Consider the following 72089-nt stretch of genomic DNA (forward strand, 5'->3'; position numbering starts at 1 on the left):
GAAGTAACTCATCACCAGTGCCAAGGAAGTGGTTTAAAGTGTAATTGATATATAGTTTGGAAAAGAAGCATGAAAGAAATAGAGCTGCTTTATACTATTATTTTGGCAATTTTCTGGGCTTGCAGGGATGCACCATGGGCCCACGGTGCGTCCCTGCAAGGCACGCTCACTCCACACAGCCCACTGCACCTACCCTCCCATCTCAATGCCAGCACAAAACCATTTAGTGACTAATGGGCCACCATTAGCAGTTTCCTGCCGGCATTGTGAAGGAAGGGGCTGGTCTTAGCTGCAGGGGGACCTAAAGTGTTTTTATTGGTGTGCTTATGCCCACCACCCCAAGTGGCGCTAAAGTGGTCAGAGGGAGCCTCTGACTTCTGTAATGTCACGTAGTACTTTTGTACTATGTGACATTACAGTCAGAAGGGGCAGCACCAGCACCTGACCTGCGGAACTTTCCCCATGTCAATGTGCCGCCTCACAAACTGGGGAATTCCATCCCCTCCAGAGGCTCCAAGGACCGGGGCAATTGCACCCCCCGGGGCTATTGCGCCCCGGGCAGTGCCCACCTCGTCGGGCCAAGAAACGGGCCTGGCCTGGCCTCGGACCTCAGGCAGGGCAGGGCAATTGGCAAATAAATTAGCAACATTTGTTGCTTTATTACCTTCCCCCCGCCTCGGGTGGTGCCGGCGCTGCTGGCGCCAACCAGGCCCATGGGCACACATGCGGTTTGCCCTCCTCCAAGCTATGGGCGCGCACTGACACTGAAGTGTGGTTTGATTGAGGCTGGCTGGTGTTCACGGCCCCGGCCATTACAGAAAAGAGGAGCGAGTGGGTCACTAAATCCTGAAGTTGCTCCCATCACAAGCACACACTGCCAAGCAGCAGCAGAATCAGCAAATACAAACAGTTGCTGCATCCTGCCATCACTGATTGGCCTTTTTTCAGGAAACCCAGCAGTAACTACAGCCTGTCGAGGCAAGCACACTTCTTTCCTCCTGCTCCCGTCCTCGCAGGTGTATTGCTGCATAGGCGTTTTATTTATTTTAAAATGGTATTGCGGAGATGACTGGGCCATCCAAGAACAGCCCCTGGAGGCCACAAAGCTAGACACCTTTGTCAAGGCTCAAGTAGTCATGAAAAAGGAAGCGAGCACTGGTGGTGGACTCTCCTCAGGAGATCAAAAGGCCGGTTCTCGGAAGACCTGGGCAGCGTGTCACCATCAGCAGATCTTAGACAGTTGCACATTCCTGCGGGGTTGGATTGGTCGGTCCGTTGGGTGGGCCCAAATCACTTTGAGGGCGAAGCCGTGGGGGCGGTACCACTCTTGGTCCGGTTTGGGGGTTACTACGCCCCCCTAGTTCCTGCTCCCGAGCATATTGCTTGTTGTTCCCTCTTTCCTGGGCATGCACTGCTGTCTTTATTTTAGTGCAAGAGTTTCATACATGTCACTGTTCGTTCAGACTTTTCTTATACCCTTCTTTGTCATTGTGCTTCTTTTGTTTGGAATAGCAATCAGGCTAGTCTAAGGAGATAAAAAAAACACCTACACAAACGCGCCTTGTGAATGATGGTGTGAAGGATGGATGCAGGCGCTGAACCAAAAGCTGAGCGAAGTCCGCACAGCAGCCGGCTTGGGAAAGCGACTCAGCAACTACAGTAGAAACCGTCTCCGTGGACGGTTGGCCCGTCATCCCTATAATGCAAATACCCACACTTGCAGGATGCATGCTTCACTTTCTTTGTTCCATTGGGGGCGACATGCTGTAGCATCAATTCATTGCCTTTAAAATACCCTGCATGGTGCAGCTTCCGATCTACTTTAACACAAATGCTGGGAAATGGCCTTGACTAGCTAACGAAACATTAATCAAAGCCAGGTCTCTAAAGAATGGTTCAAGTGTTGGGGAATCACCTGTTCACCCTTTCTCTCATGTGACCAACCAGTGCGTAAAAGATGTTTCAGAGCATTGGGCTCTTGACGCCACCCATTTCTGCATTTGATACACCAGCAGCTAAACACACCCTTGGGAGGCAGCTCCTTCTGCATAGTCCATTTCTCTCCCAAGCTTGGGACAATGTTCTTTACCATAATCGAGAATGTGAAAAATCGCAGGGCTGCAAGGCTGGTGGGTGAGGGTGGAGGGCAAAGCGCACTATGCTTGGGGTACACTGGAGATGCTTACCCTGTTACCCGCAGTACTCCATGTCCCTTGAAATGAAATTCATCTATGTACTGCACAATGTGCAAGGGCCGCTGTTATTCAAGCAGCACGTGACTAGTAATTTGCAAAAAGTAAACTTAGGGAGTCCCAAGAAAAGGTCATCTTCCACCCTTTAAGAATTTGATTGTTTTTATTTTTATGTTGGGATGGTAGACATCGTTTTTCTTTGCGATCTTACAGTTTCACGGTGCTGTCGGGAGCTAAAATGAGTGATCACGAAGGAAACATTTAAGAATTTTGAGAGTTCACAAACATGAGCGAAACAAACCCCAATACTCGAACTGACATTTTTCTGCCGCGGTAATGCACTGCAGTGTGTTTCAATGTAAAGTCCACATTGTAATGTCATAATTCTAGAACGCCACCTCTCCAACATTAACATTGGGAGCTATGTTGAATTGTACATGCATGTTAACTCTCTGCATATGTTAAAAGTAGACTTTACCACTCACATGCAGTAGTGATATTGTTTAAGTGTGACCCTCCTAAATATATTTAACTTCCTGTGAAATATTTGATGCAATACATATTGCATAAATGCATGTATTTTAATGCTGAGATAGACGGGCTTGTACAGCTATTGGTGGGTATGTTGCTGGTGCTTGGTCTTGTAGTTTTGAGTAACACTGTTCAAGACCAGTTCATCACCTTTTAAGAATGGCTAAATGTTTGAGGTCATACCGATGACATTAGTGCAGATCTGAAATTGTCGATTCTCTGACCTGAGTCACAGCAGCAAACTGGTCATTGGTACTAAAAATGAAGAGCAAAAGCAGACTAACATAACCAGGCCTGTTCGGGTTTGACCCTCTTATTGCTGTTTTCTGAGGTTCATGAAATTCAGCGATGCCAGCATTGACAATTTTGTTAGCTCATAGTCCCCACCCCCGCTGCTCAGCCCACGACACATGCATGAGATCACAGGTCGGGGGGGTGGGCGCCAACGATGCTTCCCGCCTGGGGTACATACAATCTGTTGTAAAACCAGCCCTGACTCGACGCCCTTGCTGGGCCAGAGTTCTCTCTGCCCATTTCTACTGGCCACGGATGGGAGTAGAAGTGGAATTCCACTGCAGGACCTGCCCAGCTGTCTATCAAGACTGGAGGCAGAGTCATTGCCCCACTGCAACCGTTGCCAGTGGTGGGCACACTGTTTGAGAGGGTTGCCATCGACATTGTTGGTCCCCTTGACCCTCCCACGTCGGGTGGACATCGGTTCATCCTAGTTTTGGTAGATCATGCCACCAGGTCCCCTGAGGCTATACCCCTTTGGGCCGTTACGGCCAAGGTGGTTGCCAGGGCTCTCCTGGGCATTTTCACCTGTGTTGGATTCCCTAAGGAGGTTGTCTCTGATAGAGGATCCAACTTCATGTCGAGTTACATGAAAACCATGTGGAAAGAATGCTGAGTAACTTACATGTTCTCCACCTCTTACCACTCCAGACCAACGGTTTGGGTGAGAGATTTAACAAAACTCTCAAGGGCATGTTAGGCACTTTGGAAGAGCCCTTCCGGAAGAAGTGGAATCTTCTCCTGCCATGCCTGCTGTTTGCTTACAGAGAGGTACCTCAAGAGGGTGTTGGTTTCAGCCCCTTTGAGTTACTCTTTGGACATCCCGTGAGGGGACCCCTCGCCTTGATCTGAGAAGGTTGGGAGGCCACCCCTCCAGGTCCCGCCAAGCAAGTAGGGGACTATGTGTTAGGCCTCTGACGGAGGATCACACAGATGATGGGGCAGGCAACAGCGGATCTTAAGGCCAGCCAGGAATTGAATAAGTACTGGCATGACCTTAAAGCATCGCAAGTGGATTGGACTCCGGGACAGGAGGTCCTTGCGATGGAGCCTACCAAGCCTTGGGCTTTGGCGGATAAATGGACTGGACTCTTCAGGATAATCTCCAAGATGGGCGAGGTCAATTATCTGGTTGACATGGGAGCCTCTGGGGTAGCCCCTCAGATTTTCCATGCCAACAAGCTCAAGCCTTTCCACAGGTGAGCCGAAGTCTCATGTCTCTTGCTAGCTTCAGGGCAAGAAGAGGATGAGAGTGAGCCCCTTCCTGATTTGCTGCATAGCAACCCTCAGGATGGCTCCGTGGAGGGAGTGTATCTCCCGATCTGACGACAGAGCAGCAGAAGGCCTGCCGGGCTTTGCTCCGATAGTACGCCTCTCTGTTTTTACTGACACCAGGCCTTACACCGTGGTGTAGGCACGAGATTGACACTGGTGACAGTGTGCCTGTCAAAAGCAGGTGCTACCGTATGTCAGATACCGCCAAGAACCACCTCCAGGCTGAGGACGCCAAGATGTTGGATCTGGGTATTATTGAACCCTCAACCAGTCCCTGGTCCAGTCCTATGGTCCTTGTCCCCAAGACAAGTTCCCAGGCAGGCACCAAGGAATGGAGGTTCTGTGTGGACTACAGAGGAGTCAATGCCGTCACCAAAACTGACACGCACCCTTTGCCCCGGGCTGAAGAGCTTGTGGACACCATAGGTGCTGCCAAATTTGTGAGCACCTTCGACCTTACCTCAGGCTGTTGGCAAATAGCTCTGACGGACCATGCCAAGGAAAAGACGGCGTTCTCAACACCAGAGGGACTCTACCAGTTTAGGGTCATGACTTTCGGGCTGAAGAACGCCCCTGCCACTTTCCAGAGATTAGTCAACCATGCGCTCAGTGGGCTGGAAGCCTTTTGTGTGGCTCACTTAGACGACATTGCCGTCTACAGTTCCACCTGGGAAGAGCATTTGACTCATCTGGATAAAGTGTTGCAGGTGTTCAAAAGGGCTAACCTCACTATCAAGGCCACCAAGTGCCAGATAGCTCAGGAGAAAGTCACCTATCTTGGTCATGTGGTAGGAGGGGGTCAAATCCAACCTCTCCCCAGTAAAGTACAGGATGTACAGGACTGGGAGACTCCCACTACTCAAACCTCACTATTGCACAATTGTACAAATGTTCCTCTCCTTTGCCTCTAACTTGATGTTTAAGCGCCCATATACCCCTGGGTCAGGAGCGCTATACAAATAAATAAACTAAACTAAACTAAACTACACCTATGTGAGGGCCTTTCTGGGCCTCACTGGGTATTATCACAATTTCATGGCGACTATGGAACCATAGCTGCACCTCTGACATCGTTGACTTCGCCCAGCAACCTAGGAAGGTTAATTGGACTGAAGACTGTCAGAGGGCCTTTGATGGCTTGAAAGGAAGTCTGTGTCGGGCCCCCATGCTGTGTGCGCCGGATTACAGCAAGTCCTTTATCGTTCAAACTGACACCTGTGACACCGGAATTGGAGCTGTCTTGTCCCAGTTAGATGACAAAGGAAGAGAACATCCAATCATATTCATCAGTAGACAACTTAAGAGTAGGGAACTTAGGTGGGCTACTGTTGAAAAGGAATGTTTTAGTATTGTTTGGAGCCTTAGGCGTTTTAGACCCTACCTTACCGGGTCTACCTTCAAGGTCCAAACTGATCATAAGCCCCTGAAGTGGCTTATGCAGATGAAGGGTGAAAACCCGAAACTGCTCAGGTGGTCCATTAGTCTGCAAGGACTCGAATTTACCATTGAGCACAGACAAGGGAAGAGTCACGATAATGCAGATGGCCTTTCCAGAAGGTATGTTGACCGTCTGGATGAGGGTACCTATCCCGTGGGAGATTAGACACCCTCCACCTCAGTCTGGGGGGGGGCGACTGTGATGCTGGAAATGCATCGGAGGGACAGGGCCTCCGTATCCTTGTCCTTTACTGCCTTTTTATCGTGTGTTCTGTCGTGTTTTCCGTGCAGGAGTTCATGTGGGACTCCTGGCGGTGCAGCTCTCTCTCTTTTGGTTTGGTGAACAAACCCCTGGGATACCCTTATGGCACCTATGGGTAGGGGTACAACCCTGTGCCCCTAGGGTATGTTTTTGGGCACCTGTGTGTGACCCACAGAGCAGAGTATGGGCTAGTGACAGCTCTGTGCTGAAATGACTGGTGCCCTGAGCGTCCTCCATTTTGTGATGCCCCGGCCCTGTCATTGGAATCGGTAGATTCCTAATGGAGACAAAATGGCCCCTGTGGCCTCTTGCCTTCCATCACCTGTTACCCTGATCTTCCCGAAGTCCCGGGAAGCCCTGCCTCTGTCCCTTCCCCCTGACTGGCTGTTGGGTGGAAGTTACGTATATGGTAGTGTGGGGAAGTGCTGACCAGACTGGCTGGAGCCTTCTCAACGACCGTATGTTGTGGGTACGCCTGTGGGTGGGACCTGGGTGAATGGAGCGTGTGACGAATATACATTCTATGTTGTGACTGTCTAGTATCTGGTGTTTGACACAATGGTTGAGACAGCCCTGCCCGAAACCGTTATGAATGCAGCTTGGAGTGTTGAATGGATCGGTACTTGTCCCAATACACATAACTTGTTGTGAGTGTCTGAAGAGAAGTGAATGGCCTGAATACCTCATGTACCTGATTGGTTGACTGCCTACATGAATGCCTGTAGTCGTGATTGGATGCTTGAGTGCAACCCCGCAGAATGAATGGGAGATCAACAGTATATCTGGGGACCTCTCACTGCTAGGAATCGTGTTCAGAAGCTGAAGTCCACTACGACGAGTAACTGGAGTGAAGCTTAACCTTGAGGCCTGCTGGACGAGAAGAATTGCTGTTGCTCTCCTTCGTAATCTGAAAGCTGCTGTGCTTCAAGAACTGACCCAGAGAGGACCTGGTAAGGCACCCTCTTCCTGAGCTTCGAGGGACCATCGTGCACAGCTGATCTTTGCCTAAGCTCCCTGGTAGACAGACCTTCGACAGGCTGCCAACCCGATACGGGGACTGCTGCAGAACTCCAAGGAGAAGCGCCCGGACTGTTGTCCGTCACTGTCGTCGACTGCCGTCGCCGGCTGGAGCCGCCGTGCTCCCGTTGCCTAAGAACCTTAATTGATCCAAGGATGCTCTCGTCCGCGTCGTCGCTGCTGTCTCCTGCTGGAGAAGCCCTGACCGTCGACGCACCGGTGAGCATCCACCGGTGGGTTTCCCGCCACCCAAAGACCATGGAGACGTCAACCACTCGATGTCCTTGCTGGGCCACAGTTCTTCAACTCTTTGTGGTCCTGAACTATCGACACTGAGGTGGCACGCACGCCTCTTCCTTGCAAGACGTTTATGCTTTTCCGTCAACGAACACCGCTAGGAATGACGCGGCCACCCTAACGTCGTAGCTCGTCCTGTTCTCCATCGGACATTCGACGACCCGTGACTACTGCCTGAAAGGGAGGACACTCAAGAAGGGTTGTCGATTTCCCCGATGCGGAACGCTACAACACCAAGGTACTTTGGGGTTGCAGAACTATTGGGAAGTCTAAGGGTGAACAATATATGACTGGGCTTGTATCTTTCTTCTACAGGTTGGCCAGGTGGGGGGATCTGCACACAGAGCTGTGTTTAATGGTAGTTACCAGTATTCTGCCTATTGCTCAACCATCCTGCTTTCCTGCCTCTCTCTACTGCTGGTTTCCTCTTTATTTTGATCTGTGTGTCATTCTGACCATATGCACTTTAATAAGATCGAGTAACGTTAGTGGTATCACTTTAGAACTGTACATGTTTACCATTGTAGATTTTAGGAGTACAAAGTTAGTTATTGTGATCGTGTATATGACTTTGAATATTAATTATATACAGACTGTGTTTTAACCGATACAGTGTGTGGACATTCCTTCGTGGGGGCTTGGGGACTACACTGTACTTAAGAACCAGCTCGCATCACCTCGCGAGAAGCTAGGCCTTGATTGCTCGTCCATTGCTACCGTAATAGAGACTCTTGGCAGGGGTCCCTGTGCCTCCCCTCTACCATATAGAGAGCGGAAGTGCAGACCCCCCCTCCGGCCTTTACAAACGCAGCACTGTATTTATAATTAATTAAAATTATTACACCGATAAGCTTACCCTTTTGATACTTTCACTCAGTTATGGTCAGGCCTCACGAGAAAATGCCCAGACAGACTCAGAATAGTTTTTGATTTTATGGGATTTTAACATCTGTCTACTGACAAACAGGCAAAGAAATTCAGATTGTTCTTGACCTCATTATGTCAATCAATATACTTCTAGGCGTTGTGTCCCACATTAAGGTCCTATGATTTGACCACAAACTGATCCTGAGCAGCTGGCACAAGTAGCTAAACCCAAAACTCCTATCCCCACTGAGGTGACAGGTACGTTAGGAACCACAATGGGTATAATTTTCAACAAACCATTAATCAATCTGCCATCACAATTAATAGGTATGACATAATTGTGCTGCTAGAATCTCTGAACAAACAGCAAACTACATCACAAGAGTAAGGAAGGGATGGCATCAACAGTAATGATATGATATGATGTGATATGATATGATGCGATATGATAGTTTATTTATATAGCGCCTATGCACAATGGACCTCACCGAGGTTGGAGGTAAGTTACTGTCCTAACCGCCATGGAGCAATTACTGAGCTTTGCGCCATGCCGGTAAGGACTTTACCGCCATGCCGCTAAAGTCCCAAATAAATGGCCCTTAGCAGCATCAAGGAAAGCGCTGATAGCACTGCCACCATTGATGAAGCCGGCATTAACGGTGACCGCTAATAGTGGTGACCGTAAATAAGTGGAACCTTAAGTAGCGTCATCGCACAGGAACGGGAAAGAGCACGGCAGCCTTTTTCTTCCTGCACTTAGCAGACCTACCCTGTCTGCTGCCTTAAACCTAGCACTTGCAAATTGCTGACTAGATTACCACCGTTTGTTGCCTTTATTATTTATTTGTTATTGATCTGTTTCTCCTCTGCTTCGCACTTTCCACTTCTCCCCCCTTCCATGCACTTTTCCCCTCCCCCCTCTCCCATGCCCTTGCACGTTCTCAATGTCACTGGGCCTAGTAAGATCGCTGTTTGTTCTCCCATGTACCCCTCCCTTGCCTTGTCGCGCTCTGAAACACTTGTGTACGAGCGCGATAGAAATAAAATATCAATCAATCAACCTTTAAAAACACAATCCATTGCCAACCTCAGCACCCAGGACTTGCATCAGCACAACAGCAGCCCCAACTTCACCTAATACCACATCAGAATGCACAGGGCCCTGAAGAAAGGTGCTGCGCGCCAGCATAAGTTCCGTTTCTCAGTGGAGGAGCTAAATATGCTCGCCAACACACTTGCTACAAATGCAGAGGTCGTGTTTGTGCAAGTCATGCAGCGTGCCACCCAGATAAGAAAGAAGGAGATCTGGGAGGAGGTGGCACACAAAGTCAGTGTAGTGGTTACCACCCCCTGCACTGTAAAGACATGCACAAGTGCTGGGATGAACTGCACCTCCGTGTCCGGAGCATACTTGCAGCCAATCAGAGCCAGGGCATCCCGAATCAAGATGACACACTGAGAGGAGACATTTGCCAGCACAATTGGCATAGAGACAATTGAGGGAGTGGGGGAAATCGAGCGTGGTGTGCCATCATCGGCTGATGGAAACCACTGTAATGCAAAGCATGACGATGCCCCCCATATGTGACACTGAAATGGGCCAATGCATGGGGCATCACACACACATGTACACAACCCTGCCCATAGGCTGTCCACAGCACCATCACATCCCCATGCATGCAGCACCTCATACATGTGTCACCCAGGCGTATGCCTGCATGTCCCACCTATATGGCAAGCAACCTGTATGTCACAACTCAAAGACCAAATGTATAGAACTGCAACAATACCAACATATGCATGATGCACGTAGAACCATCACCGATGCTGTGCCTCTCTTGGTCCTCCACAGGCTCACAATCTGACAGTGAGGACCAGGACTCCGCGCCGCAGGCCACAACACCAATGAAGAAGGCCAGGGGCATGGAAGGAGGCAACAGGCCTAGCACATCAAGGGGCACTGGCAAACCAGGACTGCCGCAGAAGCCCAAAGCCACTCAGGATGATACATCACCAAGGGGTACTGACAATGCGATAGCACCCACACCAGCCACTCCCACCACACAGGAGCCAGTGGCAGAAGGCTCACTGTCTGCTGCCAACAGTTCTGTTGGAGAAGCAGCTGCCACGGCACCCGTCGGATGAAGAGGGAGAATGCCAAACACCCGTAGGACAGGGCACACCCAACCCGCAGCTGTCACCCCACCTCACTCCATGCCCCACAACCAATGCCAGCAGCCATGAGCTGTCTGATGGTGAGTCATTGCCAGGGAGATGGAGCCCCAGGGGGAGCTCACCTGATGGTGGACCCATGCCGCAAGCTGCTTCAACATCAACCGGAGTCAGTGACAGAGACCAGGGAATCAGCCTCATCCAACAGCGCCAGGAGGAGCTCACTGTGCTGGTTGGCCAGCACATGAGTGAGGGTGCCCTGGCAAGGGAGCAGTGCAGTGAATACGCGATGGGCATAAAACTTGCAATAGAAGCCAGTACAACACGCATTTGTGATGAGTTGGCAGCTGTGAGGCAGGTCCTCAGCTGCATCGCGGATGCCATAGAGAGCCAGCGTCCCGCACAGGGACTTGAGCAACCAGGCACCTACTCCTCTGCTAGCTCCAGGCAGACCAGGCCCCTGCGCAGGTCCGCGCGGACCTTGTGCCGGCCAGACATGCAACCACCCAATGCTGGTAGAGGACATAGGAAGTAGGGGCAGCCTGTTATTGGTGACTCGTGCAGACTAATGCTGCACTGAAGTGCACACCATATATGGGGGAGTTGTGGGGGGAGGGGGAAGGGGGAGAGGGAATAGCGTGTTTGGGGGAGTTGTGGGGGGAGGGGGAGGGTAGAGAGGGTGTTTGGGGGAGTTGTGGGGGGAGGGGCGGGAGAGGGTGTTTGGGGTGGAGGGTTTATGCACTTTCTATTCACAATATGGCTAATACACCCGTTGTGTCAAGAACAATCACATGACTGGACATTGGTTATTGTGTATGTGTGCTTTATTGGTGAACAGTGCACAGTGTCCATGTCCCCCAATACCTAGTGCCCAGAGTCCCACATCCATTTCACCCTCCGCATCCATGTGCATTAGAAATACTGTTCTATCAAATTCTGGCGCACAGCACGTCCCTCCTGTGTATCGCCACCTGCCTGACCTGCAACCCCATCTTCTTCCTCGTCCTCAGCCTCACCAGGCGGTTGCAGTTCAATGTCAGGGGGCAGAGGCACGTTCCGTCTGATGCACATGTTGTGCAGCATGACACATGCCATGATGATCTTGGCCACCTTCTCATGCCCGTACCGGCGTGCCCCACCTAACCTGCTGAGGCAGCAAAACTGTGCCTTCAAAAGGCCAAAGATCTGCTCGATAACCACACGGGTACGGGTATGTGCACGATTGTAGTCCTCTTCGGGCCTGTTCTGCAGGTTCCGGACAGGGTTAAGGAGCCACCACGTCAAGGGATAGCCAGCATCACCTGCATGGGTGCAACAATGGTTATGTGTAAGTGATGTCGTCAAATGGAACCTGTACCTATCACACACAAGCCTGCATTGATTTGTTGCTCACATCCACATATCCCTGCATGCATGGAGTTATTCAAAGTAACTGCAATGTGTGATGCCACATGATCCACAGGTGTGCGTAGCATCGTCTAGTTGATGCAGGGGTGTCCGATTCCTTGTTAGTGTTCATGCACTGTGGTTGCCTACGGCAGTTATTGCCATGATCTAGGTGATGTGTAGTTAATCGTATGCTTTGATCCTGTCATAGGTGGAACCAGACTGTTAATGATCTGCCATTGCACGCTTGATGTCCTCATGCTGGCATGCTGCACTTCTGTGGTGGTGTGCCAGTGACATTCTGTATATTGGCTTCATGTGATTTCTTTGTACGCACTCATGGATGCATGTCCGGTGTGATGCTGTTCAGCGGTCATTTGCATTGGGCATACTGACAGCTTGTTGCTGCATTGTGTTGCAGAGGGTATGGTCTGATGATGTGCAGTGTACATGTGGATGGATTTGGTATGGTTGAAATACTGGCTTGTTGTCATTGTTGTGCAGCTTACGTCTTGCATATTGGTTTCAGGTGTCAGGTTCAGTCTGGGCTGCTTTGGGGCACAGTGTATTCCAGTATGGGCATTGTTCAGTCTCTCAACCAATACCACCCAGGTGAAGTATGCATCCCACCCCAATCTCACCCAGGTGCAGTATGCATCTCCCCCCCAATCTCACCCAAGTGAAGTATGCATCTGTCCCCCCCAATCTAACGCAGGTGAAGTATGCATCTCTCCCCCCCAATCTCACCCAGGTGAAGTATGCATCTCTCCCCCACCCAATCTCACCCAGGTGAACTATGCATCTCTCCCCCCCAATCTCACCCAGGTGAAGTATGCATCTCCCCATCACACTGCCATGTGCTTGCCATGCAACTCACCAAGTAGCCAGGAACGTTGTCTGGCATGTCGCTTCATGTAGCGTGGTATTGTGGAGTTCCGCAGGACCATTGAATCATGGGTTGATCCGGGAAATCGGGCACAACAATGTGTGATGATCTTGTTTGAGTCACATACCATTTGCACGTTGATGGAGTGGTATAGCTTATGGTTGCGGTACACTACCTCCATGGCATGTGGGAAAACCAATCCAACATGGGTGCAGTTGAGGGCACCGATGCAATTTGGGATGCCTGCCAGTGCATGGAAGCCAGTTTTGGTGTTGGAGATTTCCTGGGCAGTCCGTGGTATGGATATGTGGTCGCTTGTGTGCTTCAGGAGGGCATCGAGCACTTGGTTCAGCATGCGTGAGAATAATGGTTGTGATATGCCATGCATCTGCCCTACCGTGTCCTGGTAGGTGCCTGTGGCCAGGAAGTGGAGCACAGACAATACAAAAACCAAACGGAGACGTGGAGCTATTTAATGACTTTTTGACCAAACTCCTTAGAACAAATTATGTACAACCCTTAAACAAAAGATCAAAAACGTCCACTTGTTACCCCCTTCTGTAGTCCCCCAGGCCTTAACAACTTAGTACATTGAACACATACGTACTAAGTCAAACCACATTACCCATAACACAAATATATATTCACAATTTTATTTCATATTAATCACAATTACTCATCCCCAATTTCATACATTTGAATAAAAAATATGTAAAATTTCAAATATTTCTAAAACCTTTTACAAAATGTTCCTAAAATGTAAATACTTCACCAATCGTAGAAAAAATAGAAAATTGTTATAGTTTTATTAAAAAAAAAACTGATGTGCTAAACCCTATAGCACCCTGCCTATACAAACCTAAATGATGTACAGCACCTTTATGGACACCACACTAGTTGTACATAAAGAAACACTATGGTCAGTAGTTCATGGGTTCATTTATATTTAGGATAACTCATATGAATCATACCATGATCAGAGTAAACTTCATCCCCATTTCTTGCTACTCTGGGTTTTATTACAACTCAATGGGCCTCATTACGACACAGGCGCTAATGGGTTAACGGCACCATAAATGGCTGCGGCGCCGTTAACCCATTAGCGCCTAATTACGAGGTCCCTTTGCGGGACCTGACCTTAACGGCTGGTGTAGGCCAGCCGTTAAAGTAGGGACCCGCAAAGGGACCTTGGTGCTAATTACGGTGCCGCAATTTGCGGCACCATACTTAGCGCCTTCCCCATTCTCATTGAGCTCTATGGGGCAAAAATGGGAATGGGGAAGGGCCATGGAGGAAGGGGGAATTACCGCCCCGCCAACCTTCTAATGGGGTGGTAATTCCCCCTTTCTCCATGGCGGAGTCGGTAACTTACCGGCATGGACCATGGTGCTAATAGCACCATGGTCTTCCGCCAGGGTCGTAATGAGGCCCAATATGTTAATTTACCGTATTGTTAATAACTCACAATACTCTATCTTAATAACCCAACATGTTTCGTTCAACACAATATTGTTATACACAATTCTTCTGAACTTCATCAGGGGGACCATATGTATCCTTCATCCATCACTTTTATTGCAAGGGCGATTGGACACTATTCATAACACAACTCAATATGCTGTTATTTCAGTAAAATCTGAATTTACTACGCACAACTCTCGACCTGGGGAGACAAACAACAAGGGAAGAAAACAAGAAACAACAGTCAGTGATATATATCCTACTGTTGTTCTACTGTTGTTCTACTTAACCAGCACCTATATTTGCCAAGCTAAGGCTTACTGTATATCAATTCTATACAGTCTCTTGACAACGGTTCAAGGGGAGAGTGACAACACCTATGTCCGCCAACTCAATTTCTGAAAAACACAAAAGGAAAAGGCAACTGAGATGGTATCTAATCGGAAATGGAAGTAGTCAACATCCCATATTGGAACCAGTCTGTTTGTCACCTTTTCTGTATCAAGGTAGTTCACATTTTTTTAAAAAGAAAACAAAAACATTGTTATGTCTCTATGTCTCTATGTCATCTCTGCGCTATATGCCTGGCTACAACACTAATCACACACCAACATCTCTCTATGTATATGTTAATTAAAACCATAATACACACTCTATACTGTGCTGTATTCCATAGTCTACAACATATTGTTTAGACCAAATTTTACCTCCGCTTTTTAGGCTCACTCATATGTAACAAAAGGTATCTGTACTGCCGCCATTCAAGTGACAGAATTAATTCCTACAGTCAAAAGAACTCGGGAACCACAATCAGTTCACGTGTAAGTCGCGGCTTTCAATCATAATGTGCTGCAATCTTTGTTCAATGACAAACAAACTTAACGACTTTGTGATTTTTGTCCTCCGCTTCTCTCCACTGTTCGCCGTAGTAGTCCCAGCTTATTTCGGTCTGGTGTGTATTCCGCCCGTGTGTTATATCGCATGAGCACTTCTGTGTTCGTCACGTGTTGCAAATCACGTTTTGTTTGCGTCTCCAAATTTTTAACTCCACACTGCCCGGGGCTTGAGTCACTACCTCCTGTAATAGGATCCAAGTGTTAGTCTCACTCGCCACCATCTGTCCATGCTGCCAACTCCAGTCCATGGCCACAACAATTACTACCGGTCGCACATGCTGCCAATTGAGCCCTTGATCTCTCAGGGTATCCTCTCTGGCCAGGCCAGCGGCCGCCAATCTGTCTTTACTAGACTTCAGACCGGACACCCTGCTGTCCCTTGGACCTTGTCACCAACACCAATGGGAGAGCTCAGAAAGGTAAAAACCTTCCATGTTTTGCATCCCCAGCACAGCACAGACACCACCTTCAGTAGAGGGTGATGCCAGTACGGATGTCTATGAGGCTGTCGATGTCGTTGTGTATCATGTCCACAATGGTGGTGATGGTGTCCCGGTCCAGACGGTACAGGGTTTGGATCTGCTCAGGTGTTAGGTTGAATGGACTGGCTCTGATGTGAGGGATTGGGGGCTGCCTGCGTGTTAAAACTGCCTGCACTGGTGGGGACTGCTGTGGCTGTCTCACCCTCCTTCTCCTCCTGCGTCTCCTCTGTGCTGCTTGTTGTTGTTGTTGTAGCAATGCAAGCATGTCTTCCAGCCTCAGTATTGCTACTAGTATTGGAATCATTTTGGTGTGGGAAGGGGTGTGAGAAGGGGTGTGGTGTGCTCCTTTTTTGCTGGCCCAGTCTACATTGCCTCCACCTGTGCTGATTGTGTGCACCTGTGGCAGTTGAAAACACTGCACATGGCAGTTTACGGGTGGTTCGCGATGCCGGTATTGCCGCCATGCCTGTATCCACTTTTAGCGCCTTCTTGATGCCGTTATTTGCATGTCCGCCTGACTTGTGATGTCCTCCTGTTTACGCCATGCCGGTATTGCCCGCATGAAGGGTCGCGTGCCCGCGCCCATGCCGCTATTAGAGGCACCGTTATTTACGGTGCCTCTAATAGCGGGTTGGCGGGTCGGAATAGCCCGGAGCGGTAAGCGATGCCGGTAATCCTTTACTGGCATCGTTTATCCCTTACCTCCAACCTCGTAATGAGGCCCAATGTGTTTCAAAGCACTTCAATGCAAGGGAGGGAACAAGGGAAAATACAATGACATTCTTACAGGCCATGAACAGTAAGGATGGGGAAATTAACTATCGTACTCGGCCTGACGACATTTCAGATAGTGCAAGAGCAAGGACATAGATAAGGAAGGGAGGGGGAGAGTGGGAAGGAAATGGAAACAGACAGGTGATTACCATATTAGGCCTGACGACATTTCTGGTAGAGCCGTAGAAAAACAAAAGGTGAGGGAGAGGGGTGCAGAAAGGGAGGGGAGGAACAAAACAAGCGACTATCGTAATAGGCTTGACGATATCACAGATAGTGCCGGAGGGGGGGGCAGTAAGGGGAGGGGAGTGGAGACAGACAAGGTTGCTATCATACTAGGTCCGGGGACAATTCTGATAGAGTAAGTGCATAGAAGAAAGTAAGAGGAGGAGGGGAGAAGATAGGAAAAGGGAGAAAGGGAGAGGAGGAGAGAACAGAGCGTAAGCAATCAAAAAGAGTGGAGAAGCAAGAGGGGAGAGCGAATACAATTCAGTAGTAACACATAATGTAGCGAGCCAGGATACAAGATAAAGATGGGAACAGCATGAATCAGGGCCAGCATGAGGACAAGATGCAAAGGAAGTCCAGCATGAGAGTTGAGAAAGGGTGACACACTGTGAATCAATGAAGTCCATAAAAGTCAAATCCAGCATTGGCCACAAGATGGTGAAACCAGAATTTATCAGGACATACTCCTGCAGAAGTAGGCTGGAGGGAGGCGGGGGGGAGCAAGGTAGAAGAATCAAGCAAAACAGGCAACACCTGTGTGCGAGAAGGGGGGGCACAAGGGAACATCACGGGGGGACCAAAAGGGGTGGGGATGGTCTGTGGGGACAGAGGGAGTAAACACATGTTGGTGCATGCTTACCTGCTGTCTGAGCAGGGGGTCAGGCCCTGGGTCCTCCTGGTACAAACAGGTCCAAACAGGAATTGCCCTTTTCTTCATCTGCCCTTCGCTTCAGACACCCTTGATCTAAGTGTTAAGAGCAGGAAGGATGAGGCTGGGCTAAGAAAGTGGGTGGTGTTTAGGTCAGGTGACCTAGACCCATTTGCACATGCTACCCATCTGCAAATAAAAGAGGTTGGAGGGCTCTTTAAGTAGGGAAAAGAGTGGCAGGCAGGAAGGCACCAGGTGGGCGGTGCTTGCTAAGTGGTGAAAAAGAGCGGCAACCAGGAACTCACCAGCTGGGCGGGACTTAGGCCAGGTGACCTAGACCCATTTGCACATGCTAAAATCTGCAAAGGAAAAGAGGCTGCATGGCTCCTTAAGTAGGGAAAAGAGCAGCAAGCTGGAAGGCACCAAGTGGGCGGGGCTTGCTAAGTGGTGAAAAAGATCGGCAACCAGGAAGGCACCAGGTGGGCGGGGCTTAGACCCAGTGACATAGACCCATTTGCACATGCTACCCATCTGCAAAGTAAAAGAGGCTGGAGGGCTCCTTAAGTAGAGAAAAGAGCGGCAAGCAGGAAGGCACCAGGTGGGCATGGCTTGCTAAGTGGTGAAAAAGAGCGGCAAGCAGGAAGGCACCAGGTGGACATGGCTTGCTAAGTGGTGAAAAAGAGCGGCAACCAGGAAGGCACCAGGTGGGCGGGGCTTAGGCCAGATGACCGAGACCCACTTGCACATGCTACCCATCTGCAAAGGAAAAGAGACGGAAAGACAGACACAAGTGAACACAGTACAAGGATGTTTATTGAACTTGCACATGGGTGTGATAAACACCTATCTAAACCTAAATCTACAGATTGCCAAACCTTGCCACTAATTTACAAATAATGTGGGGTAATGTTCATGAAAAAGAAAGAAGTGTTCACAAAATGACCTCCCTTCCCCACATTTTCAGCATTGGGCAAGGTGGGTCACTCGAGTAAAGCACACTCTCTGGCTTCTGTGGCACGAGGACACAGTTCCATTTTCCCAGTTCAAGACCTTCTGTGTCCAAGGGGGTCATTACGAGGTAGTTGGTAAGGGGTTAATGGCGCCGGTAAAGGTGCCAGAGCCGTCAACCCCTTACCGCCTCAATACGAGATCTGCTCGCGGGACCCGCTAAGGACGCCTGGTTACACCAGGCGTCCTTAGCGGGTCCCGCGAGCAGACCAGGGTGCTAAAAACAGGCCCGTTATTAACGGGCCTGTTGTTAGCACCCTGCCCATTCCCATTGAGCCCTATGGGGGCTCAAATGGGAATGCGGATGGGTTCCTTGAATGAGGAATTACTGGGCCCTCCAAGGTCGGAATGGCCCAGTAATTCCTCATTTAAGGAACCCGGACCTGGTACCCGGTAAGGGGGTAGCCATGCCGCTAATATCGGCATGGTTACCTCCTACCTCGTAATGAACCCCTTAGTCTTGTTACTTCTTGCAAGTGTCTTGGCGCACTGAGCCTGCTGTACCAAAAACAACACACAAACATTCTTTTCTAATATTCAATTTCGGGGTTAACCCTGGATCAGCGTCAGTCGGGTTCAGATCATTTTCCAAAACAAAAGTTCAACAATGGACCCCCCTCTGCCGGGCTCATATCCCTTTCTTTTGTTCAATTACTCTCCCTCAGCCGGGCTCGGAGCAATTGTGATGTACATTAAACTATCGAAGTCTTTCGAATGTGCACAGGGTTAATCTTGACCCGTTGCCTGACCACTTTGATCTCAATATTTCTTTCTCTCACACTCGGCATCAGTTGGATACCTAACAGAGACTTTTCAATGAGCACCCACATGGCACCGGAACGCTCTGTGTATGGTACCTTTTCTTGGACTACCAAAGTTCAATTATAAAGTTAAACTATTTCCTTTGGCTTCCAATTGTATTTACGTTGCTCATCCCAAATGCTTCACACATTGTTCTATTATACAATGTTGCTGCTTGCAAATTTCTTTCAATTGCTCCTCCCCACCTTAGTTATCGACACAGGAGAGCCTCAGGTACCTCCGAAACACTGTGCAGGTTTGATCAGCCTTGGTTCCTGGTCTTCAGTTTCTTACTTTCCAAGGCTCATGAAAGTATCGATCTTTACAGGTCAAAGGTACTTCCCTCCTTGCAACCCTCTCTGGTCTCGCCATCTTTCTCCTTGTATTAAACTGCCATCTTAGAACTGCTGTTTCCTTGTGTGTTTTACTTTCTCAGAGTGTGCTTCCGTACTCCACCTTTTATTCATGTGGGGAAGTGTGATGGAAGTCAGGTGTGTGTAATGATTGCCTGACCATAGTGTTGGGACATGTCAGCTATACGGGTCTGGCGTTAGTCCATTGTCGCTCATGGTGAACTGTCCGTGAGAAAGTGTTTGTGTCAGGAAAGGGGTGGGGGGTGGAGTCCTAGGTATCCTAACTGGTAGGATGGGGGAAAGAGTGTTACAAAGAAGGGGATACCGCATTTCGCTCTCCGGTGTCCCACTTGCACTCCCGAAGTCCCCTCATGCAGGTGATGATCCTGCACTGGTGCATCCCCAAGAACTGGATCCGAAAGTAAAGCCGTGTCCTGCCCACCTGGATGACAGATATCCGGGGACTAGTGGGTGAGACGCCTTCAGGTTTCTCACACAAGACATTCCAGCACCAGTCATCCCTGAAAACAATCCCAAATCCCTCAAAAAAACAGCAAACAAATGGTGTGATAATGAGCACAGCAGAAAGAGAAGAACCTCTGGAAAACTAGAATACAAATTGAGGCATGCCCAATAATCTCTCCTGGAAATTCCATGACAGAAGCTGTCATACTATGATCAACATATTTCAAAAGAAAACATACTTACAGAACAGACTCAACTCTTCAATTAATAGTTCTATGACAAAATGACTTTTGATGTGCACAAGTACAAGGCTGAGTAGTGGCACTTACTCAGCAGACACTCTTCTATAAAACAACAGTGATCCCAATTGTAAAGGTGAAACAGGAACATGTAAGAGATACCTCCTTCACATTTTGTGATAATGTGGTTCGAGTGCACGCCATACTCTTAAGAGAGGTGTGGAAATTACACAGTAGTAACTCAAACAGCAATGGTAAACATTCCAACATTAAGCAATTTCCAATCAAGGTTCTATACAAATATATATATGTATATATTATAGGGTGGCGATAGCCACCAGTTAAGGTGAGTCGGACTCCCATAGGAACCTGTTAAAATTCAATTTTTTATACATTTTGAGATTTGGCTAACAGATTTGACCAAAATCTCTAAAGTGATTAGGAACTTGCGCCCAAAGACCAGAATGCAAAGTTTTGTAAACATGTTAAAAAATATGAAAGTTATTAACAAGACAAAGAAAACATAGGTGATGTCAACTTTGATGTCCTGGGTGTTAATCTTAGCAGTGCATGGTGGTGACACGAGTTATGGTTGCTTAGCTTACCATAACTTGCGAATGTATGGGGTTTTTCGATTTTACTTGTAAACATAACGTCCTGTTAACAAAGAATTTCAGGGAATTTCCTATGTCTTTATTACTGCAACTTAACTAAAAATACCCTTCAAAAATGTTTTTTCACTGAATTTCATAGGTTTTTACCAGACCACCCTAATTAGCTACAAGTTCCTTATGTCACACTCACTCCCAATGTAGCAGTTGTATATTCCGTAGAGTACAAAAGTCCATGGACAACAGATAACATCAACCAAACCCAGAAACACACAGAACAACAGAACATTTCGTACCCTTCAATCAACAAAACAACATTATTTATATTTACAATACCCAAATATATCTTTGTGTACAATTCAACATTTCAAAATGTAAAAACATTTTTTTCATTTAACACACAATATTACGGAATGTACCAAGCACAAACCATAACTGTATATCTCATATAATCAGTTCAGTACAACTCTTCACACAGACTGAGATACACCAGAAGGCCATTGCAAAACAACCTCTTATCAAATAGTAAGTACACTGTATTTATTTCTCTATTATTATCATTCATTATATAAACATTTCTCATAAGGAAATATCGCCATTTGTTTTTATTTTGACCGAAATGGCAAACCTAATTGAGTGGCTAAAAGAAAACCTTCCCAAAGAAGAAATGAGTGATTATGACATCTCTAATGGTAAACAATAGATCTTTCAATATAAACAAATAATGCAATTTACACAGAGCTCATTGAACTATTCATTTCTTCTTTTCTTATGGTGCATAGCTTACAAGAAGAAACTACAACACAGATTAATTATGGAGAATCCCAACAATAAGAAAGACAATCCGAATCCCCAACTGTACAGAATGAAATCATGACCTTGTCTTCAAAATTGGAGAAACTTAGCAATGACTTTAAATAACTTATAAATCATGTTAAAAATTATGTTATTAGAAATGTTGATTATAACTGGTCTACTTGTACCTGTCCCTTTACCCCCAGCAATCACACAAATCAAATTCACAAAACATAAATCAAATTGGTTTGATGAAATATATCTGCCTCTTTCCCCTGATGATGACAGAATTTCCAAGTCCTCCCATTTATATTTCCCATTCCAGTACCCAATCCCTTTCATAAATATATGTATTTCATATACTATAAATATTTTGTATATCATTTTGTGATAAATTCCTTAAAAAAATAAAATAACAATTAACAGTCCATGGACAATATGACTGTTTTGGGGTCCGTTTACGAATTTGGGCACCTGCAGAAGTCGCGCTGTGTCCGGGCATGTCTGGACACGCATGACACACTTTTAATTGGCCTGCGGACAATACACCCGTCAGCGGAATTCCCTGTGCACACATCAGCTTTGTGGACGTCCCCGGATTTGTCACCATATGACTGTGTCTGTGTCGCGTAATGATGTGTTTGTGGACAGTTTCCACGCTCTGTTGACCGTTTGGAACTGCATATCCGGCTTCCTAAACCCATTCTTAGTTGACCTGTCAACTTCTTACAATTTTCCAAGGCCTATTTTTGACTCGATAGTCCATGGACAGTCAAGCGGTCCACAGACGGTTCTTCTCAACGGACCCACCCATTACTTTCAGTCATTATCAATCTGTCTATCCAGAAGAGCGCACCAGGAGAGACATCTGCTTTGGAGATCACTTTGACAAATCTTCAATCCTGCATCAATGACATCACTTATGGTCATCCCTCCTCCCACAGCACCCAGAGAGGGTAATGGGTATGATGTTTTTTTAACACCATTGGGGACCAAAGGCTTGGCTGCAGAGGTTAAATGCACTCAGTGTTGAGTTATACTCAGTCGCAGACAACCTGGGCAGCACTCTTTTGGTACCACCTTGAAGCACTGCCAACCACCTGGTTCCTCTGAGAAAGGCTTTTCCTTACGCAGGGAGGAGTAGGCTATCTTCCTCTACCCGGTCTTCCTCAACTGCTCCTGCCATCACAGAGGCTACTCCTGTGAGTCAGAATATCCACCAGCTGCCTTGCAGGCAATACAGGAGGCTGTTGATCTTTACATTTTGAGCATAACAGTCGTCTGTATGTACTGTGACACAACACTGTGCAGCGGGGAGCAGTTTCAGCTAATCAACCATAACTCGCACCACCACCGTGCACTGCTAAGACTAACAACCAGGACATCAAAGATGCCATCACAAATGTCATTGATGACATCACTGATGACATCACATATCTGGGCCACTTGTTTTTGTTTACTGACATATATAGGCCTGGTGGTTTTGTTCACTGACAGTCAGAATATTAAAATTGAAAAGGTGCTATATATCTATCTAGATGTTAACCGTATCATATGTTTTTAAAGTACGTTCCTTAGGGTTTATTCTCAGATAATGGTGCACATACATGGGGAAATTAGCAGGCCTCAAACGCACAATTAATGAGTATACATGAAGATAAACTTTAATGTTATTAACATTTCATGATGATGCTGTTTCTTTCTTCCTTACTTTAGTGTTCCTTTATGTGCCTCTGATTTGTATGCATTGTGGTTCTTCATATGTACTAGCACAAGTGTAGTAAGTCTTGAATTGTTAGCTAGTTATTACATGTTTAACATTACTCAAAACATACATAAGGTAGCATTCATTATTGTACTTTCCAAACTTGCAAGATTATAAATATTGTACTTCTATGGTGCATGCTGCAGACATTGCCTATGTATATATATGATTAGGTTCCTGTATTAACAACAACACTCTTATACAATGTTGTTTAGATGAGTACATTATTTAATACATTAAGTAGTTCATGATAGGTCTCCCGATCACCCGTAACATCTTGTTACCATCATTATAAACACAACCACTTGTAGGTTTTTTTCATCAAAATTAATTCCACATGTGATGTCATCAGTGATGTCATCAATGACATTTGTGATGTCATCTTTGATGTCCTGGGTGTTAGTCTTAACAGTGCACTGTGGTGGGGCGAGTTATTGTTGCTTAGGGAAGAAGTGGTGTGCAAGTGGTGTTGTCAGTGTCGGTACTGGAACCCCTTGCTGCTGCCTTTCCATTTCATTTGCTGCAAAAAGAAAGAAATTGGCTTTCTGCACAGACATTTTTTTCTCAAGGACCTGTGTGGTGAGGAGTCTCCTTTAAGGGAAAGGAGGAGGAGCCTGTGGTGACCTGACCAAACACTCAAAAGTGCCCACTACCACGTCAGTGGAGCAGAAGTGGTGCGCAAGTGGTGTTGTCGGTGTTCCGGGGGGCGCTGGCGCTGGTGACTGACGGCGATACTCCACACCCGGCTTATCTTTCCATTAAGAGGAGCTGCACTCCCGGAACAACTCTGCGCGGGATGAGCAACTTGACGGCCATTGAAACTGATGCCAGGATCAAGACCAGGCAACAGGTAAAGCAGCGCCTTGACTCTTGTCCCGCCCCGTTGACTATGAAGTTGCCTGTTTCCAGACCAAGTCTTAAAGCTCCTTCATCACTGAAACAATGCCGCCTGCCATTTTCCAACAAATCACAAGAAAAAATAGGGATGGCTGGACCCCTGATTCTACTAGGAGATCTGGTTGAACCAATCTGGGTGGACACCCCTAAGGCTACGGAAGAAGTCCGGCCAAGGGGGGTACTGCCAGTACGGTCTCCTGGATTGTCCCCAAACTTAGAGGAGGGGTCGAAGCATACCATCTGGAAACTGACTCTGCCCTTGCCATATTAGTCATTTCTGGCGAGGCGAATCAGTCTCCTCTCCCTGACACTATAACGGATGCAAAGGTGAACTCTTTCAACAATGTCATTGGCTCCCCCCGAAGGTTGGGGGAACAGCAAAATAACAACCAGGAAGAATCCAGAGTGTCGAGATCGCTCTTGGAAAAATCTAGACCTAACGAGGTATCGGATCCAACTGTCATCATTGACCTAGATCCTCACAAATTGTCACTTTCTAAAATCCAAATCGAAATTATCCAGGACCCAAAACCTCCAGAAGAACCGGAAGGCCACTCTAAACAAGCATGATCGGTGCATATGCCAATCCCGAAACTCCCAATTTTGGGGGGAGAACTCTTAGGCCCTGGTCAGTTAATTCTGAATGGTCGATTGGATCAAGGTGCCTCCGATACGGCAAGTATCTGCGAGGAACATTGTAAGGAGGACCCGGGAAATAACAAGGCTCCTAAAGGCGAGGATGATGTTTGGGAAAACTCGCTGGATCAACCAATGATACATCATGACTTTTCTGAGGCACTCTGCCAAAATGAATCTGATTTTCCACCTGTTGTCAGGACTCCAACATCGCCATTGAAGCTGCTCATGCCTCCTGTTTCGCCGAAGGGACACCCGGGTCTAGGAACACCTCTCCCATCTAATGCCTGTCTGGCCAACAAACTGATTCATGATATCTCAAATCTCACGGGGAGAATTATGTCAGAAAAAAGGAGAAGTCTATCGTTCATTATGGACAGAAATGCGGCCCTGGACAAGGGTTTACCCGTGAGCCTCTACCCCTCGACTTTAGATGCCCAAGAGGCACTACAACCAGCCGCTGTAGCAAAAAAATCAGAAGAACTATTGAGCAAATCATTGCCGAATTGGGTTAAAGATATACCCCCTCTGGTGATTGACAAATCCTCCTTGACAAAAATCTGCGAAATCTGTACTAAAGAAAGGATGGATGACTTTATCCACATCCAAAACGTAGTGATGGCAGCACTCAACATCGCTATTGCCCCATTCCTGAAATTATACGAGAATATCAATGATTCACTGAATTCAGTCCATGCATCCAACCTCTACATTAAGAACCAGGTCCGTGAATTGACGAGCTTCGTGAACAAACTGGATGCTCGTACCGAAAAGGAATCAGATAACTATTGTAACTGTCAAAATTGACTGAACGATAAACAACTACTCATGGAGGCTATTCTGGAAAACCATAAGTGGATCAGGAAATCTACAGAGGCTAAGACCTCCTTAGGTATCAATCCTGCAAAAAACCAACAAGGGAAACCCCTACCCAAATCTCCAACAATGAAGATGCCCCCTAAACTTAGCGGAGGACCAATGATACTGGGTAAAGGCCTGGCTGGTTTGAGGAAAGGAAAGCAAGCATCTACTGCGAAACTGGACGCAAAGGGGTCTAAACCAAGTTATGCACTGTTACAAGACCCAAACCAATTGATACATCCCGCAAAAGGGCTGACCAAATCTATCTCATCGCCAGCTCACTTGACTCCTTCTCAAAAGAAAACAAAAAAACAACCTACCAAATGTAAAGCAAATGGTTCTCTGGCTTTTTTAAAGAAATATCCACATTCCATCTCAGGATGAAAGGCAACCACCAGCAAAAAAGCCAAGACGAGAAATAAAATTCTATCAAAAATCACATGGCACTCCTAAAGAACGGATCTGTAACCATAAGGACAAAGGTTCAGTAGTGGTCCTGGACTCATCGGGGTCTCTAAGTGACCTGATTGAAATAATCAAAACCAATTGGGACAAGGAATCTTGGGCGAATATCAGTTTGACGGACTGGCAAGTAATCGACAGATACTCAAATCAGGAGGACCCCAAGGAGACAACGACCAAGGCAAAACAAATATCAGAAAAGGAAGAGACAAAAAGGCCTATCCACAAGACAATAGGCAGCGACAAAAGGCCATCATCTAAGGTGGGAAAATCTAACAATCTCCTCCAGCAACTTGAGGATAAAAGATCATTGCGAACTAAACACCAATCTCATCCAGAAAGAAGATCAAACCAGTTGAAAGACGATAATTCCTCATCTACTAAAGCCCAAGAGGACTCATACACAAAATCCCAGGATCTCCTGAGATGTCTGGAGCTTCATAGACAACAAAGACTTCATGAAGGGAAGTATGATACTAGGCCAACCATCAACAAAGAGAGGCTGAAAGAGAAGGAGCACGCGAGAACTCGAACAGTGACCGAAGATTGATCAACCTGGTCCGACCACAGGAGGGAAAATATCGTAAAAACCTTTCAGATGAAACTGGAAAGAGCTACAAAAGATCAGAAAACAATCCTCCTAAATAGGAAAAACACATTAACTCTGCTTAACCAGGTGATTGCCTCCGGGACCCTAGAACCTGATGATATAGTGATCATTGAATTTTCAGAAGAGGTGAGATTAGACCTTATCACCATCCATTTTAGATCACAGAAAATAATGGATATGGTGATGAAAACAAAGGACAAGTTGTGGGATCTGGGCTTTAGGCTTACCAAATTGGAGGCATATGAGGGAAAAGGCCTGGACAAGGATCATTCTCGTTCCCTCCCCATCCGGTCCACCGATGAATTCCAATTAAGGAGGGCAAATGTATCAAACTCAAGGACAAGGCTTCCACCTAACTCGCACTCTAACAGGCCCCCACGCACGGAACAATCCAGCAATTCCAGATCTGGTAAACGTCCTCCAAGAGATGACTGCCAGAAAACAGTCAACAACCCCATGACTAAGCTTAGGTTCACAGTTGATAACTCGAGCTCCAAGGGGAACTATCCAAGAGCTAATCCCTATAAAGAGGCCCGTGAAGAAAAGACCTCAGTAAAGACTGACACCCAGTGGGAAAAAAGAAGCAATAGAGCCCGAGGGAAGGCACTGAAGTACAATCTCTTCTGGCCCCTTGGAACACCAGGGATTTTAGTCATCTCTACTCCGGGGAATGTAACTTCCTAAGCGATTTTGAAATTATTTGCCGGTAGGAATCATGGGTGATAACAAGTCCGGTATGCCAGGGATACCAAATTTACATCAACCCCACAGTGAAAAGACCACTGGGACGTCCCCGTGCTGGGCTTTTGACTTTAGTTAAAGAAGACAGCAAACTACAAGTATTAGCACATCAGACACCCAATCCATACACTCAGATGTTCAAATTGGTTAAAAATAGAGGGAGCAATGAGATCAGACTTCTCCTTATTAACACCTACCGGAGTAGCCAAGATTGTGAAACCGAAAAACTTGAAGCTCCACAATAAAAGGGGGTGCCTGAAGCAAAGAACACTTTAGGTTCCATGGGAAAGCAGATGGGCAATGGAAATGTCTATTAGAGACATGGAAATGCTAAACGGACAGACAGAGGGTGATATTGAAGGTGCAGATACCTGGTTCGGTAACCAAGGTAGCGCCGGTCTGGACTATTGCTTTGTAGGAAGAAACACACTTATGTGGGTTGAGCAATTCACTGTAAAAAAACAGCTCACCAGCGACCATGCGTTATTGGAAGTAGAATTCTGCTGGAAATCCAAGGCCTCAAAGCAACAATTTGTGCACCCAATTGAATTATCGTGGAGCACCAACAAACACAGAATTAAAGCATCAGTGATCCCAAAACTCAGGCATCATCTAGAGGACAATAAAAAAAATTGCGGGAACTCAGTGGAATACAGATGGTTGCTGAAGGACTATGAAATTAAGAGAGTCTCGAATAACTCTGTCGCAGTGGAGAGAAAACATGCCTATAATAAAGAATTTGTCATAAGAAGATGGGAATTGCATGCTGATCTAAGAAGCCTATCTCAAAGAAATTTGTCCAACAGTGAGTTAACCAAGAAAAAGTTTAAACAATAATACAAACATTGGCTAAAATCCTCAAAGACCTGGAGAGCCCAGGCAGATGCAGAACATATGCTAGCCGCAATAAGTACCGCTAATACAAGATCCCAGCGGGAAATTATAAATTAGCGCAAAGACTTTCAGATGACCTTAACTACCAACCAAGTCTCAAAAGAAAATTGGGTGAAGCATTTTATGGCTCTATTTGGAGGGGGCGAAACTACCAACTCAAATTAAAATGACAACAGAATTTCCATGGCCGATTGAGATAGTCAGAGATGACATACCATATCTAATTAAACATCTGAGCTCCTCAAGAGCGCCAGGCCCAGACAGCATCTCGAATGACATTCTGAAAGAAAATGGGGAGGTATGGGCGGACTTCATCTTGCCCTTGTTCCAGCAGATCTTGAAATCCAGAACAATCCCGCAATCCTGGAAAGAAGCCCTGATAGTCCCAATTTCTAAGAAAGGCGACCGGACCAATCCGAGGAACTACAGGACTATTTCTCTTTTAGATTCAATTGGTAAGATATTCACCTCAATCCTACTGAGAGACTTGAAAAACTGGGCTATCAGGGCTTAAATCTTGGATAAGCACCAGACAGCTTTCCTGAGTGAAATGGGAACCTCGTTGAATCTTTTCCTACTAAATCTTCTAAAACTGAGAGCCCTTGAAGCAAAAGGAAAGATCTACCTGGGATTCATGGACCTCGAGCAGGCCTTTGACGCAGTTAGCAGAGAACTCTTATGGGCTAAACTTGAAAACTGGCATTGCCCTGGGGACCTCTTGGAAGCTATAAAAGCTCTGTATTCGGACACATCAGTTCGAATAATTGTATCGAAGGGTGGAGACACAACTGAGAAAATCCTGACATCAAAAGGCATTAAACAGGGCTGTGCGCTTGCACCCTTTCTGATCATCTTGTACCTGGCAGACATAAAAGACTCCCAGGAGAAAATGAGAGTCTTTCCACCAAAGCTTGAGGGGACTGATCTCCCCTGGATTCTCTATGCAGACCACATTGTTTTTATAAACTTAACGGCAATCAGACTCCAGCACCAAATAGCGGAATTCAAGGCATTCCTTGATACAAACAGAATGAAAATCAATGCCAACAAGTCGATGATCCAGGTTAGGAAATCTGCCCTAGGGGCAAGGAAGAAAGGAAGGCCTTTACGTGGCAAATTGAACATCGGAGGCGAAAGTAGTGGACACTATAACTTATCTTGGTGTCAAAATCAACAAAAATGTAAATGAAAAGGCCCAAATCAATTTCATCAGAGAACAGCTTGAAAAACGAACAAATCAGTGGAGAGCTCTTCACCAGAGATATGGCTCTTACTTCATGGTACCGATCATCTACTTTTACAAGCAAAAGGTCGTACCTATCTTGACCCATGGTGCTGAGATTTGTCTAAACTTGGCATGAGCTGAATGGGGGAAGCTAGAAGCTTATTTCTGGTGGAAAATACTAAGATTACCAAATTGCCTTAAAGTTGAAACAATCAGACATGAGTTAAGGCTACAATCCATGACCTCAACAGTCTTATGGAAAACCATTTACTTTATCGCAAATGCCTTTGGATCCACCGCCTATCTCATTTGAGCTGGTGTCAAATTCCGGAAACAACAAACCCGAAAAAATCTTGTGTAAGTGGAAACAGCAATGTAAAGACCTACGACAACAAAGCAATATCCTAATAGAGACACTGAAGGATAATCCGGAAAAGGCTAAGAAATTGCTACGCGAGTAGGACTGGATAGATACGAACATGAATAAGGCGTAAAATATCTACTGCCATAATATTATATGGGAAAGGAAACAACTAAATCATCCCCCCCGTTTCTCACAAGATTTCCATCATCCCAATATAGGAATCTATTGATGCGGTGCAGACTCAATCTACTGTCGTCAAGAGAAGTGCAGTACGGCCTTCCGGGAGGCCACCAGGGGGCGCAGGCATGATGGCTGCCTGAGCCGTGAGCTCCGCACACAGCCCCGTAAAACTGAGGAGAAACACTGGAGAACGGGTCCCATCTAGCCAATGGAGGCGAGATAATGTCCTAGGAACCAACAACCCACCACGAGAAACAATTCCCAAGCTCAGAGGTGCCCCCAATGCCTAGATAGACCGCTGAGACTTGGGAGCGCCCCTCCGCCCACGCCACGCTCTGCGCAGCAGATAGTGGCAGCAAGGCTGCCCAACACCCGGACTGAACCCGAGGAGTGGGGCCAAGCCGTATCAACTAAGCAACGGTACTCCCGCATCTGTGGCATGCAGGCAGAGGAGACCGCTTGGAAACTAGAGGGACTCCCTGTGCTTGACGGGGCCACTCCAGTCTGGAGCACACCCCTCCTTCTCGGGTGACCGGTGACAAGCAACGAGGCCTGAGGACTTGCAGTTGCACGGGGAACAGCTGTGAGGAACCGGCAAGCTGCGGAGGGAGGGCATAATGCCAGAGACATCCCTGCTGCCTCACCACATCAAAGTGGGACCACGGGGGTCATCCCCGTCCACCTGGTGGCCCCCCCTTCACAGATGCGGGCACCATTGCCTGGGCCGACACGGCAGTGCGCCCACACGGCTCCTCACAAGATGAGCGGCCACCCGGAGTGCCAAACGTAAGGTGCAGAGGAGATTGGGAGATGCCCCGGGAGGAACCTCGACGCCCGTGGCCCCCACATCCCACATGTGGGGGCCACCCAGACCACAGGCGTGCCATCGCCACCCAGGCAAAGAGGAAATAAAACAAAGACATTCGGGAAATAAAACAAAGGAACACCTCCACAGGATCCCACTGAGGAGACACCAGGATTTGGGCCCCTGACATTGGGGACCCCCACCACACGCTCCTCGCTGGCCGTGGGGCAGCTGATCGGGCCCAGCAACATTGTCAACAGGCCCCATTCCTCCAGCAGTGTCGCCCCAGGAGCGCGCCCTTACCATGTAGAGCCCCCCTACAGGACCGTACCTGATAAACTCCTCAGGGTCAGACCCAAGAGGGTGTGCTGCCTGGACTGAGGACAACTTTGCCTCAAGGAGCACTGTGAACGGCACCCCTGCTTACCTTGGTCGGAGCTCCCCGCACCCATATCTGAGATTCCACTTGCCCCAGACGGCTCTGTCCCTCCATCTATGCCACTTAGATCCAGAAAAAGATTGGGACGCCTGTGTGGAGACCTGAACACAGGCATCATACAGCTACTCAGCGGCCCCCCGGGGAACCAATCTACTCTCAGAGCTACCACCCACAGGTGTGGCATCCTGACCTCCAACACCACTGAAGCACCACCAAGGAGCTGGACATAGGGTGGTAACTTCATACAAACCAGGCACGACTCCCATGAGTGGAAGGAAGCCCTCTCCAAATACCAATTCCAATCAGCTGAGGGTTAGATGGCTTCCGAGGGCTCGACCACCCCGGCCCCAGACCTCTGAGCCTTCCAAAACAATATCCAGATGATCCTAGAGGAAATCAGGTGAATAAGAACATACATGGGAGCCAATTCGGTGCACCTCACAACAAAAGTGACTACACTGGAAGACCAAATGGAAGAGGTCGAAAATAACCAACTCTCCACAGCACACCTGGAAACTCAGATGGAGGAGAGGTTCATGGAGGTGCAACGACATGAGGAGGAACTACGATTCAAGGTCGACGACATGGAAAACAGGGAGAGGAGAAACAATTTACGCATCTTTGGTCTGGCAAAGTCAGATGGCGAGAGCCCGCTTGGCCTTGAAGGCAATGTACACAACATTATACGAATTGTGTTCAGGGCAGACACAGGGGAGAAGATCCAGTTGGATAGAGTCCACCAAGCTGGAGGTGGAGACAGAGGCCCTCGCTCGGTGCTGGCACAACTACACTAATATAGAGACAAGGCCAAGATCCTAGAGAAGGCCAAGAGCCTGGGAAGCATACAATATGGGGACTTTAAGGTGGTCATTTTTCAGGACCTCTCGGCCCTCGGCCTATTGATGAGGAAAAAAGTGCAACAATCTCACTAGATGGCTCCAGGAGAAGGGAGTCAGGTATCACTGGGGTCACTCCTTCTAGCTGGCTTTCGAATGGAAGGGGGAGAAGCACCATCTTGTGTCTGAAGAAAACATTCAGAGAGTCAAGGAGGACCTGTTAAGAGATCGGGATGGTCCCTCGGGGTGGCGTCAGGGAGATGCCTTGACCCCCCCCCCCCGCAGCACCAGTGGCCCAGACACATTCAGAGGCAAAGCAAAAGGGAAAGGGTCCCGCAAGTTCCAAAAAACTAGACAACCCTCTTCGGCCTCCGAGGGACACCCAAAGTGACTCTGAAATTATTATCCAAGCATGGGGGTATTGTTGTTTCTGATCTGATGGCCACGGGCAAGGGCGTCGGAGAGGTGGAGGGTGAGGGCACCAAGGCACTGTGGGCAAACGCCATGTTGGCACCAGGTTCGCTCTCACAGTAAAGGAGCCAGTTGTTGATTTCAAAACGGTTATCAGGGTGTTGAAGGGCTCGGTGCCCCTTACAATGGGGGATGAGGGATCGGGAGAGACTTGTGAGATCTTGTTTTGGCTCCTCTGACATATCTAGAGTCGGAAGGATCCTTATATGAGGATAGTGATGGCACCCTGGCAACTGAATAACCTGGGGCTGGGGGAAAATCCCTGGTGGTTCGTTGAATACCCCGACGAACATTGGGGGATGAAGACGAATGCCTGGAAAAGAGGGAAGGTAGGGAGGGAACAAGGGAATGGGGGGTGGGTGGAAGGGGAGATATCGGGTGGGGGGGTTGGTAACATCTGGATCGAGCCAAGGCCCTATGCAACGCAATGGGGTCTGGGTTGGAAACCTACAAAGAGAATGAGATCAGTGATGACAGGGGTTGAAGGAAGGATAGGCACACTGAATGTTAAAAGCTTAAACTCTCAGAACAAGAGATCTTTGACTAGCACCATGTTTTGCAAACAACAGTTAATGGTCCTTTTCCTACAAGAAACCCACTATAAACAAGGGAGGGAATTGACAATAAAGGGAAAGGAAATTGTTACTGTTAGGCAGAAACCTGTGCAGTTCCCTCTGGGACCACTGCAAAAGATTTAAGACTACAGGCGTTCGGCAGTAAACCCACTTGGTAGCAGTCTGTACCACACAGATTCACTTGGTAGTTGTGGCTGAGCAGTCAGACTTCCCTCAAGAAGAGTTAGGCAGTATACAGAGTATTCACAATAGGTCGAAAGAACACAGTAGAACAAGTAAACACTGACCAGAGCTTGGTGTAAAAGAGATATAATTATTTATTTAAAACCACATCTAGTAAAACACACAGGCACTAATGTTAAGCAGTTCAAAAACACGGTCACTAAAAGATATACACTCCCTTAAAAGAATATTAGACAATTCTTAAGTAAAGCCCCACTTATTTTCAGACAGCAGTGAGCGCTTAACGCAGATGGCACTCTAATAATTCGTTTTAAAAAGGGAGAGAAAAGGAGATATAATTTGAAACAGATCCCAACACTTTCACAAGAACACAACAAGAGAGGAAGGCAAAGTAAAACCGTTAAGTTAGAGTTCAGAAGGCCGGATCCACTTTAAGAGGATCAGAACGAAATGTGTCCAAGGTCACACGGTTGAAGTGCACAAAAAGTCTTGAAAAGGTTCAGAAAGAGTTGGACCAAAGAAAGGGACCAGTTAGATGGTCAAGGCGGCCAGCCCAGTCCATAAGGTTAAGGGATTATTATTACCTTGTAGCAATCTTTAGAAAGGGAGGCCTGGCGGACACGGTACCTTAAAGTGGTGAGAATACTCCAGTGGGGGCAGTTGTTCCTGGCAGCGGATGCAAGTCGGTGCTTTGTCCGGGGGAAGAGAGGATCTCGTCGGGGAGGAAGACAGGAGTCCGTTGCACTGCCAGGGAAGAAACCAGCCGCGGAGTTCTCAGGTAAAAGGAGCAGTCCTTTTATTTGCAGTCCAGTGGTAAGTGGCTATCCAGTTGCTGGGGTGCTTGGCACGGGCAATTCGACCACAAGACGTCCTGGGATGCGAGGAAAAGATGGTAAATTGGTTGTGCCCACCAGTCAGGGAAGAAGCCTCTCCAGCCAGGAGATCTTCTCTGTCGTCCGGAAGTGGTGAGTCGGTTCCACAGGGCTCCACCGGTGGTGTCGTCGTGGTAGGTCGGCTCAGCTTCTCCCTCGTCGGATTCTCAGGTCCTGTGGCGACTTCTGAAGTTCCAGTCCCCAAAGCCCTGCTTTTATGCAGCACACCCCCATTCACTCAGCCTAGCTGTCAATCAAACATGCTAAGTGGTGAGCCGGCCGGCTCACCACTTGGGCCAATCAAATAAGAGTGCGACTTCTGAAGTTCCAGTCCCCAAAGCCCTGCTTTTATACAGCACACCCCCATTCACTCAGCCTAGCTGTCAATCAAACATGCTAAGTGGTGAGCCGGCCGGCTCACCACTTGGGCCAATCACATAAGAGTGCGACTTGAGTTACCAAGGTAACTCAGCCCAGGGTGCCTAAACCCCCTCCCAGACCCCCTGTGGTACCCAGACAGAGTGGCACCACTTTTGGAGGCTTCTGTGGAGAAGCCCACCAAAAAAGTGGAACAAAGGGCTCGACTTGGGTTGGAGTCACAGAATCCTGGCAAAAAATACCAACCAGCGAATTAATATTAAATAAATAAACCGGCGGTATGTTTGAGGCTATGAGAATTAAATAATTAAAGTTGGTAGCCTCGAACAATGGGAAAATCCCATAGGGATATATTTGCGGTCGAATATAAAAAGTAGTATCCACTGCCACCAGCCAAAACTCGATCAGGGGGGACGGAGACGTGCCCCCTCGACTAACAGACCCCGGGGCAATCGAATTGCCCCGACCAGTACGTCCACAATATGATGGTTTGTACCGGTTTCTGTTAATAATTTGGGACTAGTAAAGCCAATGGTGACTTTACATGCCCTGGGAGACAGTAGTCAGTCCCAGGCTATGGAGTCTATGGTGGGGTGTCACTATGACACCCCTGTGTCACTGCACGGAGGGTGCTGTGTAACACACATAGTAAAAACACATGAGGCCCTATGGAGTAAAGGACCCCATAGCCCATAAAACACATAAACAGTCAAAGGAACACCATAAATCATGTCCAAGAGTGGGAGAAAAAGAGTCTCACTCTTGGCAGGAGAAAAAAAATAAACTCCAGAAATACAGCAAAGCTGTTGGGGGACTCACTAGGTTAGGAAATTCAGACTAAAGAGAGAATTCTCCCTAACAGTTAGTAATTATTGGGCCTCACGCAGAAAGTACTAAGAAGGAAGGGGTGGGCATTCTCTTGGGCAAAGCTCTCCACCTCACAGACATAGAGACCAAGAGGGGTTTTGGGGGGTGATTCCTCAGGGTTAAGGGCACCTGCAAGGGTGAACGGATTACACTGGCCACCCTATATCGACCCTACTCAGGCCAGATGAGGTTTCTGACCCAGATCTTCAGGTTGATGGATGAGTGGGCGGAGGGGGCCATGATACTTGGTGGAGATTATAACCTCATACTAGATCCCCAACTGGACTGGTGGTCAGCGAAAGGTGTGGGGAAGAAGGGAGGCACCAAGGACAGCATAGCCCTTCAGATTCTCCTAAGGGAACATTACTGGGTGGATGTATAGCGCAGAGCGTGGCCAGGTCCGGGGGTATACACTTTCTTCTCCCCCCGCACTATACATACACAAGGATCGACCTGCTACTGATATCAGAGGAAGGGGGAGGGATGGCTGAATCCCCAAGGGTGGAAGCAATAACCTGGTCCGATCATGAGCTGTTAGTGGCAAACTGTTCACTACCCATGTCCCAGAGATCCTCCCAATGGTGCTGTAATGACACGCTCTTAAGGGACCTGGTTTTCAAGGACTTCCTAAGGAAGGAAACTTCCTAAGGAAGCCTACTTTGAAACTAATGATAACAGGGAAACCGACATGGTGATGGAGTGGGAGGCCGCGAAAGCCACATTCCGGGGTCTCCTGATAGCCGAGGGTTCCAGGTGTAAGAGAGAAAGGGGTCTCATTGAAAATAGGATTTGAAAAGAATTGAGGGCCCTGCGGGCTAGACTCAACCTTGATGGGGAGGAACAAAAAGCCCTTTCGGTGGAAATGCATTACATACGATTCTCATAGGAGAGGTGGTTAAGAAATTGAGGTATACATGACAAAGATATTATGAACGGAGGGATCGAGTGGGGACTCTCCTTGCACACAGGGTGAGGGGATGCAGAGCGGAAAGGGGGGTGGGGCTCATTACAGATAAAAGGGACAACGAGTGTAAAAAGAGAGAGCAAATTGCGGAATGCTTTGCTGACTTCTATAGGGAACTCTACACCAAACCAGTGGATGAGTCGCTGGAACAGATTCAGGCGTATATGGCCAACACCCCCTACCCCGACTGACTGACTCAGAGAGTGAGAGCCTTGAAGGGGAAATATCGGAGGAAGAGGTGAATTGCGCCATCAAGAGGCCAAAGGCTGGTAAAGCCCCGGGAGGAGACGGGTACAGTGGATTTCTATAAACAGTGCCAACCCGTTCTGACAAAATCTCTGGCTAAATTGTTTAACCAAATTAGAAACCAAAACTCAATCCCGCCGACGTTACTCCAGGCCCTAATCTCTGTAATACCCAAACCGGGCAAGGACCAGGCAGATTGTGCCTCATATAGGCCTATCTCCCTTCTGAACCTAGATGCTAAGATCTTCACCAGAATATTGGTGACTAGGCTGGGTGGAGAGATCCACCCAGATCAGGTGGGATTCGTCCTGAACAGACAAGGCTCTGACAACATGCGAAAGACCCTCCATGTACTAAACTCAAGGGTGGTTCATGAGGAAGGGGCCCTCCTGCTGGCCCTCGATGCAGAAAAGGCCTTTGACAGGGTCAGATGGGCCTTTTTGGGGGTGGTTTTCTCTTCTTTGGGAATGGGGCTGAGGTGGCTAGGTTGGATGTCGGCGCTATATTCCACTCCCACAGCCAAGGTGGTTAACGGGATGGAATCAGGGGCATTTTTTACCTGGAGAGGAGCACAAGGCAGGGGTGTCCCCTTTCCCCCCTAATATACGCACTGGTCATGGAACCCTGGGAGATCTCTGTCCGGAAAGATGAAGCAATTGGTGGGCTACGGATAGGCGGCTCGCATTGAAAGATGAGCCAGTTCACCGATGACGTACTGCTCTATATCACAGGACCATCCCAAACTGTCCCTCGGGTGCTTCAGGGCCTAGCACGCTATGGAGACCTCTCTGGATACAAGGTAAACCTTGGGAAATCGGTGGCCTTCATGGGAGGGAAACCTGTCAGACACAGAGGTAGAATACGTGGGAGCTCTCTCCTTCCGGCTGCAGGGGGACGGGTTCCGGTATCTGGGTGTCCAAGTGACACGCAACTCCGGCGACCTCTTCCCCGAGAATTTTCCCCCGCTCTGGTCAGAGGTCAAAAGGTATATAGAAAGATGGGCAAGGTCAGGACTCTCATGGATGGCACATATCAACCTGATAAAAATGGTGATTCGCCCCAAATTCTTATTTTTCTTCCAAATGCTCCCTGTGTTGGTACACAAGACATTTCTAACAGAAATAAAACACGTCCTCCTGAGATTCCTCTGGGTGGGTAAGAGCCACAGGATCTCCTATTAGGTACTCATGAGGCCCAAGGAAGATGGTGGGGTGGGGTTCCCTGAATTTGAAACGTATTATAACGCCTCCCAGTTGAGGGTGCTGATAGATCACTTCACCCCGGGGATGGAAAAACAATGGGTAGCGCTGGACAACAAGGTCCTTGCCACGGTCACGTAAATTGAATAACTAGGTCCCCAGATTGCGCTTCTCTAGAGGGGTGCTGCACCACCCGGTGCTGGAGGTCTTGTGGTCAGTGTGGAGGGAAGGGGGTTATTATAGATGGCTTACAACCCGTTGAGTTGTAGACAAGATAGCCGAACAGCCACATTCCAACAATGGTACGACGCTGGCCTCAGCAGGGAAGCCCAGCTGTGGGTGGAGGGCTCTTTTATACCCCTGAAAGATCGGGAAGAGACTCTGGGGTTGGGCAGCCTATCACCATTCCGCTATCTCTACCACAAAGGAGTACTTACCAAGCCCTCATGGGGAGACACTATCAGGAGGGACTTGACAGACTTTGAGAGACTGCTTATCTCAACCCGAGGCACCAAGGGAGTGATATCCCGTCTCTACAAACGTTTCCTACTATCCGCTCCAGGGGATCCCCCGTCAGCACGGACACAGTGGGAAAAGGACCTAGGGGGTTAATTGATGGCAAAAGATGGTCCAAAATGTGTATACGAGCCAACCGCTCCACGGCCTTGTTCCAATACCGACACCAGGCTCTAAAGGTGTTGCACAGGTGTCACTATCCACCACAGAGGATTGCTAGGATGAGGGCGGGATATGACCCGCACTGTTGGAAATGTAGGAAGGTAAAAGGGGACTACATACACAGGTGGTGGCGGTGCCCAGTAGTCCAGATGTACTGGGGGAGGTTTTATCCTGGATAAAAGGGGTGGATGGAGTGGAGAGGACCCGGTGCCCTTGGCTCCTACTCTTTGGTATTGAAGTGGGGGATAACCACGAGGAAACGTAAGGGCATATGTTACAGATCATGCTGGTGGGGGCTAGGCGCTGCCTGGCCCAGAAGTGGAAAAGTCTGCACATGGCAGGAGAAAAAGAATGGGTCACTAAAGTCTGGGCTACCTATGATATGGAGTTCCTAACACACCTAATCGATTAATCCAAATTGAACATTGAGAAACTGTGGCTCCCCTTCTTCGAAAAATATGAGTGCCTGGGCTGAAATGACAACATCACGCACGGGGAATCACCCAAACATGAAAACCCATCAGGAATGGTATTGTGCATAAAGGTGCGATACACAACATAGGTCTCACAGGACCAAGAAGGCAAGCCCCAGACTTCACTGTGCAAAGAATTGACTGATTATACCATGAACTGTTTCCTGAGAGCTTGCCAGACAAACTAGATACCTGAGCTCGATCAATGGCAGGGGGGAAGGTGGGGGGTCAATGTTATAATTGTATGAAGGAGAACAATGTTGATTTATAATGTTTTATGTTAAAACTTAAAATGCCAATAAACCACAATTTTCAAACAAAAGAGAAGTGCAGTACTTAAGAGAACAGCTCACGATTCAAGATGCAGGCTGTCGCTTCTCTAGGAAATCAGAAATCTTAGAAAACATGAGGCACCTGACAGTTTCCTGTCCGAGATTCCAAAAAATAAGGAGTATTTATCTGAATAATTCCACTGGATCTTTGGATGCCACAGTCAAGAAAGAATGGTGGGAACGTCTAATGACAGTCGACAAACTTGGACAGACTGTGAATGCCTTACAGTTGGTGGAAAGAATGTGCCTATCTCTCTCAGAGACTGAGGAATATTCCCCTGAAGACAGGGAGAACCTGGAAAACTTTTAAAGAGGCTTAAGGAGCCAGATGACTTTGGAATTTGGAAGATTTTCTTTTATATGTTAAAGGTTGAAAAATGTGTTTGACCAATAAAACAAACAAAAACAAATGTAGTGGGGCGAGTTATGGTTGATTAGCTTACCATAACTGGCAAATTTCAGAGGTTTTTCGGTGTTACTTGCAACCATAATGTCCCTTTAACAAAGTTTTTTTCACTGAATTTCACAGGTTTGTATTAGTGCCATAGGTTTTTTTTGATGCAACTTAACCATAACGTCCCTTTAACAAAGTTTTATCATTGAATTTCATAGCTTTTTATTAGTGCAACTTAACCATAACGTCCCTTTAACAAAGTGTTTTCATTGAATTTCATGGGTTTTTATTAGTGCAACTTAATGATAACGTCCCTTTAATAAAGTTTTTTCAGTGAATTCTATAGGTTTGTATTAGTGCATCTTTACCATAACGTCTCCTTAACAACCTTTTTTCAGTGAATCTCATGGGTTTTTACCAGTGCATGCTATTTTCCTACAATTTACCAATACCGTACTTACCCAATATAGCAACATTTGTGTGGAATTTACAAAGTTTCACCTTGAAACTCCATTTCCCAACTTCTAGCATCATTTTTAACACTTCTATACACGTTTTGCAACTTTTTCAACTGATTTTGCGTCAGTAGACGTCCACGAACATTTGACTTAATCGTGGACATTCTGGAAAGCTGCCAAAGTGAAATGCACTGCAACTTTGTACTCAGTTGCAGACTCCCTGGGCAGTACTCCTACGGGACCACCTCCATGTGCTTCTACGCCAAATCCAATGAACACAATGCTCTCAGGAAGGTTGTTCATTTCTTTGGAAGTAGGAGGCTATCTTCCTCCACCTCTTCTTACTCAACCAATACTGTAACCAATACTGTAACCACACAGCCTTCTTCTTTTGGGCACAAAATTCCACCAGTTACCTTACAAGCAATAAAAGATGCTGTTGACCCATATTTCTTTAAGACAACAGTCCTCTGTATATACTACAACACATCATTCAGCAGAGGGAAGCAATTTCGAAGTGCTTTTGAAGCGGTAATCAAGGTGCATGAGAAACCCTTCCCCACCCTTAGAAGTAACAAATGTACAACATCTTCCGCTGCCCCCCACCTTAGAAGTAACAAATATACAACATCTTCCCCTGTCCACCTGCCAGTCCTCAGGGACTGGAACAGTGGACACCAGCCCGGCAGCACAAGTTAACAGCCCAAGCGAAGCAAGGGTGGGTAACAAGGTCTCAGGACCATTATCCCTCTATTCCAGCCCCTCCAATGGGGGATGAAGGCCATTGCCACCCCATGTCCCAAAGCGGGAGTCCGAGGTGCTAAATAAAATGGATTTTTCTTCCTACACCGGGACACCTGTGGCGTCCCGGTATAGGAAGGAAAATCCTTTTCCAAGATGGCCACCACGTTCCCTACAGGGCCCCTCTTCGCTTTCCATGGCAGAAGGCGAAGATAGAACTCTATGAACATATTGCCACACGCACATTTTTTTTCCCTCTCAAAGCTATCCCACTTTCGAATAACTTTACCACAAAGCCGGACCCAGGTGGACATGGCCACTTTAACCCCATGTGTTGTCCCTCTTTGTCATGGCCAGTAGCCAGATTGTCCGGATCATGACTGTATTCCATGACCCAGACAATGTGGCCACTGCCCATGACCACAGGCTACACCTCAGTCACCAAAGGTTTATCACTATTTTTTGTACCTATATTATGACACTTGCATGTAAAGGTGGCGGGTCCCCCACAGTGTAAAGCCCCCTTGTTTATTATGGTTTTGACCACTGTTGTCGGAAGCGGCCTCAGAGACGAGGAAGAGGTGCGACTTGACACGTCAGAGTGAGAACAGAGTGAGGTCCTTTACTCTAGCACGCGAGTGGCCCGTGAGCACTGTTGGCTTCCCCGGTGCCTTATTGCTGTTTCGAGGAGGTGGACCGCAAAGAAGCCGCACCCACAGGGCTCCAGAGCGCTTCTCTGGCAGTCGGTGCGGTGGCCCTGTGAGACGGTGTCCTTGGAGGACGAATGCACCCCCAAGGATAGGCGGAGGAGTGGAAAGCCGACGGAGCAACGGCTGCGCCGGGCTGCACCAGTGTGGTAGAACGCCGGATTAAACCGGTGGTAAGTAGAGGGGACCCGGGGCACGGGGTTAGGGCACTGCCCAGGCTATCTCCCTACAGCTGGCTGGTTTGCTTTGCTTTGCCCAGGTCGCTCCTTGTCGTCTTTTCTGGGGCTCCTTACCAAGTAGGGCTTGGAAGCCCAAGGAGCATTGGGAGCTCACCTAAGAGAAGGGTTGGCCAAGGACTAGTCTGTGGCGGACTTGGAGGTCCCTTAAACAGCGAAATTGCTCTGAGTCCTAAGGGAGAAGGTAACTAAGAAGATCTTCCCCGGACTTGAGGAAAATTGCCCGGCATTGGGTCTTGGTAGTATATTGGATATCCTTTAGAAGAAATAATACTGTACTCTGAGGAAGAAGAGACTTGGAAGATTTACCTGGGGGCCTGCGGGCTCAGGCCCTGGACCCGGATTATATAGCTTATGCTTCCCCCTCTGTGTGGTCTGGAATATACAGTGTAAGCGTTAGGCAGCCCTTCCGGATTCCCCAACCCTTGTTAAGAACTATCCCACTCAGGGATGCAGCGGGGAAAGAGAGCTCCTCATTCTATCTACAATTTGAGGAATAACAAGCCGCAAGCTATGAAGGAGATAAAGGAATCCAATAGAAAAGGGGGTAAACGTAAGAAGAACACTAAACACACTAAACATGACCTACCTGTAGCACAAGGAGCCATCACGGAGTTCTTCCCGGTGAACCGTCCCCCTGAGATCAATTCTACTATAATTGACGAAAGGGTAGTACCGGTGAACAGGGATGGCCTGTCTATTAATTCCTCTAACTAGGATGATATTGATAATAATTACCTCTTGGACCTGTGTCTGACAATACAGAGAGGAATGCAGACTAACACTCCACAGCCTATACCAAGTGGCTTACCGTTTCAGAAAGTAAACAGCATGAATACTGATGCAGGGGAGCACAATGCTGCGGGATATTGTGAACGTCTATCCACATCTCCGAACCTTGCAATGGCTTCGATGGAGGATGAGCCGGATCACGAGTCAATGGGGGGCACTGGACCCCATTCCAGTTCTACTCAACTAGCTGAGCTCCAAACGTCAGTAGGTGCCCTCCAATTTGCCTTGAAAATATTGCTTCAGATGACGGGTCGTATCCTGGCAAACTCCAATTCCATTTCACTAGCACTTGAACTGAAGGATATACCGCGCGAGGATGCGGAAGATAATTTATCAGTCGCTCTGCAAATAGCCGAGGAGATGGAAGGTCAGGTATCCGAGGGGGAGGAGAATGTGGCCCTTGAGGCTCCGGACAGTAACATCTCGATTGAAGAAGTCCCCATAGTGGTAGCAATCCAAGATCCGGAGCATAGTCCTCGGGGACCCCTCTCACGGAAACAGCGCAGACTGGCAAAGAAGGCTCTTAAACATAAGCCTGTTAAAATCGGTCCTCAACTCCCTATTGTAGGAACTGGCCCTCCAATTGAAACACGTTCTAAAAAAGCTCGGAAAAGAATGATGAGAGCGGCATCACGGGCGGCAATGAAAAAAGGCCCACTCTCAGACTGGCTGATGTCCGAAGAGAAGCCACAGGATGTGGACCCCGACATAACAATTGGGGAGGGCTCTGAACCAGAGTTTGAATCAAGCATGATCATTCAGCCTGAGCCTATATCTGAGGGACGGTTATCGGTGGAACGACTAGAGCATATACCTCCAGAGAAAATGAAGGATGTGCAGGAAACCCATATAAACCGTATATGTTTCATTAAGAATTTATATCCTAGGAACAACAATTCCTGGTTGGCACGTTCAGAGCTACTGACTAGATTATATCACATCCCCCAACTTTGAGTGTTAAAATCAGAGGACTTTATGTTCATTGAACCCCTGTCGTGTCCTAATCCCAATGTCTCTGCTCTACATTGTGTGTTCCTGAACACGGCACAATTGCTTAGGACCCACAAAGAAGAGCTGAGAGCGGTAGATATTGCCATTGATGTGGACCCGCAGGAGAAAGATCTTGCTGTAATCCCAGAAGGACCAGTCTTCCCACCAAATTGTATAAATGACTCTAAGAGGGGAGAACCCTCTATTGGCTGAAGTACAACAGGCACTTAAGTCCTTATTGGAGTCTCTTCCCCAGTTGTTACAGAAGTATTGAAGCCTATCATTACTGTCCTGGAACTGCAGAGGCTTCTCCCATCTATTGAGGACAGAGGGCTCTGCAGATCTTTTATCCCGACATAGCTGTGTCTGCCTGCAAGAGACATGGGCATTGGACTCTCTCTTTCTGGATGGCTATGTTACTTACCAATCACCTGCACAACAGGGAAGCAAGGGACGCCCATATGGCGGCCTACTGACGGGGGTTGTTAACACCATGATGTCTCGTAAAATTCAATGTAGAGCTGAGGATCAATTATTGGCAGTGGAAGTTGTTTACCCCCACGGTGAGGGAAGAGTTAAGTTTCTTCTTATCAACCTTTATAACCCCCCTGGAGCAGTAGTAAGAGACTCTCTACAAGAGGCATTACAGGATCTATTAACTTCCTGGTCATTGGGAACTAGGAATGCCGCAGTCATAGTAGTGGGGGACTTCAATTGTCATATGTCCGATGAAACTCCTATAGCTTCTAATCCTGGCCTCAGCTCCAGATGTCTGATGACGCACGGAAAGAGGGAGAAGAAAGGACTGGGGTGGATGCAACTGTTCGAATCTTGGGACTTGGCTATGATTAATGGCCGCACCTCGGGGGATAGGCCAGGGAAACACACTTGGTCTAACGGATCTTCCTGGAGTACATTAGACTATATATTGATGTGCCCCGAGATGCAGTCAAGAGTGGCTGATATGTGGGTAGAGCCCAACAGTTGGAGCGACCATGCGGCATTACAATGTACATTCCAGACCCCGATTCCTGATACTCCTAAGCTAAACATCGGAAGTATTTTAACTAACTGTTCAGGAACTAGAATAGTTTGGACGGAGAAGAATGTAAGAGCGGCCTCTGAAGCACTTAATCTGGAAGTGGCAGATGGTCTGGATGATTTCCTGTGTATGTCTGTAAATGAAATTGAAGGGTGGATATCAGGGTTTTCAGATCATCATGCCGCTATCAAAAAGAGCTATATTTTGAAAGAGGGAAGTGCTCCTCGCCCGTATAATGGGGGAATTAGGGATGCCAAGAGAGGGCTTAGAAGAATGATACATAGTTTAAAATGTCAGAACCTTTCGGGAGTCCTATATCGTGAGAAATTAAGAACGGCCAAAATCGATATAGAGCAGAGATAAAGGGTATTAAGAGAATAGAGAGGAACAATTGCTATCAGCGACTTGTCAAAACTATCTGTTCTAGAAACTCCCGAAATATTTGGGCACTCTTAAATGAGAATAGAGCGAAGGTCAAAGGACCTGTCGCTAATCCAATCAATGAGAAAATATGGGAACAGTTCCTCCTTAACCGCAATGCTGAGGAAGATGGGCCCAAGAGTAGCTCTATGGGGAAGCCTCCTATCCATCCCCCTTTTGACGTTTCACCTGGGGCAATATATAATAAAATTGTCATCCTCAAGTCTTCTAGAGCTCCCGGTCCAAATGGGCTTGCGAATGTAGTGATAAAAAAAAACCTGTCCTTTTGGGCGGACCTATTCTCCGTACTTTTTAATAAGATCTTTGTACTGGGGAAAATTCCCCGATCTTGGCAAACTGCTATTTTGATCCCGGTGTTCAAAAAAGGCACTCGCACAGATCCAAACAATTACAGGCTTTTATCCATGCTGGATGTCACTGGGAAACTTTTTGCCTCTCTTCTGCTCACTGAAATGCAAAAATGGGCAGAGAACACTGGTATACTCAGTAGATTTCAATGCGGTTTTAGGCGGGATTTCTCTACATCGCATAACCTTTTAGTAATGGATATATTGCGTACAGGGCGCATTGTAGGGGCCAACCCCTGTTGTACGCACTCTTTATTGATTTTAAGGCCGCTTTTGATTCTATTCCGAGAGCGAGGCTCTGGAACAAGCTAGAAGTGCTGGGCTGTCCTACAGGTTTGTTATATTATCTTAGGTTGCTCCATCAAGATACATCGGTGTGCCTCAGACTCAACCAGGAGGGCAACTCGACCCGAAACGTGAAGCAAAATAGAGGGGTCAAGCAGGGCTGCGTTACAGCGCCTCTCATATACAACCTGTATGTACATGACATTCCTGCGACACTTGCTGAGGTAAATAACTGCCCACCAAAAATAGGCGAAGTTTTATGTGCGGTGTTGGCGTACGCCGACGATTTGGTAGTCCTCGATAACACCATTGGTGGCCTCAGGCGTTCTGCTCATACTCTCTGGGAGTACGCTAAAACCAACGGCCTGACCATCACTTTGGAGAAGACTAATGTGTTGAGATTCACTAGGAAAAGAGTAACACGTGTGAATTTGATAGTCCATAAACATTCTATTCTGTACGCCCCGTCCTATCGCTACCTAGGAGTGGAAATGGAGCCCCTAGGTGATTATGCCCTTTGCAGACAGGGCCGTGTTACTAGGGCCCTTCAAGTGATCTCACTTATTGCATCTTTCACTAATAAACAAGGGGGCTTTACACTGTGGGGGACCCGCCACCTTTACATGCAAGTTTTTGCACCTATGGTCATATATGGCCTTGAGCCGCTGCTGACGGTAAATCTGGCGTGGCTCCAAGTGTTAGAGGGAAAGTTCTGGCGACGCATGCTAGGGCTTCCCCGGGTGTGCCGATGGCCCTGATAAGATTAGAGCTGGGCCTCCCCTCACTTAAGGCTATGGTATTGAAAAGAAGAACTGGGTTCTATCTTAAGATGACAAGTGGATCATCCAATCCTCTATTAATAGTTCTACATCAGGAATTAAGCAAAAAACATACTACCTCGTCTTTCTATAAAGTTATGGGCAAATTCCTTAATGAAATTGGCTGGATTAACAGAGGGGTAAGTGTTACTAGGGAAATGTTAAATTCACTTGGGAAAAAGGTGGACCTTTGGGACTGGCTGGAGAATTTTGCCCATTTAGACACTCTCAAATCATATCACTTTGTAAATTATAGAGTTTATAAGTTCATGAAACCGCAGGCCTACCTTTTTCTCTGTTCGACCAGAAGACTCCGTTGTTTTATCATTTTGTTTCGATTAGAACAATTACCGACCTTATCCATCACAGGAGCACGGGAAAATATTCCTGTAGTAGAACAAACATGTCGGATCTGCAAATCCCCCTTGTGTATAGAGACAGCCAGGCATTTACTAACTCAATGCAGGGCACTGAAGAAGACAATTGATCATTTCCTGGGTGAATTTGTGCATGATCCGTCCACTATACTTGAATTCTCATTTTGGCAGTATTGTACCAATACTTGCAACATGCACTTATTCATAGCACTCTATAATATCTGGCAACAGATAGAACCAGGATTAGGGCTTTAAGTACGCTCAATTATCATTTTACAGGGAAGAGACTATGGTTCCAGCTGGGCTTTTTTAAGTCTATAGGATGAGCGTAGTCATAGGTCTTGCTATATGTTATATGGAGCGTTGATTTACGATTAATGATTTTATATGTATGATTCTATGTGTACGATTTTATGCTAATGTTTATTAATATATGTGTAAAGTTTGAATTTATTTTCAACCTATATCACATTAAAGAATTTGTATTTGTATTATGACACTTGCCAAAAAATAAAACACGGGCACATTTGCTAAACCATGCTTTAAGGACCTTGCCAATGCTCCTTACACAAGTTTCCTGGAAATCCATCTATGTTTTATTTTTTCAAAAGTGTCAAAAGTATGCACATACAATAGTCATACAACTTAGCCCCCACTTGACAAAGTCCATTCAGTCTTTACAAAAACATTTCTAATCTTTTTTGCAAACTTTTGTGTAGATTTGTGCACCACATTTATAAGCCTTTACAATATTTTCGGATCCCCCTCTAATGTTGCCCCCTCTTGACAGAATCCCACCAGACTTTCTAAAAACATTTATATCTAGATTTATAATTTTTTGCAAACCTTTGTGTAGATTTGTCAAATGGCACCATATTTATAATCCTTTACATTATTTTGGGACCCCACCTAATGTTGCCCCCTCTTGACAGAATCCCACCAAACTTTCGGAATCAGGTCAAGAATATAATTGCAAAATTGCATGCAGTTTCATTAAGTGGCGCCAAAGTGATATTGGGATGTTATCTTTGATGTCCTGGGTGTTAGTCTTAGCAGTGCACGGTGGTGGCGCGAGTTATGGTTGCTTAGTTTACCATAACTGGTGAATTTCAGGGGTTTTTCGATTTTACTTGTAACCATAACTTCCTTTTAACAACGTTTTTTTACTGAATTTCATGGGTTTTTATTAGTGCAACTTAACCATAACGTCCCTTTAACAAAGTTTTTTCAGTGAATTTCATAGGTTTTTATTAGTGCAACTTAACCACAAAGTCCCTTTAACAAAGTTTTTTCATTGAATGCAACTTAACCATAACGTCCCCTTAACAACGTTTTTTCATTGAATTTCATATGTTTTTATTAGTGCAACTTAACCATGAATTTCCTTTAACAAAGTTTTTTCATTGAATGCAACTTAACTATAATGTCCCTTTAACAACGTTTTTTCAGTGAATGTCATGTGTTTTTACCAGAGTATGCATTTTTCTTACAACTTATTAATATCATACTTACCAAATATAACTATATGTGTGTCCAATTCACAAAGTGTCACCTTAAAATGGTGCCATTTCCCCCTTCTAGAATCATGTACTGTATCTCAAATTTCTGTGCCCCCCCTGTACGCGGTCTGTTTATGTGGAACTTAATAAACTAATAGCAAATCATAAAGAAGAACACATGCAGGATTTTAAAGAATCATGTGATATAATGCTCACTGAGCTTAGACTTTCAGCTGTTGATCTTATGGAAAAACCAGGAAGAGTTAAAAACCTTTTATACAGAAGGGATTGGGCAAATACAATGGACTCTGTTCATTCTTACGATTCACTGTTCCAGTTAAGAATGGACTTTAAAAGTGTCGGCCCTCTACCTAACAGTGTATCCACATAAGACAGTACAGCAACTTTTTTTAAGATTCCACTTAAATCAAATCCATACAAAGGAAACGTTGATCCGTTACACAATGTTACCAGCCGAACAGAGGAATGTATGTTTTTTGGTCTTAGACAAGTGACAAGTGATTGAAACAATGCAACATTTGATTGCAACACTTCTATACACTTTTTGCAACTATTTCAACTAGTTTTGCCTGCGTAGATGTCTACGAACATCTGACTTCATTGAGGACCCTACGGACAGCGCCGCATGGCCATGCGCTGGCGTGCGTCATGATGACGTGTCTGATTACCCGTCCGCACTTCACGATAAGATCCGTCCTTCATGGACAGTTCAGAACTGCATTTCCTACTGATCTAGGAACTTTTAACTTCAAATTTTCCCTTTCACACCTCCTACACCTGTTCATACTCATTATCCATTACCAATCTAGTACACAGTACAGACTTGGAAGAATTTTATAAAAACTGCTATTTATTTTAAAAAATGGCATCAGTTATTGCCATTCCTCCTCCCCCAGAGCCACCACCACCACCAGCTGGAGGACCTTCACAACAAAAAAATCGCAGTACTTTCAAAGACAATGAAGAGGACCAAGAAGATGAGGTAGAGGAAGTGCCTACTTCTAGCACCAAGATCGAAGAATGGGTGTGCCAGTTATTTTTTACTGTTGGGAGTGTAGCAAAGGCTAAAGCTACCAAAGTGAAATTCACAGAGTGCACTCAGTTGCAGACTACCTGGACAGTACTCCTACGGGACCACCTCCATGCACCACTACACCAAATCCAATGACGGCAATGCTCTCAGGAAGGTTGTTCCTTTCTCAGCAAGTAGTAAGCTGTCTTCACCTCATCTTCCTCAACAAATACTGTAACCACACAGCCTGATGTCTGTGGGCATTGGTGCATAATAAATGAGTAAATAAATAACGAGGGTGTCATGTGATGAAGTAGTAGTAGCTTGACAAATACCCTCTTTTGTTCCCTCCTCCTTCTCCTCACCTGTACTCGGTTCTTCTGAGGAACTGTCTGTGTCTATGGCTCTCCTTTCTCTCCAGAGGTCCAGTCCTTTCCTGTTGAGTTTGGGACGAGCTCCACTGGAAGCCACCCTGCCCGCTGTCAAACAGCAAGGCAGAAGGGACCCTCAGGGAGTCTGCCCCCAATACCAGGGAAAAGCGTGGCTGAAAAACCCTGGTGTGCTTGGATGAAGTAGCACTACGAATATGGAGGCCGAAGGCTTTCCGTTGAAATAGATGAGAGGACTTCAATTCCCAGAAAACACTGCTGGAGTCGAGCTAGCGTACGTAGTTCTGTTTGGATGGAGACCGTAGCCGAGGAACGAGGAAGAAGTCTGCAGAAGGCTGCGATGGGAAGGAGCATACAACCGTAGATGTATGTACAACAAGTTAGTAAAGAGCATTAAAGTGGTAGACGGATCAAGGATGACAAAGTGGGAGGAACTGAGGAGTAGAGGAATCTCCAAGAGAGAACAAAGGCTCAAGCGGGAAAAAACAAGGGGAGTCAGGGAGGAGCACTAGCGTACAAAACCTGGCGAGGAAAGCAAGGTTGCAACGCAACGATTACCGCGAGTGACGCCTATATATATGCGTCATGACGTTAATGCGTCATGACGGTAACGTGCAGTACGTGGGAAACTAGACCGCTGGTGGAGGAACGGAATCAGCCCTTCCATCGGCTCCATAGCTTCCATGGAGCGCGCATCATGACAGTATAACCCTTTCGCCAAGGCCGTCCTCCAGGCTTGCCCGGATGGTGTCTGTGGAATATGCGTAGGAGTCTGGAGGCATGTAGATTTTTGGCTGGTTCCCAAGATCTTTCTGTCCAAGGGTATCCTTTCCACAGTACGAGGTATTGAAGGACTCCGTGTTTGTAACGTGAGTCTAAGATGCGTGAAACCTCATACTCTTTGGTGTCATCATCCACACAGGGTATCCTTCTTCTGGAGGTTCTCAGAAAGGGATCAGGTATATATTCCTTAAGAAGCGAGGTATGGAACACTGGATGTATTCTTCGAAGAGAGTGCGGGAGGTTAAGCCGAAAGGCCACAGGATTGATCCGTTGAATTATGGAAAACGGGCCAATATATCTCGGAGTGAATTTACCTGAGCGGACTCTCCGGGGAAGGTATTTAGTGGATAACCATACCTTGCTTCCTATCTTCCAATCAGGATTAGGTCTTCTGTTTTTGTCAGCCCATCTCTTGTAAGTCTGGCGACTGGCTAACAGGGTTTCTTGAGCAGACCTATGAGTTTGTCTCAGAGTGACCGTTAGTAGGTCTATAGTAGGGACATTAGTGGGTTGAATAGCAGGAAATGGGATGTGTTTGGGTTGGTACCCATACGTACACTTGAAAGGACTCATTCCTATTGCAGTATGCTTGGTGTTGTTATACGAGAATTCTGCAACCGATAAGAGATGATACCAGTTATCCTGAGTTTGGTTGCAGTAACATCTTAGGTACTGTTCAAGTGTCGCGTTGAGGCGTTCGGTCTGTCCGTTTGTTTCTGGGTGAAAGCCAGAAGACAACGCTCTCTGAATCTGCAACTGTTTACACAAGGTAGTCCAGAACCTGGAGGTGAACTGGGTTCCTCGATCAGACACAATTGAGGAAGGCAGACCATGGAGACGGACTACCTCCTTTAAGAACACGTCTGCTGTGGTAGTGGCAGAAGGAGTGCCTTTAAGAGGAATGAAATGAGCCAGCTTACTGAAGGAGTCGACCACTACCATGATGGCAGAACATTCTCCCGATCTGGGTAACTCAACGATAAAATCCATAGATATATGTTGCCAAGGTCCAGCAGGTGGTTCCTCTTGTTGTAGCAGCCCCAATGGTTTAGCCGAACTGTGCTTGCTTTTGAGCACAAACTGGACAGGAAGAGACGTACTCCACAACATCCTTATTCATCTTTGGCCACCAGAAATTCCTCTTCAATAGTTCTAGTGTAGCAGTACGGCCCTTGTGACCAGCCATGGGAAGATCATGGCACCACGAAAGAGCTTGGTTCTGGAGTTCTTGGGTGGGTAGGTAAAGCGAGTCATTTTTAAACAGGTATTCTCCTTTGTAGGATAGAGAGGGGTCTCTTGGAAGAGAGGTGGTTTTCTGGGCTTGCAGAACCTGTTGTAAATAATTATTTACTGTTCCTATGAATCTCTTCCCATTGAGCAGCCATTCCTGTTCGGGGTGATTCTCTGATCCTTCTTGATGGCTGCGGGAGAGTGCATCAGCTAAGTGATTGTCTTTGCCCGGTAGGTATGTGAGTATGAAATCAAATTGGGAGAAGTAGTAAGCCCAACGAGCATGACGTGAGTTCTTGCATTCCATCTGTTGGAGAATACTTAGGTTCTTGTGGTCTGTTCGTACCTGAAACGGGTATTTCGCTCCTTGCAACAAATGGCGCCATTCCTCACAAGCCTGTTTAATTGCTAACAATTCCTTTTCAATCACCGAATAGTTTCTTTCACTGGAGGTGAGTGTCCTGGAATAATAGGCAATGGGATGTTCAAGTTGATCCTCCTTCCTTTGTAGCAGAGCTGCTCCAATAGCCCCTTGTGAGGCGTCAGCTTCTACGATAAAGGGTTGAGACTGATCAGGCTGCCTGAGGATAGGTGCTGAGGTAAATGCTTGTTTGAGCTGATGAAAAGCGTAATCTGCTTCTGACGTCCAACGGAACTTCACCCCTTTCTTTAGCAAAGCTGTGATAGGTAGGACTATGTTGGAGAAGCCTGTGATGAATTTACGATAGAAATTTGTCAGCCCCAAGAACCTCTGGATGTCCTTGACAGAGTTGGGAACAGGCCAATCGTTAATAGAAGTAGTCTTGTTAGGGTCCATCTCAATGCGGTTTTCTGACAGTATAAAGCCCAAATATGAAACTGTAGAAACCTCAAAAAGACATTTTTCTGGTTTGACTAATAGGTGGTGGTCTCGAAGTCTCTTGAGCACTTCAATTACGTGTAGACGATGTTGTTCAATAGTGTGAGAGTACACTAAGATGTCATCCAAGTAGACTACAGTGGACTTGAACAGAAGATCACAAAAGACCTTGTCCATAAATCTTTGGAACTGGGCTGGCGCGTTAACCAAACCAAAGGGTATTACCTTGTACTCAAAATGACCTAATGGAGTACGAAAGGCGGTCTTCCATTCGTCCCCTTGTTTGATTCGTAGGAGATGATAAGCCCCTCTGAGGTCTAGTTTGGTAAACCATCTTGCCCCTTGTACAGCTTCCATGATCTCCTTTATCAGAGGCATCGGGTATCGATCTCGGATGGTTTGACTATTCAGGCCCCTGAAGTCAATACAAGGTCTGAGTTCCTTGGTTCCCCTCTTTGGTATAAAGAACAGAGAAGCTCCAGCTGAGGAAGTAGATTCTTGTATCAAGCCGTTTTGTAGATTGCTGGCTAGGTAGTCTCTTAATGCTTCCTTATCCGGGAGGGATAAGGGATACATCCTCCCAAATGGAACTACCGCATTAGGTATAAGGTCGATCTTACAGTCCTCGGCTCGATGTGGAGGAAGAGGTCTAGGAAGAGTGTCAGCAAATATGTCGGTATATTCTTGATAGACTACAGGAATGGAGTTAATACTCCTCGCTGGCACTGTGTCACCCTGATGTGAATGTTGCCCTTCCTCCTTCAAACAGGACTGCATACAAAGGTCAGACCTGAACTCTATAATGTTAGTTACCCAGTCGATTCCCGGATTGTGTTTTCTTAACCAGGGTATCCCGAGTATCACGGGAAAGTGGGCAGCCTTAATCAGATCGAATATCACGGTTTCATGGTGAGTCTTCATCTTAACCATGACTTCTGTGGTTTCTTGTCGGATAAGACCGGAAGACAAGGGGGTACCATCCACTCCTTCTACCGGTATGGGTTGAGGCTTTTCTCTCCTAGGAATAGCGTATTTACTGGCCCATTGGTCGTCCATAAAGTTTCCAGCTGCTCCACAGTCAAGCATTGCCAGACACTCAACTGCTTGGGTAGAGGTCCATACCAGAACGATCTTTAGGACCATAAGTTGGTTTGAGGGAGTACATGGGATAGGTGGATTTGTAACACAGGGATTAGCAAGAGAAGCCCCTTCCGTGTCCCTGCTCAGGGTCGGGGTCTGTCGTTTCCCGATCTTCGGGGAGGTACTTCCGGACAATCTCTTAGAAGGTGCTTCTCAGAACCGCAATACATGCACAAGTGCAGGTCTTTTCGTCTCTTTCTTTCTGCTGCGCTGAGGGGACCCCTCGCTGCACCTATTTGCATGGGCTCTTCAGTCTGGGAAAGAGACCTGTCTGGAGTGGCAGGCGTGTATGAGGATGGTGTAAAAGGCGGATTGGATCTGGTCTTCCTTCTTTCCGCTCGTCTCTCGGAAATTCGAAATTCCATCTGGAGGGTCAGAGCGACCAGTTCTTGGAAGGAGGAGGGTCTTGATACTCGAGAGAGTTCATCCTTCAAGTCTTCATGTAGTCCTCTCCTAAAGAGAGTCTGCTTAACTGAGTCAGGCCATCCTGTCTCCAATGCTATGCTCTGGAAGTTTGAGGCATAGGTTTGAGCATCAACAAGACCTTGTTTGAGGTCTAGTATGTTTTCATAGGACGTGTACAAGATCTCGGTCCTTTCAAAGCGTTCTCTGAATTGTAGTACAAAGGCATTGTAATCATTCAGAACAGGATCAGTTTCTGTAACTAACGGGGTAGCCCATGCTAGAGCGTTACCCCCAAGGTTTGAGACGAGGAAGCCAACTTTGGCTTTGTCGGATTCATGCATCCTTGGGCGAAAAGTGTAGTATACTCTACAGCCATCGAGGAATTCCTTAATCTTCTTGGGGTTCCCTTCATACTTCCCACAAGGTAAGGGCATGGGTGGGAGATCTCCCCGAACTTCTTCTCTCAGAATCATTTGTTGTCTCAGAGCGGCATTGTCAGCCTTAAGGGCGGTATTTTCTACCCTCATGGTTTGGAGCTCAGCAGTTATCCCCTGTATGGCATTGACCAATTCTTGATACTGCTCTAAGCTAGCCATCCTTTGGCGTTGCAAACTGTCATGCGATGAAGTAGTAGTAGCTTGACAAATACCCTCTTTGGTTCCCTCCTCCTTCTCCTCACCTGTACTCGGTTCTTCTGAGGAACTGTCTGTGTCTATGGCTCTCCTTTCTCTCCAGAGGTCCAGTCCTTTCCTGTTGAGTTTGGGACGAGCTCCACTGGAAGCCACCCTGCCCGCTGTCAAACAGCAAGGCAGAAGGGACCCTCAGGGAGTCCGCCCCCAATACCAGGGAAAAGCGTGGCTGAAAAACCCTGGTGTGCTTGGATGAAGTAGCACTACGAATATGGAGGCCGAAGGCTTTCCGTTGAAATAGATGAGAGGACTTCAATTCCCAGAAAACACTGCTGGAGTCGAGCTAGCGTACGTAGTTCTGTTTGGATGGAGACCGTAGCCGAGGAACGAGGAAGAAGTCTGCAGAAGGCTGCGATGGGAAGGAGCATACAACCGTAGATGTATGTACAACAAGTTAGTAAAGAGCATTAAAGTGGTAGACGGATCAAAGATGACAAAGTGGGAGGAACTGAGGAGTAGAGGAATCTCCAAGAGAGAACAAAGGCTCAAGCGGGAAAAAACAAGGGGAGTCAGGGAGGAGCACAAGCGTACAAAACCTGGCGAGGAAAGCAAGGTTGCAACGCAACGATTACCGCGAGTGACGCCTATATATATGCGTCATGACGTTAATGCGTCATGACGGTAACGTGCAGTACGTGGGAAACTAGACCGCTGGTGGAGGAACGGAATCAGCCCTTCCATCGGCTCCATAGCTTCCATGGAGCGCGCGTCATGACAGAGGGCTACGGACCATTATCGTCCATTGCAGCCCCTGAAATGGGGGATAAAGGCCATTATCACCCCTGGTTCCCAAAGCGGGAACCCATGGTGCTAAAACATAGATTGTTCTCCCTATAGCGGGACGCCACAAGCGTCCCGCTGTTGGAAGGATAATACTTTTCCAAGACAGCCAACATGGAAAGAGAAGGCGGGGCTCCATACAAGCCCCTCTTCCCTTGCCACGGCAGCCTGCAAAACCCTATGAACATATTACCACAAGCACTTTTTTTCCCTTTCAAACCTGTACTACCTTCGAATAACTTTACCACATAGCTGGTCCCAGGTAGAGATAGCCACTTTAACACAATTTTTTGTCCCTAGCAGTCATGGCCAGTAGCCAGATTGTCCGCGTCATGACCTTATTCCATGACCCAGACAATCTGGCTACTGCCCATGGCCACAGGCTATACCTCAGTCACCAAAGGTATATGACTATTTTTCATACATACATTATTACACTTGTAAAAAAATAAAACACAGGCACATTTGCAAAACCATGCTTTAATGTCCTTGCCAATGCTCCTCACGAGTTTGCTCGAAATCCGCCCATGTTTTATTTTTTTTAAAGTGTCAAAATGTATGTACATACAATAGTCATATAACTCAGCCCCCACTTGACAAAATCCATTCAATCTTTTCACAAACATTGAAGGTTGGGTCTATAATCTTTCTCAAAACTTGTGTCCACATTCGTCAAGTAGCAACAAAGTTATAAGCCATTTAAAAATGTTAATACCCACCCTCTAATTTCGGCCCCTCTTGAGAAAATCCCACCAAACTTTAGAAAACCATTTGTATCTAGATCCAAAATCGTTTTGCCAAATGTTGTGCAGATTTGTCAAATGACACCACATTTATATGCCGTTACAATATTTTGGGACCCTCCCCTCTAATGCTGCCCCCTCTTGACAGAATCCCACAAAGCTTTGCAAAACCATTCAGGATTAGTTCTAGAATAGAATTGCAAAATTACATGCAGTTTCATTGGATGGCACAAAAGTTAAAAGCCATCCAAAAACTTATTTTCCCCAACCCTGTAATGCAGAAATAGGTACAGATGTCCTAGGACATCTGAAGTGTCCGTGAACACCACAGCACTGCCCCAGAACATCTGGAGTGTTCGCAGACTTTTGGGGTGGGTGAAATAACCTGTTTTTTGGCTTCTTATGGCCATATCCAATCCAATCCTCACCCCTTCCCCCACATCCCCAGAGATTGTGTGTTGAGTTTGAAAAGTGAAATGCTGCTTTTTTAAAAATGGTTTCATCCCAAAATAGACCACAGACCGAAGATAGCGGGTGTCTCAGGAAAACTGACGCATGTCACGTTTTCTCACCAGCCAATCGGCGGCTGCGTCCCGATGTCCACGGACTAAGCAAAAGTCCACAAATGTTCAGGCCAGCACATGGACAGTACAGCCATTCAGCGGCCAGTCTGTGGACTGGACAGGGAAGTGAGTCTGCAGACATAGATATCACTAATTTTTTTGCCTCACGTTTTGGACGTTTAAAAACAAACTACTGGACGGATTTACACCAAATTAACAAAAGTATGCTTTTGGGACGATGCCGCTGCTCATGCCACAAATTTGGTGAAAATTCGTTCAGCGGTTTGGGCTGTAGGCGTGAGCAAAGTTTTTTTTACCATTATGCTTATGGGAAAAAAAATAATTTTGGGGGCCCCCCTATAACTTTGCCCCCCGTGGACCAAATCTCATTAAACTATGTGTTCATATATTGCCACTTACCCTGTAATGAGCTTATTTGTGTGTACATATTACCACTTACCCTGTAATAAGCTTCCCAATAAGCATATTCTCTGTTTTAACCACTCTATCAAATGCCATGTATTGCAGCATTCTGCACCTGGTTACATCAAGTAGCAGTTGCATACATGTACTGCAATCATATTAAACTTCCACACACCAAGTGCCACATCATGTTAAAAAAATAATATGCATATGCTTTTCCTTTCTTTCAGAACAAAGTTACACAAAGTGCTGCTGTAAGTGCACGCATGTATTTTGTTAGCATTTTCCATTATTCCTTCCATATAAATGTCCTACTTCCAACCTTTCTAATTACAGTCCTTATAGTGCTAAAGTTCTACCATTCTCCATGTGCTCACAGATATGTGTGTACTGCCAAAGTATCTATATAAAACACATCACCTTACCTATAATGTACTGTACTTTTCGAATACTACTATAAGACACCAAACACTGCTCCAACTACAATCTGCCATTGCATTACCACTGAGCCACAGTTTCTCATGTCTTTAAAAACATTTCAACACATTACAAATACATTATACCACAAAAACAGCAATGCTCTTATTAAAATCACCAGCACAAGTAAGTTAGATATGCATCTGTTTTATACACCAATTCATGCCCTGCTCCATATAATGTCCTAAGCAGCACTAGACGTAGTCCAATTGTTCTAACAACATGGTTAACATACTTTTCCCAACAACTCCTCTTTCCTTAATAAATAACAACTTCTATTACTAAAAGTACTTCACCATTACCAAATATGCACACTAACTTTCTATGACAATTACAGGAAAAAAGAAGATTGACAATGACAGTTACCGAAGAACGAATACTCTTCACATCCTATAAAGAAAGTACATTATTATAGCATGTATATCTCTCTAATTGTAACAGTGTACTTTCACTATATATCAGCCTAGAGTATTCTTTTCTACTAAACAACATTGTATTTCACTCTTACTCATTTTATTGCAACATTCACACTCGTTCTATTCCCATCTTAACATTAATCTTTATTCAATACACCAGCCATTCCTTACTGCCTGACAACTCATTTGTCTCTCATCAATTTGTATACCACAATTTCACTTACTATTCCATACCCCTATCCGCATGAGGTCTACATCCAACCCAACCACTTTCAAACTCATTGCATTCCAAATTCCTAACACATATTAGCACACATGCATACATTTATTCACCCATTTTCCATTGCACCCACACAACCCTCCTACCTGCTTACTAAATCACACCATTATGACAACCACTGTTTTCCTCAAAACATCATAATGTCCCTACTTATTGTCATCTGTACAATCACCCCCATAAACTCATGCATACAACATGCCTAAAATTCCCACAGCATTTAAATACAAACTTTATTTTTTCCAACTGTTAGAAAAGTATGCCTAATAAAAAATAACACTGTAGAAAACAAAGAAAAAATAGAGCAGATACAAATAAAAACATTTCATATAGTCATCCGCCTCTAAAACATTTTTATAGAAAACAATAAAAAACAAACAGCTAATAACATTACTAAACAAAACTAAACCATCCACACCTAAAGTTCCAAACATTCTTAGAAAGACAGATAAAAAGTCAAAATCTACTCTTAAAAACTGCTGCAGAAAACAAATCCTCAAAGCTCTAATTGACAGCGATGTTCTACTAAAGAGACTGTTTCTTTATATTAATTTTAGACAGAATAAAACCACTAACTAAATTAATCAATTAATTACAAAATGTACTTCTAAACTGGCATAATGTCAGTATAGATACCTTTTGAAACTTCTGTGAAGGTGAATGGATTCCCACATGCAGCACAGAACCATATTTCAATGAAAACACTTATAAACTAGAACAACAAAAAAATACTGTTGACAATAATGGCCTAGTGTTTAAAATGGTAGGAGACACCATTATGGCAAAAATAAAACCGTATAGAGAAGACATCCCCAACAACCTTTCAACCAAACATTGCTTTTGTCCAAGTAAACCTTCCACTGTACAAACTGACATGCAACTCAATATGTAACATACACCAACCAACCTTCAAATCTTTGCGACAATTGTTCAAGCACTATGTGAAACTAAAAGGCAAAAATAGAATAAAAACTTTACAAACAATGGACTCCTACCCAGTAGGCATCCACACTGGAATGCGAGGACAATCATTAGCCTGCATTTCAGGAACTGCTTGCAAAATTTTAATAACATTCTCCTACATGGAACAACCAAATAACTACTTCAAGAAATAGGGCACATCCAAAGTAAATATTTTGGAGCTAATGTTGACTTATAAAAGTCTGAGGGCCTCATTACGAGTCTGGCGGTAACCGAGGCGGTTTCTCCGCCTCGGTTACCGCCGGACTCATATTACCATTCTGCCTCCGTGATTCCCGGAATTACTGGGGCATTACAACCCCGGTGTCCCGGGAATTCCGGATGCGGAATGGTGTAAATCCCCTATCGGACTCAATGGGAATGGGGATCATGGAAACACCGGCACCATCTCGTGATGGTGCCGGTGTTTCCGTGGGATATTTTGTTACATGGCACTTTGTTTAATGTATAGTGGATGTTAATTGCTTTGTGTCTGTAAAGAAATTGTGTTAATGTTGTAATTGTTGTGGTACATTTTATCCCATGAGATTGGTGTTATACCCACCATGTGGGTCATAATCTTGGGTTACCCAGTGTGTTTTAAATAAGTTGTCTTAACTATGTTTTATTGATGTTGAATATACTAATTAAAAAGATTTAATGTTTTATGTGACACACCAAGTCCATTATTTCAGAACTAATAGGTAGGGGTGATTACTAATCATCTTCATTCAGACAGATGAATATTTACGTGGACTAAAGGTTTTTTGTACCTGTTCTCCTTCTTGTGTATATAATACCTTAAGAGCAACATCACAGAGATGTAGGGGGAGCTACCTCGTAGCCTGTGGGTTGCTGTGATTTAGCTGCAATCTAACATTACTTTTAGCGAAGAAAACGTTACATTGCTGCAAAGAAAAATGATGAATCTGTATCTTACATTTCAAGTATCAATCCTTTAGCTTGTAATGACCCTTTCATGCTTGGGCCCTTTGTATTATTGGATTGTTGATAGTGTTCCTGTTGTTCGCATGGCTGACTTGGGGGCTGTATTCATGTGAAGCCTTGTTGAAGCTTACTTGAAGGATTTCCCTTGGATTTGTCAGTGGAGTCGAAACAAGTTTGGACTTTGTTTGTGGCTTGCAGTCTTAGTTTCTCCACATCTTGGTGTCGATTGTCTTGATAGTAAACCCCAATATAAAAAGTCACAAAGAGAAGCAACCAGACGGGAAGAAATGTTTAGTCAGTGCACATTTTGGAATGTTACCTCGCACAGATGAATACACTATTATAGTAGTAGCACTGATAGCAGTAACTGTCACACTTAGGTCAGAGGAACTCAGCAGACACTCAGAAGAAATTGAGGAACAAACTACTGCACTCTGCATGTTAATCTCAATCCTAGAACAATATATGCTGCTGCTTTTTTGAAAGGTAGCAACGATGTTTTGAATATCACACGTAATCGTTCTCTTTTGAATTATATGTACACAATATATCTTCTGGGCTGTTCTTCAGTATCTGAGAGGAATATACTTTCATTAAGTTTCACCGGGGGAACCATCTGCACACTCTAGGCACTACACCACCAGATCAAATAAAGGGCCCGGAATTAAGCTCTACGGATATGGGTATTGTATTGTATTGTTTATTTATTTATAGAGCGCGCCTGGCCGTTGAGCAACTGGGCGCTTGCAGAGAAATAAATCTTGGGTTACAGGTACATGAATATGTTACATTTCTTAGGTTAAAGTATCATATATCACAGGCTCATATATCGAGCATTACTTAGAAGCCATTTTTACTTACAAGAGAGATATGTTACATTTATCAGAATCTTTTGTGTAGCACTGTCGGATGACTTACAGTATAGATGAGTTACAGTTACAGTGTTTGCAATGAATATACAAAGTATTTGGTATAGTTGGGGCATTTAGCGGTCGTTATTTTTAAGCCAGAGTTTAGCGTTGGCTTTGAACACATGGAAGGAGGGGGTAGCTCTAAGTGCATCTGGGATGGAGTTCCAGAGCTGCGCTGCTCGAACCGGGAAGCTGGACCCACCAGTTCTTTTCAGTTTAAAGATAGGGACGTTGATGCTATTTGAGAGGGCCTTTCTGATGCGACGGTCAGAAGTATGCTTTGTGAATTTTTCTGACAGGTATGCAGGAGCTTTGTTGTTCAGGCAGTTATGTCTAATGTTCAGAGTTTTGAGTTTGATACGGTCATTGATGGCCAGCCAGTTGACGGCTCTTCTGTGAGTAGATATGTGTTGTCCTTTAGGTATGCCTAGGGCTGTTCTGAGGGCATTGTTCTGCAGGGTTTGGAGTTTGTTAGTGTTATGTTTACTGGTGCCTAGGTACAGTGAATTGCAGTAGTCTAATTTGGAGAGGATTAGGGCTCGCACATTGGTGGTGCAGCTATCTATGGAAAGGTATGGTTTGCATGCATGGATGAGTTTGCAGGTGTAGCTGGTTGCTGAGGCTGTAGCATTTACTTGTTTGTCAAGGGTGAGAGCTGAGTCTAGGTAGAAGCCTAAGGTTTTAACTTCTTTAGCTACCTTTATTTTGGATGTCATCGATCATGATGGAATTGTAAAGCTGGGGTAGTTTGTTCAGTTTATTGGTAGAACCAATGATTACGAGCTTGGTCTTATTGTCGTTAAGACAAAGGCCATGAGTGGCCATCCAGGTTTGGATGATTTGGTGCATTTTATTTATGAGTCTGGTGTCTTTTTCATAGTCACCTTGGATTGGGATAAGGATCTGGGTATCATCGGCGTAATTGGTATATGAGACCCCTAGCTTGTCCAATATATCAAAGAGAGGCTTTGTAAAAATATTGTATAGCGTGGGGGAAACACATGACCCTTGAGGGACTCTGCAGGTGATGGGGACTGGGTCCGCTGCTGATGAAGGAGAGAAGACTCTTATGGTTCTCTGGTCCAGGAAGGAATTTATCCATGCCGTGGCTTTTGTGGAGAAGTTGGTTGCCGATTTGAGGTGATTGCACAGTACCTTGTGATCTAGCAGGTCGAAGGCAGCTGATAGGTCTAGGAGTAGGAGAATAGACACATCTCCTCTGTCTTTACGCTCGTGTAGCTGGTTTTTAAGATCAAGGAGAGCCGTTTCGGTTCCATGTCTAGGCCTAAATCCAGATTGTCTTGACCCTAGTAGATTGTTGCTCTCCAGATAATTTTGGATCTGAAGGTATGCAGCTTTATCTAAGATTTTGAGGAGGAACGGGACAGTTGTTATTGGCCTATAGTTTGTTGGGACGTTGGGGTCCAGGTTGACTTTTTTTAGCAGAGGTAGTATCCAAGCGTCTTTAAGGTTTGTTGGCACAGAGCATGATTTAAATGAGGAGTTAATGAATGATGTGACGAAGGGGGCTAGTTCATGAGCAGCCTCTTTAATAATTGGGGCTGGACAGGTGTCCCCGAGTCATCGGGACGGTTTCAAGGACAAGATGATGTTCTTGGTTTCTGCAGTAGAGATGGCTCTAAAGCTAAATTGGTTAGGGGGTTTAGTTTGGTTAGAGGCCAGTTCCTGGAGGATGGTTTCTTGCGAAGAGAGGGCGATGTTGTGGAGGGTGGATTTTTTAGCTCGTATTTTGTCTTGTAGCATTGTGATTTTGTTGCATAGGGCTTTTTGAATGTTAGTGCACCAGACTTTATCTTTGGTGCAAGAGTCTATGGGTGCAATTGAGGATTCTAATTCTCTCAGAATGGAGAAGATTTCCCTGGTGTTCGAATTGGCTTTTTTGATTCTGTCATTGAAGGTCTCTTTTTTGGCCTGAATGATTTGTTTTTTGTAGCTGTTAGTGAGGGCAGTGAGAAGGTCTTTGTTGTGGGAGGAGGGGTTTTTTCTCCAGCAGGCTTCTGCATGTCATTTCTCTGTGCGTAAGGCTTTTAGCGCAGGGGTGAACCAAGTGTTCAGATGGGCAATAGGTTTTGATTTAGTGGGTTTCAGCGGCGCAATGGCATCGATCGCCGAGTTGATGGTGTTATTGTACAGGTCGACTAGATCATTAGGGGTAGAGAACTGGCTGGAGTGATTAGTGATAGGTTGGAGTAGGGGGAGAAGATTAGCAAGTGTTATATTTCTTTTGCAACGGGTGAGGGCAGGTGGAGCATGAGGTTTGGTGGATTTAGGTTGAGGGAGGTCCGAGATAGTCAATGAGATCAGATGGTGATCTGTCCAAATACAGGGTTCAATTGCCGTTATGAGGGTGATGCAATTGATGTCTGCAACCCAGTCCAATATGCAGCCTTTAGAATGAGTAGGGCCGTTATTTCGAATAGTGAGGCCTGCTTCCTCAATAGTGTTAGCTATATTGGAGGCGTTAGAGTCTTTTGGGTCTTTGTGGCCTAAATTGAAATCGCCTAAGAGGATGATTTGAGTTCCCGGTTTGGCATTAGTATTTAGTAGGGTTGTTAAGTCCTCTTCAAAGGTGCCTAGTGGACCAGGGGGTCTGTACATCAGGTGTATTGTGATAGTATGTGTGGCAGAGATTTCTAGTTTAAGGGAGAGTAGTTCAGCTGATGGCATAGTGAAGCTATCTATTTCTTTGATAGTGAGATTGGCTCTGCAAATAAAAGCTATGCCTCCTCCTTTGGAAGTTTCCCTGTCTTTTCTGAAGATGGTGAAGTTAATGGGCTATCATGAGGGCAGGGCCAGCGGCTTTGTGAAGCCATGTTTCGGTAACTGCTAGGAAGTCAAGTTGTTTGCAACTGATGATGTCAGCAATTTCCGAGGCGTGAGCTATTAGGGATCTAGCGTTGATGAGACCACCCTTGAGGTTTTAAGTTATTTGCGTATTATTGCTAGTGTGGACCTTGTTGGGTAGAGTTTCAGAGGAGTTGGTGCAAGGGTTAGATTGCAGCTGGGTTTCCTTGTGTGTCTGTTTCTGCTGGTGTGTTTGAGCTCCTTCTTAGCGTGGCTGAGGGGTATTTGAATGCTAGGTGGTTTGGGAAGTCTGAAGCCTAGTCTGAGGTTCCGTAGTTCGGTAGGGTAGGCTTGACTTTGTAGGGTCTGGGTGAAGGGCGCAGGCTGTTTAGGTAGTCTAGTGCCTAGTCTATAGTTCCTTAGTGCGACACGATCAGCCTGCCTCAGTTGGGTCTGGGATAGGGGCGCAGGCTGTTTAAGTAGTCTGGTACCTAGTCTAGAGTTCCTTAGTCCGGTGGGACAAACCTGATTCAGCTGGGTCCAGGTCAGGGGAGCAGTGTGTTTAGGTGGTGGCTGTGTGTACATCTTTCTGATAGGTTGCCCTTCTGTAGTCAGAATGTGGCGAGGGGCTATTGTAAAAGCTAAGGCAGAAAGTGTAGAGAGTATGGCTAGGTAACCAATGGATGTGTTGGGCGTGAAGGATGTCATAACGGGGTTTGTTAACCGGTTATCGGTATGCTTAACCGGTATGCTTTCCATTCATGTTGAGGATCAAGTGCAGCCTGTATTTTGTGATGATGTTACTGTAAATACTAACATAGCCTGAGCTAGCCAAACATGTATAAAAAAAAAATGTAAGTGTAAAAAAGCCAATTCACTGAAGCAATTGAAATATTCTAGGAAATATAAGGATATGGTCAGGGACTATGACAGCTTTACAATATAGCTAGTAGAGTCTCTGTACTCTTCCAACTCGATCTCAAGGGAACTAGTGAATAACACTGTGATGAGTGCTCTGATGGCGCTGTAAGTGACCCTTGTTTCAATAGGTATCGAAAATAGTGCAGGAGCCACACCGAGTATCCTTTATTCTATGATTGTCTGGCTGTTGGGTCGGTATTTTTTCCTGATGTGCCAATTCTGTGATGTTCAGGCATTTGGTAAGAAATTCGGCATGGCACATGTTTATTACAAAAGCCTAAGATCGCTCTTGAATGACTTAATTGATGCCCTCCACTTCGTATATGATGTTATGATGTCACTTAGTGAGACAGTTACACCTCCTACTCTGTCAATCCATGTATAGGGTCTGATTATTTCCGAATAGCATACATGTCTTCACAAGTCGGAAGGAATGTTCAACTAATGTTTAAAAACGTAGATTGTGGGATATAGGCATATGTCAGCTCTTTATTCCACACACCCAAGATTTCCTGGAATCTGCCCAAACCTCAGTTTTCTGACTACCTCTGTACTATCTGTATGAGCGGGAATTGTCTTTCATACCTCAGGTTGTTTGCTTAATCTCATTGATGGAATACCAATGAGCTCTTGCTTACCAAGTTTCAGGATTTCATCATTCTTTCAGTTTAACAAAACACCAGAAAAATATTCCCTTTGATTTTATAGATTCATTGTTCCTCTTATCAGTCACTTTATTAGTTGATTTGAGGGCCATTACCTGTAAGTGCCAGTGTGAAGAGTTTCTCATTTCAATCACTTTCTCAAATACTTTTTAAAAAAAACTCTCCTTCCAAGATCTCTCGTTCCTGATCCAGCATGCAGGGTTTCTCCTTTCAATCTCCTTTTTTGAGTGGCCTGAGCAGCTACTTTACTCTCAGCGGCCCTCTCTTAGGTTGTCACTCCTCACAATCACACGCACCTGCAAAACTTTGTCCAGTTTGAGTTTTGTTTACCGCTTTCACACTGTTTTGCAGTGTGGTCTCTCAGCTATCCCTACCATTCTAGCACATCTCCAGCAGCCTCACGTGATGCTATCACTTGGCTTCCCTCACCTGTCTCTCGCTCTAATTCCATCTCAGCAGTGTCCAGTTCTCCTGTTTTATGGATATGTTATGCATCTTGTCATTTTTGTTGCACATAGTTTCAGTGTCAAACACACACAGGTTCTAGAATGCTTAATCTATCATCCCAGGCCCTTCACAACTTCCTCCAACTTCCTGCAACTCTGGAAGGACTCCCCTCTCAGGATTCCATTCACTTTCTTTGTGTCCCTTTTCTAATCCATTGTGTTGTGGCCAATGTTAGCTGAACATAGCAAGAAAAGACAGACTCTTGATTTCAAGATGCTTTTGGTCTCAAGGACATCTATTCATCACGGTTATAAACCACATTTTAGCTAGGGTGTCTGCTTAATATGCCATTAGAGAGTGCAGGATCAGACTGGTTTATGCTCACTAGAATGGGTAAACGCCATGTCACACATTGTATATGCCAGTACAGACATGTATAGGCAACTACTGGCAATGTTTGTCACTTATTGCCTAACATTAAAGCAATAGTCATGTTATGCCAATGACAGGCACCACAATTCAAAGTGCTGTCATAAAAGGCCACACTCTGGCGTCTCTCAAGACAGAGTCTGAGAGTCAGCCAGGGTTCATTGAAGACACAGTGAATGCACTATATCATCACACACAGAACTTAGACATGGATCTAAAATAGAGCTTTGCTCATCTCACTGATCAAGAGAACAATAGCATGCACATTCTGGGAGTCCTGGAACAGGATACTCATAGGACTATACTGTCCTTTCAAGGATGCATCTGAGAGGTACAGCCGGATTCAAGACGTTCCACTTTTTTCTATGGATAGGTTTGTTATAATGTTAATCACAATCCACCAATGGGAGCCAATCTAGACCCACAATTGCTTGACATTTTGGGACATGCATCCTAATCTGCATGATGCCTGTGAGAAAGGCATTGAGCTGCATTTTAGTCAGAGCTTCAGCTTCTAATACTATTTTTCGATGGACATTGTTAGGCAAGATTGTATGCAGTAACCCTGTGGGAGACTACACCAGCCTTGTCCTCTTGGCAACAGGTAACCCAACCTTTGGTATAGGCCTGTACTACACAAGTTGGTAGTGCGACTGAGCAGACAGGCCTATCTCAAGAGGGACCAATGTGAGCTGTAGGATTGCAACAGAGAGTTTCACAGTGACAGGTATTCAAATAACATTTATTCCCAAGGTCTCTTGATAAAATAATGATTTATTCATTTTTTTTTATTTACTTGTTTATAATCATATTAGCAATTTGTACAAGAGTCAAGTCTGTTCTTTAGGAACTAAGAGATTACAGAAAAAGATGTGAAGAAGCGTAAAAGCAAAAAAAGAAGTGAAAAAAGGGGGACAGAGAGAGTTGAAGAAGGAAAATGTAGCAAGAGACGTCCAACAACAATTAATTAGTTAATTAATTAGTTAAAGTGGTCAGCGCCGGAAGTGCACAGAAGATGAAGAGACATTTAGCTTCAAAGTGATGGGCGAGAAAGTTAATTTACACAAGTCCTCCTCTTATAGGGTTGCAATCAGTTTCCAAACACAGTCATTCAGCCAGATCTCTGTCTGGGTGCATGGGAAGTGCGATAGTTTGCACGTTTATCTTATGAAAAGCGCTTTCCAAGATTTTCGCCGTTGTGATTGACCAGGTCGTCTTTTCACCTGAGATCAGCCTGTTCCACAACACGGATTCTTCTTCTCTCTGGTGTCCCACAAAGTCGGAGCACAGGCTGTTCAAATAGATCGCCCGTACTTCTCTTAGCTCCGAGCACTGCATTAGGAGGTGTTTACTGTTTACGATTGGTTGGACTCGCCACGTAGTCTGCATTCTTTGATAGCTGTTTTTAATCTGATAAACTGAATTTCAGGTGTTGGGAGGAGATTCAAGCGTGCTCTCATGTAGGTTGTCCTTAGTTGTTTGTCTGGGAACTTTATGCAGTATGACAGTGGTACCTTCAGTCTGTTAAAGGTTGGCAGGAGATGTTTTGTGAGTTTGTTAACCTGTGCTTTTTCAAGAGTGTTAATCCAATCCTGGGCTTCCATTTTGGATTTTACTCTTTCTGTGCATGCAATCTCCACCAACTTCTCTCTTAACTTGTCTTCCCAGACATTTAAGGTAGTCAGATTGCGATTTGCTATTTCTCTTTCAATGATCTTGTAGATCGACGGAGAGTCAGCTAATAAGGTATTTCTAAAAAAAGTTGCATAGCACCAAGTGTTACTGTTGTTTTTATCCTGCAGCATCTGGTATTCCAGGCGGTCTCCCATCCAGGTACTAACTAGGCCTGACACTGCTTAGCTTCTGAGATCAGACGAGATCAGGCACATTCAGTGTGGTGTGGCAATCAGTTAAAATAATCCTTCTTTAGAAGGGAGCAATTGGAAACAATAAAAAATGCACTGAAAAAAAATACACTCTTGCAGTTCCATAAAGCAAGTAGATACCCTTTTGTTATGGGACACCTATAGTCCTACACCCTGAGGTGACTTCAATAGTTAGGACACTGTGGGCATTAATATATCACTTTTCACACTTAAAAGGCAATACTGAAGTTGTGATAAAAAGGAAAAGGTTAGGGAAGGAAACAATGGTTAACACGTTTCTCAAACAGGTAAGCATTTTAGAATCCCCCAATGCAATGTAGGTTAACCCTTTCCCAGCTACACAAGTAAGATATGTATGACTTTTTGGAGACACAGTTAAACACAAAGTCAGAGGGTAAGAAGAGTCTTCAGGGATACATGACAGCTAATGTCAATTGAGCAAAGTCTAGGGGAGCTGAGACACTTCTTGAAGATTAGCACAAAAGTCTTGCACAATGTTAAAGAGAGTTTTGTTGTAAAATAAATCACTCTTGGGCCACAAGCTGGGAGGCTTGTGAAGGGCAAAGCTGCAAGCAACTTTGCAAACGGCAGCCAATGCAACTCTCAACTGAGAGCAAGCAAGCTACACAACAAGAGGTAAGTACCCCTAGTTCACAGTACCTTGAGTCTGAAGACCTGTTCCTGTTGTAGTTCCTGCAGATCTTGTTGTTCCTGGGCCACAGTCGATGGGACAAGAGGGAGGATGTCTGCAGACTCCTGCACTATAGTTTAAAGGTTGGCTGCAGCAATGGGCACAATTCAGATCAGCAGCACTATGCGGTTTCTGCTACTCGCTAATAGCACCACTGCGGTTCTTGGACACCTTGTGGACATTCCTTGCTTCTGGGGTCCAGCACTCTGTTGAGGTGGCTCAAGCTTGGTCAGCCCTGCTTTAAGGGAGTCCACAGGATCTTCCTGGAGCTTGGGACCGGCTTAAAGGCGATGCACTCGATTATGGTGTTCCTGTCCCTTGGCACTCGGTTCCTGCAGCAGCAATGAATTACAGCCAGCAGAGCGAGGGGTTCCAGTCGAGTTTGTTTTGGGGTCAATTGGCCCCACCAACCCAAGGGGAGAAGTCCTCTCTAGCTGATTAGAAATTCGGAGCTTCAGCAGGGCTTCACTGTGCAAACCAATGGTCCAGGAGGTTACAGTAAGCTTCTTTGGTTTCTTCTTTGGTTCCTTCATCAAGCGGTTGACTCTGCCTTTCTTGCAAAAGACCTTGCCTTTTTATGCAGGTTCCCATTAATTTGCAGCCTAGCTGTCACTCACACAGAAGGTTGGCTGTCCTCAAAGGACAGCCAGCTGGCCAATCACCTATGGGTGAATTCCTGTAACCAAGCAGACTAAGCACAGGCAGTTTTGGGAACCTCCCTTGTTTCCTGCCCTGCCAGACACGTTGGAGCCAGAGGCAGGCTTCAGCAGTGAACTCCGCCAAAGACAAAATGAACAAAGGGACCAAACCTGGCAAAATGGCACCCATGGGTGCTATACTGCAGCTGCAAATGCAGCCTAAAGTAAAAACACAAAATGGTAGGAAAAAGTAAACCACGTCCAGCCATTAATTGTGGAAAGGGTAACATAAAAATGCTACATGAGAAGGTAGACAAAGGGGATAGTTGAATCTCTTCCAGCACTCTATTTTAAGATAGTGTGTGCTGGGACTACAATGGGAAAAAGTAAGTAAAGTCAATTTCACTTCACTACTCTTGGAAACAGTAGTTATCCAAGTGAAGGTATTTAAACCTTAGTAGAAATCCAAAGGACTGCACTGAGGGTGCTGTGTGTCACAATGTAAAATGATGATTCCTACAGAGTTTGTCAGACTCCAAAACCAAAAGAAACACAAAGTTCAAATCACCCAAAAATACATGAGAGAGTGGGAAAAAGGTATCACTCTCTCCAGGATGAAAGTTTAAAGTCTTAAAGTCCAGCAAAAGATCTGGGGGTCTCTAAGGTAGAACTGAATTAGCACATTTCTGAGAATTCTCTCTAACACCCTCCACCTGACTAAGAGACAGGAGGATTGAATCCACTACTGGATGAATCTCCTAATCCACTCAGTCATACTTTCTGGAGAGAGCATCAGCCTTTTGGTGATTACACCCTGACCTGTGTACTATGGTGAAATCAATCCCCTGGAGGCTAAGTGACCATTTTAACAATTAAGGATTCTCCCCCTTCATCTATATTAACCATCTCGAGGGTTGGTGGTCTGTCTGAATTACAAAAGTAGATCCATACAAGAATGGTCTAAACTTTTTCAAAGACCACACAATGGCAAAACACTCACATTCAATAGCTGCCCAACTTGTCTCACGGTCCTTCAGTTTCCTACTGATGTAGCAGATAGTGTGTTTCCGGTGTTTCTCATCCAGCTGACTCAAAACCTATTCCTGTATTTAAAGCATCAGTTTGCACAACAAAGGATTGGTTGTAGTCAGGAGCTCTCAAGACCGGAGCTTGACAAAGGGATTTCTTAAGTTCTTCAAAGGCTTGAGTGCAATACTCATTCCACCCAACCTTCTTGGGGAATTTGGGTGAGGAGATCACATTCAAGGGAGAAGTTATGGTCCCATAGTTCTCAATGAAGTTTCTTTAGTAACCAGTGGCACCTAGGAATGCTCTCACTTGGGTTTGAGTATTAGGGGTGGCCCAGTCTTGTACAGATTGTACCTTGCTAGGCAAAGGCCTTATTTATTTTACCTCCTCCTACTTCATGACCAAGGTAGACAACTTTACTCTGACCAATTTGACATTTGCTAGCCTTTATAGTCAGATCAAGAGCCTACAAAACAAATCCAAAGTGGTCAAGATGTTCTTCCCAAGTAGGGCTGAACACTGAAATGTCATACAAGTATGCCATGCGGAAGTCCTCCATCCCATTCGGAATTTGATTCACCATCCTCTGGAAAGTAGAAGATGCATTTTCGAGTCTAAAAGGCATACGCTTAAACTGGTAGAGGCTTCCTGGGGTCAGAAATGCAGTTTTCTCCTTAGCATGCTCTGTCAGAGCTATTTGCCAATAGCCTGGTGTTAGGTCAAATGTACCGAAGAACTTGGCTGAACCAACTTTGTCCACCAGCTCCTAGTTATCCTAGGTAAAGGGTGGACATCAGTCATGGTGACTGCATTAAGTGCTCTATAAACCACACAGAATCTCAACTCCTTGGATCCTGCTTTTGGTACTAGTACAACTGGACTAGCCCATGGACTTGTAGAGTGCTCTATTACCCAAAGATCAAGCATCTTCTTGACCTCTTCCTTTATGTGGATTCTTACATGGTGGGACATTGTGTAACCCTTGCTTTTTACAGGGAGACAGTCACCAGTGATAATATCATGCTGGCCTGAAGGAGTCAGGCCTGGTGTCAGTGGAAACAGGGATTCAAACTGATTTAACAGAGCTTTGCACT

Source organism: Ambystoma mexicanum, chromosome 3q, assembly GCF_040938575.1.
Source record: "Ambystoma mexicanum isolate Mex_15411 chromosome 3q, UKY_AmexF1_1, whole genome shotgun sequence".
In the NCBI taxonomy this organism is placed as follows: domain Eukaryota; kingdom Metazoa; phylum Chordata; class Amphibia; order Caudata; family Ambystomatidae; genus Ambystoma; species Ambystoma mexicanum.